The 50,823-nt window shown below is 38.5% G+C and overlaps 1 protein-coding gene across 2 annotated transcripts; it reads right to left on the bottom strand.

The window, feature by feature from the left end:
* Window positions 1-5,513: 5,513 nt before the first annotated feature.
* LOC137958716 (E3 ubiquitin-protein ligase KEG-like) lies at window positions 5,514-50,363 on the bottom strand. Of its 2 annotated transcripts, none has more exons than XM_068805811.1 (16): window positions 49,307-50,363; window positions 36,562-36,930; window positions 35,774-36,004; window positions 35,550-35,675; window positions 35,130-35,466; window positions 33,253-33,410; window positions 32,884-33,041; window positions 32,447-32,568; window positions 32,206-32,340; window positions 30,583-30,707; window positions 29,399-29,503; window positions 29,045-29,278; window positions 9,087-9,420; window positions 8,807-8,995; window positions 8,421-8,726; window positions 5,514-7,122 (listed from the first exon to the last, which is right to left on the bottom strand). In XM_068805811.1, exons 1-16 carry the CDS (start codon window positions 50,059-50,061, stop codon window positions 5,878-5,880), a joined length of 4,929 nt encoding a protein of 1,642 aa, XP_068661912.1. In that variant the 5' UTR covers window positions 50,062-50,363; the 3' UTR covers window positions 5,514-5,877. The 2 variants fall into 2 exon arrangements, with proteins under 2 accessions (XP_068661912.1, XP_068661913.1); XM_068805812.1 differs by having other exon boundaries at window positions 8,553-8,726.
* Between the last annotated feature and the right edge of the window lie 460 nt (window positions 50,364-50,823).

Here is a 50,823-nt window from a genome sequence, read left to right as displayed (position 1 = left end):
TTCTTCTCTTCTTTTCCTTTAGATGAATGTTGCTATATATCTCCAAAAATTAAAGGTTTACTAAGCATGCTTTGAATATAAAAGATAAGAGTTGTTGCATCTTATATATTAGCTTTAACTTGGTTAATATCAATATGTTTATTCCATGCTATCTTCGATAAAAGAGATCAGTTTTTAAGACTGATACGGCTTGTGGATTTCTGGTTCTTTATTTTTTGAATGAAGCTTTGCTATTCCATTTATGGTTCCATGGTGTTTTATAATTGAAATGCTTTATTTACATTCGTTGAAGTTTGAAGGTTGATGTCATAGCTCATTTTATTTTATTCTAACTCGTGAAGGTGCTTGCATTGGTGCAAGAGATTCACAAAATTGATTGAGATCTCTTGAGTTTTGGTATAATTTCACATACCTTAATTTTCTCATTGGGGTGTATCCCTTGAAAGGATAAGATTAGAAAGACTTACCAAAAAAAAAAAAATTTTAAGAAAAAAGGCAGCAAAGGCTAGTTCTTTGGGTTATTTATTGGCACTAAACATTAGAAGGAAAGACTCCTTTAAAGGATCTCCAAGATATTTGAGATCTCTATCTTGGTATGATTACTAATTACCTTTCTTAATTATCTATTTGCCTAAAATATTTAAGGCAAGTCAAAGAATGAGATTGATTTGTTGAAGTGACACCTAAGACAATAAAGGAAGGTTTCCTATCTTATTTTTGGAAAGTGGTTGATTGAAGGAAGATTGTCCTTGATTTGATTTCTTGGTGAATATTCCTTCCTAAGTGACAATGCTTTTCATGCCCTACCTATTTGTTGATTCCAGGTAGTATGTACTCTCCTTATTTAGTGCATGATTAGTTGTTGTAAAGATTACGCATTTGGTTTTTGGGTTAGATCTTCTTCTTTTCCCAAATTAGTTCCAACTCAAGCTGGTTAGCTCCTTTTTTCAAAGTTGGTTCCAACCCGAGTTGGCCTTGGTCTCTCTCCTCTTGAGTTAGTTCATTCCTAATGGTTGAAGATCACATGCGGAGTACGATTTACCTTTTCAATATTACCACTATACCATTGAAGGGGTAATCTAATTATTTGAACTAGTCACAATTGGTTAAAAGGTTTCTCATTACACGGGACCTCTTAGGACATCTCACCAAACCAACTCCACCTATTGATGAGGAGGACAACTCCTCTATTAAGTGGATGAAGAACGATACAATTATAATTAGTTGGTTGATAAATAGCATGGAGGAGCATGTGGCTAATAATGTGGTCCACCTTGAGACAACAAAACAAATATGGGACACTTGTGTGAAGTTGTATTGAAGCACAGAGAACCTCCATAAATTGTATGATATTATTCAGAACATGTTCAATACAAAACAAGGGGACAACCTACATGAGTTCTTGGTACGATTTCAGGGGCTGATTCAGGAGTGGAAAATTGCTCCGCCCTACTCCACTGACATACCAGTTCAAGAAAAATAGCGAGAAGCCTTAAAAACTACTATCTGTTTAGCAAATATCAAACCCTACCTAAAGGTGGCCAAGACTCAACTTCTCACCTCCTTGGCACTTCCATCATTTAATGACATAAGTGCCACCTTACTTTAGATACCAAACCATTCTTCCACCCCTCACACTAGGGTGTCATATGTTGCGTACTGAGGTAACAGGGGTACACCATCAACCCCCAAAGGGTGCAGTAGAAATTATAAAGGAGGCAGAGCAAGAGGTGGTAGGACTTGCTCTGGTCCTTCGAGGTTTGGTAACCAAATCTGCACTCATTGTGGAGGACTAAATCATTTAGTGGAACCTGTTGAAAGTTGCATGGCAAACCAGACAGAGCCACTACCAACCTGGCCTCAGTTCATAATCATAAAAATGAAGACTAACCTGAGTCACACAAGGGCAAGATGACTATAACCGATGAATATTGTGAATTCTTGCAAAGACTGAAGACTATGATGGTATCTTCCACTGCTGCTTCAAGTATGATCTTTGCCACTTCCTCCTCTTCATCTTGGATTATTGACTTAAAAGCCTCCAAATATCTAACAGGTAATAAAAGTCTATTACATTCCATGTCTCCGTGTTTATCAGACAAGTATGTTACCATAGCCGTTGGATCCCAAACCAATGTTTTTGGGAAGATATCCTCCTCTACTACACATTCGCTTATGCTTACCGATGTCTTATTTGTTCCCCAGCTTCCCTTAAACTTATTGTCTATTAGCCAGTTCACCAAATGTTTCAATTGCTCCATCACTTTCTCACCTTCTTCTTGTGTCTTTCAGGATCTAATAAGGAAGCAGGTGATTGGTGGAAGCCATGAATAGGGGGGACCTTTATTACTTGGACTTGTCTCCGATGACTGCAGTTTCCACTTCTCATATTGAGGCAAGATTATGGCACAACCGGTTCAGACATCTGTCAGCAACATCACTTCAAAAATTATTTCCTATTTTGAAAACATTGTCTGGTTTAAACTATGAAGTATGTCATTTGAGCAAACACCAGAGGACAACATATTCTCCTGGAGCTGAAATTAAAGGTGTTGCTCCCTTTTCCTTAATTCACTCTGATATATGGAGTCTCACAAAAGGTGGTATCATTGGAGAGTCTTAGTTTAAATGTGTTTTAGTTATGTTAGTCTTCTATTTATGTTGAGTTATTTAATTATGCCATGACTTATCTTTAAGTATTAGAGTTTGGGTGTAATTGGGACAAGGGTAATTTAATTGTAACTGGACTCTACTACTTTTCTATATTATAAATAGGGGTTCATGTACTCTGATTACATCAAGTCAATGAAGTTTTTCTCCACAAATTCAATATCGTATTAAAGCGCGTTTTGTGAGTTGACTCGGTCAACCCACAGATATAATGTGATCCTTTTCTGATCTATTATCTCTAGCAGTTTAGATTTGTATCTATCTTTTTTTTTCTTTTTTCAGTCCCTATACTCGTTGTTTGCTTTACGTTTTCACCTCTATACTAAGCTTTTAATATTGCATATTATATATTGACAGAATTTTATTTTGAGAATCATCTTCTTCTCTATTTAGTTTACTACTATTGTTGCTTATTGATCACTCTGTTACTATATCTCAGTCATCTTTTGGAAATTTTCTGCCAAGTTATCTGCCTGGCTATTATTCCCATCATTTGGCTTACTGCTATTATGAGCTACTTTTCTGGGATCGCTGGTTCATGATCAGCGACCGTGATGATCCCTCTCTGTCTCTACCGCTCATCCCATTCTATTCGGAAGCAGGGAAAAAGACAACATCGGGTACTCTATTTTAATTCCAGGGCTCACATTCTTCGACTTTAGCTCATTCTACCTCAATTTTTTATGCAATTGGCTCTTCACATAAGTTCTTCATCTTCCATTCTCCCCCTTTATTGAATGTCTTAAAAATTTTGATTTTGGACATCACCACTTGTAGAGCTCTTCATTATAGACTATTCATAATACCTCCTTTCTTTGTACTTTTTCTTCTACTTCCCCCTATCAAGTTGGGAATCCATGATACTAGAGACCTAACTTGCTAATAATATATGAGTTAAGTAACATCACTCCTATCCATACAATAAATCTCAAACTTTAACAAACAAGTGGATCAATATCTACTAAGCACTAAGACAAGAACTCAACACTTCATTTACAATGTATACACCCTTCGACTCTTCAAAGAAGACATTTAACAAATGGCTACTATGAGTAATGGGTGTGGGGGCATTGCTCCAAAGTGATAAACATATAACTAATAAGGAAGTATTACTAGATCTTTCACTGCCTACACTTCAGTGAATTGCAAATACTACTCTTCCTTGAGATAGAACCAAACTCAAATCATTCACCATAATGCAAAGTGTGGGTAATGTGAGAACAAATAAGAGACCCATTTTGATACTATGGCTATTTTGACTCTACCATACTACACTTTGCATGAAAAGGAAAAGTTTTCTTACATGCCACAAACATTCAAATAAGGTGTTGGACTTGAATTTACTAAAAAAAAACTAAATCGAATAACCTTTTGAAAATCAAAGAAATCTTATTTTCATCTCGGTCACGGACTTTATGATGTCAATAACAGTGGATGGATCAGCCATAATAGGCATGTTAGAAAAGCTTACACCCAAGAACAACCAAACAAAAAAATCTAGACTAGACCAAAAACCAAGCAGCAATAAACCTAAGATTCTTGACGACTCGAAAAAGAAACCGATGGCATATGAGAATAAGCAACAAAAATTGATCTACCAAGTTGTAGTCATGTAAAAACATGCAGCACCAACAAGTCCTTCTATGAGTCAAACTTTAGACATCAGAAGGAGACAAGATTCTGAACAAGAGACTTGTACAAGTATGATTCTAAAACCTAAGTAAAAATGGAAACTAAGAACATCAAGCAAACAAAAGACAATGCTAAAGAAAATCAAAGCAATAGAATATACAACAACAAAAAGAAAGAAAAGGAAAAAAATAAGCTTAATAATAATTTTTTCGCTCTCAAAAGGCTTCCAACATGATTTTTCCTTCTTCTTTTGGCATATAATTTTCTTCTTGATGGCATAAATCATCATGTAAATTGAAGCTTTCTACTTCCACTCCAAGCATTTTTGTTACCTGACCTTTACTGTTTTAGATGTTTATTTCTCTTAGTAAAAACTTCGATTGCCAAAATTATTTTTGTGTTAGACTCTATATTAATTCTACCTCTATAAGACTTAATACTATGAGAGTCATATAAGACTCGTTCATATATACTTTTCAACATCAAAGTTTTTCTTTTTCTTTTAGGTTTCCCTCTTTTCGCTTGTTTATAACATAAAACAAAGATAAAAGATAATAATGTCGCTTCACCTCTTACACCCTTGAAAATAAGATTCTATAAAAAAAAATAGTATGGTTGTAAATATAACAAAAAAATATTCAGACATGTAAAAGACATGAATACTTAAGAAGGTTAAAATTTCAAAACCTAAGAATGTTTAGCTTTCTTATCTTTCTTATATATATCTTCCTCTCACGCCAGGAATTGTCTACCTGAAATACATAGTAGGAACCAGTACTTTTGTAAGAGGTTGTAAGACAGGCCATCGAAGGGGATTTTTGTCCCTATCTACGTCAGAAACATGTAATAGAAGTAAAAGAAAACTATTACTTTCCAACTGGATCATGTGGGTCACCCAAAACCAGGCTAATCCAAACACATTTTCATTGACCAGAGTCACACAACCTAAGGAATGGCATCGAGAGTGATCTCTCTTAATGCTTTGCCCAAATAATTTTTTTAAAAAAGGCTAGCAGGTGGGAGGAAGGGGGGCTTCTCCCACCACTCGGCCAGGAGGGGAGGGCCAGCCCTGCCCCTCTCTTCTTTTTAGCCCTTCTTTTATATTTTTAGTAAAAAAATAACACTGGTGCCACGTTTGAATCACTGGTGCAAAATTCAGTGGGAAGAACCTTCTATAAATTACCACTTCTGCAAAGAATCAAAAATCGGAATCGGGCGCCAATAAAATTGCCAAAAAGAAAAGTCAATATTGCTCATAAAGAAACATGTTTTCTCTTCGTCTGTACATGGTTGATAAGAAAAATACATAATCATAGTGATATCAACTAAATACACTAATTCAAAACTTATATGAATACATAGCTCCTGGCAATAAAATTTGACGTCCTCAGTGTCGAACTTCACGGGAATGAATTTTTGTGCAGTATCTATCATGGTCGAACAACCTCCTTTGTACAGGCAAACGAAAGAGAGAGAACTGAACCGAGTAACCATCTCTTTGCCCAAGGAGCCCGTCAAAAAGAATATGATCCAGGAGAACTGTGCAGCAACAAATGATTATAAACCAAAGGACACCTATCCTTTCATGATGGGCTTCTCTGACAAATCCTCATCAAGAACGATATCAGCAGGGTCCCCGATCCACAACCTCCCTTCTCTCCATTTAAATCTAATCCTGAGTTTTCCATTTGCATCAATCCCCACAATCTCGCCTTGGCTGGCGTGAGTCTCCATACCCCACCCCCACCTTGGAGTAGCCAATCCTGGCTTAATCTTCACCTTGTCTCCTACTCTAAATGGCCTGATCCTCTCCATCTCCCATGCCTTACATACCCACAGTCTCTCCACAAAGCAGAATGCTACCCATAGCTCTCCTTCTTCCATCCGATATACCACCCCTATACTTGAAGGACTTACTTCTCCCCACTGATGTGATGGTGTCCCTACCGATGCTTTCACTCTAACCCAGTCACCTATCTGCATCTCCTCCTCCTCTACGCTCTCTACCTCTGCAGGATCCAGCATCCATGCCTTTGACCCAGCTGGTGTATATATTCTCAGCTTTCCATCTGCATCTATCGCCAAAATAGTTCCTAAGCTAATATGGCTGTGGCCAGACCACCCAAACCTAGGCTGCTTCACAGATTCCTTCACTCTCACCCGCTGCCCAATCATCAGAGCATGAGATTTTTCTAGACTGGAAGCAGGCCCCACCCATCTCTCTTGCTCTCCACAAAACCCAACGAGAAAATTTCCATCCCAGACATTCTCTTCAGCATAACCAACTCCTTGCACAATTCCTATGCCACCTGGCTTCACTGATTTCCAAACATTCGAGTCATTTTTCAGTCGGACCCACTCACCCACTTCAAACATTTTCTCCTCCTCAAGATCTGCGGGGTCACCCCTCCAAAGTCCCGACATCCCAAAGAAAGATACTCTCACTTCCCCATCAGCATGAACACCAGTAATTATTCCTTGAGATTCAGGCTGGGCCTCCCTCCAGCCCCACCGTGGCTCAGCCAACCCAGCTCGGAAACGGACATACTGACCAATCTTCATGGGTGGAACTTTCTCAACATCAGTGTAGTGAATCATCCACCTTCCTTTGCGGAAGCATCCAGCCAGTTCTAAGTAACCACTTTCTTGCATACTAAATACAACTGCAATACTGTCTTTGCCAATACCATTCCAATCATAACTGGTTCTGGTCCCAAGAGTTGGTTTTAGGCGTACCCAGTCACCTACTTCAAATCCTGGTAGCCTCTCTGCATCACCAGGAGCAACTTTCCACAAGGTACTTCTCCCAGCCACCTTCACCTACAACAATAAACAAACACGAAATCAGATCAGCATATGTGATGTACATCTTTGAACACACAGATACCTAGGTACGCCATGGATATCAATGCAGTAACATCACTATTGATATTATAATCGAAGAGAAGTCTAAATAAACATGTCAACACAAAGTAAACACACATGGTTTCAAATTACTCATATATAGCTTTTGGATGGCAGTTGAGAGAGTTGAAAAGGCCTTGCCAAATCTATTGAGGGAGTCCAGCCTTAATTAAACCCCATCCTTGCATCAGAATGTTAAATCCTACATTGCTGGTAGCCCATCCCACAAAGCAAATTCCCTTCCAGTTCAACTTTGACCCATCTTGTTCTCAAACTAATTTCTTTTTTTTTAAATTTACTCATTTACACTGTAAATATGGGTTAAAAATAAATATTAGCAAATCAAATTCTGTAATTAATTACAGGGACCCTACTCACTCTTTCATAACCTGAGAATTTGCAGGCTGTCCATCTAGAAATATAGGTCCAAGAGAGTTGTTTTGTTTCGTAACTTTATTTTGTGGATCACATGAAATTCAAATTCACCAGAATCTAGATATGAAATTCAATGACATATACCAGTTTGGCAGTATTTTGGACTACTCATTGCAACAGTAACTCCCATAAGTTGGCTGGCATTTTTGCATTCAAATCACAATTTTCCTATAAGAACTCAAGAAATTTTAGGTGGCATTGTGGGATTCTCTCAAACCCATCCCTGTGTAGAAAAAGTGAAATCTTACCGAGTTGTCATCCCATCCCATGAAAGAAAGACCCTTCGAGTTCACATTGTCTCATCTTGTCACCAGTTTATTTTCACATTTAGTTCTGTAAATAAAAGTTAAAAAACTAATATAGCATAAGATAATCAAGCCCTATAAAAAATTATGGAAAGTTTAAGAATCCCTACATAACCTAAGTATCTGCAGGCTATCTAGACAAAGGGGTCCAAGAGAGTTGTTCTCTTGCAAAAGTTTATTTCATGGGGCACATGAAATTCATGTGTTCCAAACCGTTCACCTGAAACTAGATATCAAATTCAATGATCGATACCAGTTTCGCATTACTTCTTGCTCGTTCTCCTGAATTTTAAAAATTTTCAATTTTTTTTTAATTTAAAAAAAAGAATTTTTAAACTTTAAAAAACTTGAATGTAATTATCTCAAAAATATTACTTTAATTTATGAGATTTTGCATGGAAATTTCTCATTTGTGCGTGCCATCTCAGCTCTTTATATACATAATTAGTAAAGAGATGAGCTACAAAAACTCACATTCAGGGTGCCGTACATGTCTATCCTAGAAATCTTTCCAATGGTAGCTGCAGTTTCATTTGACCACCCAAGTTGAGGCTGAGCAATCGATTGCATTACATGAATCTCTTGACCAACTTCAAAAGGTGTTACCTTCTCCATATCTGTCACTGAGCAACAAAAAGGCTTGCTCTTGAAGCAAAAGGCAACACCCATGTCCCCATCCTCCTCCAAACTATGAATTAGCCCAATACTATTTCGAGTAACATCCTCCCATCCATATTTCGGGGAAGACACAGAAGCTTTCACTCTCACCCAATCACCAACCTGGTCAAAAGCCATACATGAATCAGAGGTTAACACCACAATTAAGGAAAAACTATTTGAGTCTTTATTTAGTTCCATACCTTGAAATTTTCCACCTTTTCCATGTCAGAAGGGTCAGCTTGCCAAGGAATTGGCCTTTTTGGAATTTCAATTATTAGTAAACCATCAGATTCAATCTCACTTATTCTTCCTACACTATGATGGGTTTCACCACCCCAAGCATATCTTGGTTCCGCAACAGATCTCTTCACACATACTTGATCACTTATCTGGTAACACAAAGCACAAATTTACAATCTAAATAAGAGGAAAAACTCACATAAGGAGAAAAATGGTTCAAGAAGCTCGTCCCATGCCTACCCTGAATGGCTCCACATGTTCAACTTCTTCTGGTTCGCATTGCCATGGACTAGGAAGGTAACACAGCTCTAATAATAGGCTATTATCAGGTCTGATACAGTACACTATACCAATACTCCCAGGAGTTACAGCTCCAAAACCATGTATTGCAGTAGTCAGAGATGGACGTATCCTGACCCAATCACCAACCTTGAACTCTTCAACTCTGTCCATCTCTGAAGGATCAGCTTTCCATCCTCGAGATGCTCCAGGAAATCCTACACGTAGAATCCCATCATCATCAACACAGAGAACTGTTCCAATGCTGTCACGCGACTGGCCCCGCCATCCATACCTGACAACAAATTCACATCCGTTCCATGAGCATATTCAAAGTAAATAAATAAGATGTTGTTTCAAAATGGTGACAACCATCTATTTTCATTAGAAAATAGAAGCAAGAAAAGTATTTTTTTATTAAAAAAAATACAGAAGAAAAGTATCCATACCCAACGAAATCAAAAGTAAATAAAGAAGACCTATTGAGAGAAAAATTTATATAACTAAAGAACAACTTTCATTATCCAAAGTGTAAAAAAAATGAAAAATAAGAAGACATAGAGGAGTGTCAGAAAATCTACTGAGGGCTAGTTTCGTCTTTTCACATAGCTGTTGTTTCTAAAGTTTACATTTTTTTTGTTCTATATGTTTAATTATGTCCCTAGACTTAGTTTCATTAATTTGATTATGTATATTGGGAGATATAAGGTTTTAAGTGGTTTTAAGTGTATCGGGGCAATTATATAACTTTTCTATTTTCACTTAATAAAAGAGAGTTAATTGAAAACTCTTTCCTCAAATACTTCTCTCTTCTCGTTCAATTCCAATCTCTCTACTCTCTTATTTTCCTTTTGACATAATATCAGAGCAGTGATTCCTAGTTTGAAAGTCTCTATTCTTCATTGTTTCACTCCATTGAAGACAACGACATCATAGAAGGAGGTTCTTCGAGGTTCGTGCCCTACTAGATCAACAATAAACATTTTTTTCTTCTATTTTTCAGCCAAAACCTTAGGGTTGTTGGCCACTACTGCATTCAGCATAGTTATTGATGAGATAAGAGTCCTAGGGACTTCTTATTTGAGGAAAATCCCCCTTTGCCTAGTGGGCAGGCCAATATTGGGCGGCTTGACAGCATCATCCTCCTAGAAAGTGACGTCAGCCCTATTTATTGTTTTTTTTGAGAAGTAAGTGTGAATGTATTACTAAAGAAAAAAGATCACAACCCTTAAAGCTAAAGAGACATTTCCTCCACAACAAGGTGTTGGAGGGAAACGCCTTTTTTAGCTTGAGCATCGGCTAAGTGATTAGCTAGCCCTATTTATTGTTGATTTGGTCTTTTTTAAGTGTACAACCACTCGCTATTAGTGGAAACTGGATGAAATTAGGTTTATAGCGCAGATTGCAAAAAACCATAATTTTTGTGAAGTAGGGCTACCTACCCTGCGCACCTATCTTGTTGCCTAAAGTTGTAATTGCATAATTGTGACAATTTGTGATACTTATGGCTGATTTTGGTGAGGTATATACTCTATCAAGGGAAGTAGTGATAACTTCAAAAAAAAAAAAAAAGAATTGATAAAACTATCTTAGCTGGTCTAAATCAGTAAAAATGTGTTTAAAGGTCAAGTGAAAGTCAAAATATATCGGAGATGATCCTCCTGTGCCTATGAATGATAATTGGGAGGCAAAAGACTATCAAGTTATGACATAGATGGTAAAAAAACGTAGATTCCAAATTGAGGAATCAAATTATAAATTTAGAGACTGCAAAAGAAATATGGATGTCAATGGAATCCTTGTATGCACAAGAGAGCAATTTATCTCGAGTGTATGATTTATATACCACTCTTTAGTCTCAAAGAGGTAAAAGACCTGTTACAAAGTATTACAATGAATTTCTAGGTGTGTGGAAGGAGATAAATATATGTCATTTGTTTACTACTAATGAACGGGAATCAAGAAAGCAACAAAGCCAATTACTAGTTTCTAAATTTCTGGATGGCCTAGGTCCAGAATTGGATGGAGTGAAGGCACAATTACTTGCTCCAGATGATGTACATACCTTGTCTACTACATTCAACAGAATCATGCATGCTAAAACTACTATTGTACTCAGAGGTAGTAAAGGAGTTAAAGATAGTTGATGCTTCTGCACTTAATACTTCTAGTTTCACAGGTAGATATGAACTTGAACGAGGTTGAGGTCAAGGTGATAGTAAATTTGAAAGAAAATGTAATCATTGTAGCAAAACAAACCACTTCTCAGACAAGTGCTGGATCAAGTTTGTAAGCCAGCATTGACAACTCGACCATTTATGAGAATAGTGAAACTCCTACTAAGGTGGTAAGCAATATTACACCAGGATCATGTGATAAAATGCACCAACTACTACAGAAAAACAACTAGTATGGTGTATAGCTTAGTTGTCAGCTGGTTCTTCCTCGGTGTCTTACGGCTGAAACTTCCATTCCTATAACCACTCTGGCTAGTTCAAGTACATCTACACTTCATGTGTGTCCTTCATCCACCTAGGTTCTTGACTCGGGAACTACTACCCATATGTCCGGTTTGCCATCTTTACTTTCAAATTTAAGTCCTTTGATATTAAGCGTGTTATATTAACTGATGGTTTTGTTTCATTAGTTCAAGGGTCGGTACAGTAGCCCCAACATCATTCATGTCTCCTTAGTTTGTGTTATTCATTCCCAAGTTTCCCCTTAGTCTATTGTCGGCTAGTCAATTGACAAAGTCTATGAATTGTTCGTTAAATTTTTATCCAACCCACTATGTTTTTCGTAATCTTATGATGAAGAGGATGATTTGTTCCGTGCATGAGAAAGGCGGATTGTATTATTTAGAAACCCAATCACCAGATAATACACTACATGTTTTACACTATGTAGTCTCACCTCTCCAGTGGCATTTAAGGTTATGCCATCCCTCTTCGAAAAAATTGGTTCAGCTTTTTTCTGCATTTGCTTCTAGTCTTTCATTTCAGCATGAATCGTGCCAATTGGGCAAGCATCACTAGACAACATTTCTTGTATATCAAAAAAGGAGCAGTCATTTCTTTGACATTGTTCACTCTGATGTTTGGGGTCCTTTTCCTATATCTAGTTCGTTTGGTTACAAGTATTTTATTTTCTACATCGATGATTTCAATAGATGTACTTTGATGTCTCTCCTACGAGAGAAATATGAGGTGTTTGATGTATTTCGAAACTTTTACAATCAGAAATCAAAAATCAGTTTGATATTTCTATTCATGTACTTCGCATTGATGATGAGCTGGAATTCATGAACCAAAAATTTGATTTTTTTGTCAAAATCATGAGATTATTCATTAATCATCCTATGTGTTTAAGTCTACAACAAAATGGTGTAGCTTAGCATAAAAATCATCATTTGTTGGACGTGGTGTATCACGCTATTTTCCAAGTTGTATTGGCGTGATGCAGTTCTTATAGTGTGTTTTCTCATCAACAAAATGTTTTCTTCTGCTCTTGGGGATAAAATACTCATATAGTTTCTAATGCCTTCAGTTCCATTATTTCTATTATCTCCTTGTGTATTTGGATGCGGATGTTTTGCACGTGTTTGGTCCATCTAGAGACAAACTGTCTCCTCATGCAGTAAAGTGTATTTTCCTAGGACATTCTTGTACACATAAGGGATACAAATGTTTTTGTCCATCTACAAAGAAAACATTTGAATCTACATATGTAACATTTTTTAGGATACTCCTTTCCTTGTATCATCCACTATAGATGTGTTTCCTTCTCCTACTATAGGTCCAAAGATAGTTGTTCTTACACCTATAGAGGATGTTCCAAAACTTTCACCTGGTGTTACTATTGAGTAACCACTGCAGGTATATCATAGAAGACAAGTGACTCTGCCTCAGAATACAGTTCCCTCTCTCACACCCAATCAAGAAACCATTTCATCTGCAGATTCTAATATAAATAATCTACATTTTCATATTGTTCTCTGGAAAGGTCTTAGAAAAAGTACTTGTATCCGTTGTCAAATTTTGTTTCCTTTAATTCAATGTTTGACCGACCATTGTCTTCTTGCAGTATTCATTTCTTAGTGCAGGTAGCTCTCTTTTCTCCTCATTGGAAACAGGGCTAAGGATGTTGAGATGGAAGCACTATTGGACAGAAAGACCCTGCAGTTATGGTTTTCCCCGAGGTGCCACAGTTGTTGGATGTAGATGGGTGTATATGATGAAATATAAGGCAGATGGATCTATCAAGAGATAACCACTTTAGGATGGAATGAGATTCAACCCAAAAATCTAACATGGTATCAGAGCCAAATGCTACACACAGGCCTATGGAGTTGATGTTTTTAAGACATTCTCCCCATTTGCCAGATTGTCATCTGACAGAATTTTGGTTTCTATAGTTGTGAAGCAGGGATGGTCACTGTATCAACTTGGCATTAAAAATGTTTTTTCTTGTATGGTGATCTAGAAGAGGAAGTTTATATGAAACAACCTTCCAGGTCGGTGGGTATTTTTGATTCAAATACTGCTGAAGTGAGTGCTTTTCTATTCGGCCTTCAAATCTTTAAAGAGCGGCTTCATGGCAAGCTGATTATCGAAGGTGACTCAAAGACTGTCATCAGCTGGTGTTCAAAAGAGAGCTCTCCTCCTTGGCGCCACTAGCCAATCACTGATCGTATTGCTGACATTGTGTCATCTATTCATTGTAATTGGAACCTCGTTCCTAGATCAACCAATTCTTTCGCTGATAAATTGGCAAAATTCGGAACCTCCCAACAATCTCTCATTGTTTGGGAAGGCTTCCCCTCTTGTAATTTGCTCGTTTGAGCTCTCATAATAAAATTCAGCATCATTTCAAAAAAAAAAAAAACAAAAAAAAAACAAAAAGTGTGTTGCTCAATGGGGTAATATAGTTTGCAGGCTCTAAAACAAACCCCACTGCATGGTTTGAAAAATTCAGCCAATTTGTCTTATCCATTGGACACTCCAGGAGTCCTTGTGATCTTTCACTTTTTGTCATGAAGCGATCATTCAATATTTTGGTGTTGTTAGTATATGTGGATGATATCATATGGTCTGGCAGTGATGTGACAGGTATTGAGTAAGTAAAAGCACATCTGGTAAAAAAAATTCAAACTAAAGACCTTGATTCATTGAAATATTTTCTAGGGATTGAAGTAGCTAGAATCAAGGCAAGTCTTATGCTAACAAAAATGAAGTATGTTACACAAGAGTATGGGTAACTGGGTGCCAAACCAGTTCAAACTCCAATGGTAGTTTGGCATGATCTTCATGATGATCAGAATGCTGAACTCAATGATAAAATGACTTCGGCTAGTTGGCAAACTCATACATGCTAATGTTACTTGTCCTGGCATATCCTTTGTTGTCAATGTAGTTAGTCAATTCACAGAACGCCCATGCAAAATTCATCTGGAAGTTGCTCAAAAAATCTTGAGATATTTGAAGGAATCACCTAGAAAAGGGTCCCTTCTTTAAGCCTCATGATCACCAAAAGATCAAAGCCTTTTCAAATGCAGACTATGCAAGGTTCAAAACTAGACAGAAAGTCTACCACAGGTTATTGTATGTTTCTAGGAAACAATTTGATAAGTTGGAAAAGCAATAAACAAAATGTTGTAGCTCGATCCAATGTTGAGGTTGAGTATAGAGGAATGGTTCATACTATCAGTAAAATAAAGTGGGTAAAAATTGTGGCAAAAGAATTAGATTTACACCAGAATGAACCTATGACTATATATTGTGACAACCAATGACTATATTCATTGTAAGAAATCCAATTTTTTATGAGAGAACTAAATATATTAAGGCGGATTATCACTTTATTCGAGATACAGCAATGTGAAAAGAAGTCATCACTCCATATGTTCGATTTGGTGATCAAATCGGAGATGTGTTTACTAAAGCTTTAGGTAAATTGTGAGTTTGTGATATTCTGTAACAAGCTGGGCCTTATGGACATATGTGCTCCATCTTAAAGGGGAGCGTTAGAAAATCTACTAAAGGGTAGTTTCATCTTTTCACATTAGTTGTACTTTTTGAAGTTGACATTATCTTGTTCTACAAGTTTAATTATATCCCTAGACTTAGTTTCATGTAAGTTGATTATGTATATTGGGAGATATAAGGTTTTAAGAGGTTAAGGTTTTAAGAGGTTTCAAGTGTATAGGCAATTATGTAATCTTGTCTTTTTCACTTAATAAAAAGGATGAGGCAACAAGAGTTAATTGATAACTGTCTCTTTTCAAATTCTTCTTCTCTCTTGTCTCCTTCAATTCCTCTTTCTCTACTCTATTATTTTCCTTTTGACAAGGAGAAAAGGAGAAGAAAAGATAGACTGCATTGAATAGAGCAGCAGTCGTCATGGTTTAAAAAAAACCCTAAAATCACTTATATACTCACTTAAGAAAAGAGGTACAAAGTAACATACATGCCCCTCTATATAACCCTTATATCTCCCTAATTACATCTCAAAATAAAATAAAAATTTAGCATAAAGATAAGCTAACCACTATCCTATAATATATATGCTCCAACTTGTTACAAAAATTTACCAAATTCTCTTTCCCAATGTTTTAGTAAAGACATCACCGAGCTGATCCAAGGACTTGACATAGAGAGTGATTACAACTCCACTTATACAACATCACGAACAAAATGACAATCAACTTCTAAATGTTTAGTCCATTCATGGAACACAAGGTTTACTGACATGAATATTGCAGCCTAAGGGGGGGTTAGTCAACTTGATGCAGGAGATGAACTTCAACCGCATTACTCATCTCCTAACGTCGTTAGTGGAGCACATGTGCCTGATTCATGTTCATGAATCAGAAGAACCCTAAAAGCATCTCCACGATTTAATTTTGGGAATCTGGATTCCGTAGTATATGGTGAATCATCCGGATGAAGCGGACAAGAAGCATCAAACCCTCGTTGAATTTTTTTTTTTCAGTCTCTCTCCCCCACCCTTCCCTCTCTCGGTGTCCTTCTCTCGCCTCTTCTGCCTCCGAAATTTTTTTCCTCCATCTCCCTTCTCCCTTCTCCCTCTCGGCCTCCCTTTCATTTGTGTATGCACTCATTTTATTTTATTTTTCTCTGAAATTCGACAAAAGTATTCTGCTGAAAATGTTTTAATGCGAGTGAAGAGGCAGTTTTATTACTGCCCACCCTCCGTAATTCGGTGCTCTTCTGATCTTATCTCCAGCCTTACACTTACACAGCTGCCTGTTGGATGTTCTTGAGGTTTAGGGGAAGTGGGAATAGAGTGTCGTTACCATTTTTCAAGAGGTTTTAGAATTGCGTAGATTCTTTCTCTTCAACAATTTATTGAAAACATTGATAAAAAGGTTCTGCCGGTAAAATTCTGTGGTGAACCTGAAGTGGGTTTGGTTTGAAAAGGGAAGCTGAAAAAAGGGGGAATTTCTTGTGCATGACATTAATTTTCTTCAATCATCTACAAATTGCCTATTGCTTGTTGTATTCTTATATTTTTTATTAGTTATCACCTATTGCATAATTGTATAGAGTTGGTGAAAGTAACATGGAGACCCATCATTTTCAATCTTATACGCCATTTTTCCAACCTTTATGGTTTTCTTTTCTTTACTTTTGAAATATCTGCCTAAGAATTCCACCATGACAAGGGTATTTGTGACTCTGCTTGGTTACACCTAGATACTACCTTGTCCTTGGCCTGCTCATATAGGCACCTCTCTAAGAATTAGTGTTGATTGTAGCTTGAGTGAAGGGGGGAGATTTGATTTGCACCCAATTTACCTTTAAAGAGTGATTAACATGTAAGTTTTTTTATCCAGTAGTCTCTTTAGAGGATAAAGAATCAACTAACCAAATTGAATCAACTACAACAAAAGCGGTAATGCAGCACTCACACAGATTCCAACAAATAACCATTGAATACCACTTTATGGATATTTGGAGGTTTTTGTTGCATTTTATGCAAAAAAAAGATGCAGTGTTTTGTTTATTAGTTTCTGCTATTATCTATGTTCCAATAAATCTTTAAATTAGCTCTTTGCTGTAATTAAGGACAACTGATTTGAAATGCATTTTAATGACGAAAAGTTAGGGAACATAACAGACAAATTCCAGCTACTTCTCTTTGTTGCTTGTCCTGAAGAACCTTTTTAATTTAGTTCCTAGAAAGTACCATGTCCATTTGCATGGGCTTTTGACCAGAGTGGAGGAGCATTAGTGTTATCTCTTTTTGAGTGTGATTGTTTTAGATATGTGTGTATTCAGGTGCACATCAGCTTCTCAGATTGTGCAAAAAGGATTTATGGGTTATTTTCTTTGTTTTGAATCCTTATGTTTTATGTTTTACTTTAATTTTTGTTTTAATTATTTTATTACAATTATTTTACTTCAATGTGATTCTCAAACTTTCTTTCTGAAGTATACTTGGCTGGTCAGCTGGTGGAAAAGAAACTATAGTTGTTAGTAAAGTGGTAGTGAGTGGGACAATGCATTTATGTAACTTTTACAATCTAATTCAGTTTTATTTGTCATTTTTTTAAAATGATGCTGATTTTTATTAAGACAAAAGCTCAAAAGAGCAAATTACAAAGGAGGGAATCCTTCCCGTACAATGAGAGATTGCTGGGAAGTTCCGAATTGAGCCAATTTATCAGCCAAAGAGTTGGTTGATCTAGGAATGAGATTCCAATTACAGTGCAAAGAAGATACAATGTCAGCAGTACTATCAGTGATGGGCCAATGGCACCAAGGGGGGAGGCTGTCTTTGGAACACCAACTAATAACCGTCTTCGAGTCGCCTTCAGTTTTATTTGTCATTTTGGTGTTGGATAAACTTTTTTTTGCTGTTTTCTGTCTCTTTGCAGTCTTCTTTCTATGTTTCTTTGTCTCATGTAATGAGTCTGGTTCATAACTTTTCAACAATAAAGGAATGATGGAATTGACAGGAAGAGAGGATCATGGTGGTGATTTATCTAAATATTGTGGGAAATGGAACTTGAGATGAGATCTTTTTCCAACCTCTTAATTTTGGTCACCAATTTGTTTTCTTTCTTCTCAAGTGATGGGTCTGGTTCATCACTTACCACTTAATTGGGCTTTTGAAGGAACATGGAGAGGAACCATGGTGTTGTTTGATCTGAAGGACCATTGGCTTATGAATTTGGGGTCAAGTTCCTTTCCTATCCAGGGGTGGATGAACCTAGCATGGGAAATGATTTGACCTTATAATGCAGTGAGAAGTTAATCCGGATGTCAACCTTGGTCATTAATCTGGATTTACTGGGCTAAGTCTTTTATGTCCATTTGTCAGCTGTGTTTTGTCATTACTCTGCAGAGACTGTTTTGAGGTTTGCTGGAACTTTAATTTAGTTTCTGAGTCAAAGAGTTAACTAATCTAAGTGGTTTTTTTTTTTAAGTGATGTTGCAAAGACAACGGTACAACCAAATAGCTTACAAGCTGAAATCATCAATTAATATATGTACGGCTAGGGCAATAAGATCAGCCTATAGGAGAATAAACAGAGGGGATAGGGAGACAATGCCTAATGAGGTGTTGATGATCCACTCCCTTCTTAATCATATTTATTTTTTAATTTTTTAATTATATTTATTTTTCAATTACTGTATTATATTAGTGATTTAATAGTGGTAATTAAAATATTGTTAAATCAAGCATTTGATCAATTATTTTGGTTTAATTAAACATTTTTATAATTAATAAAATCAATGGTTTTAAATTTAACGGAAAAATATCATTAATTAATAATACGTAAAAATATAAAGTGTATTAAATTTAGCATTTGATCAATTTTTCCTGTTTAATCTTTCCTTTTTATGTTAAAGTATATCATATGATATTAATAAATTAATAAATAAACTTATTATATTCGTTTATGTTATTTTTAATGTTATTATTTTTTTTTATAATTAATCATGTGCACAGTTCATTGGCTCACGTAATTACTGTATTAATGTACAATAAACTGCAATCATTAAATAATATAATATCTAATTTAATTAAATAATATATTAATATATTTTAATTATACATTAAATTACTTATTTGTGTAGTAATCATGTTTGTTTTACCTAATTTTGGGTTTAAGTATTATGTTTTAATTAAGTATACTATTACAAGTTACTCATTCCCTTATTTTTTATATTTTTCTCATTTGGGGGCACTAACACTAGAAACTATTTTTCAGTGCACATGAACTCGTCCACACTAACACCAAGTTTGAAAATGAAGTTCATGTACATGAATGAAATAAATTTGAAGCAGGAGATGAAGATGAACTTCAAATTTTAAGTTTGTTGACTAACCAACCCACCCCTAATTATCACTAAACATCTTCATAGCTTCAAGCAATTGAAAAACTCAACTGTTACACTGACCTCACTCACAGAAGTTCAGTAACTGCATGGGTAATTGCTAGGTACTCTGCTTCTGCACTAGAGTATACCACAACATTCTCTTTCTTACTTTTCCAACTAGCTATGTTTTCACCAATAAAAACACAATACCCTAAGATAGATTTCCATCCAATTGAAACCCCTCATAATCTCCATCAAAATATCCCTCAATCTGCAAGTGTTTATGTGGTGCATACAACAATCCTTTCCCTGGTGCACCCTTCAAATATCGTAATTTCATGTGTGCAGTTTTCAAATATATCTTCCTTGGATGCTCCATAAACTGATTAATCGCGCTAGTTGCAAATGATATATCTGGTCAAGTCACTGCAAGATAAATAAATTTGCTACTAACCTCCTGTATATAGTCTTGTCTTTAAGCTCTGCAATCGTCGTCTTATAGAGACTATGATTTACCTCGATGGGTGTCTCAGCAAGCTTAGCGCCCAACTGGCCATATACATGAAGCATATCAATAATACATTTTCTCTGTGTCAAAACAATGCCTACTTTACTCCTTGCTACCTCGATCCCAAATACTTGACTGAACCTAAATCCTTAGTTTGAAAATGTTTCACTAGATGTCCATTGACCTCTCCAATGTCTTTCACATGACTTCCCGACAAGACTATGTCATCTAAGTATACAATCAACACTACAGTAGCAAAAATTCTCTTCAAAACAAACGAGTGTCATGGTGACTACTCACAATCCCCAATGACATAACTACTTAGCTAAATTTTTTGAACCAAGCTCTAGGACTTTGCTTGAGGTCATAGATAGCTTTATGCTCCCTAAGCAACACAAAACAGAGGTTACTCTACATAAGTTCCTTAGCTAGATCACCATACAAGAAAACATTCTTAAGGTCCAACTAAATCAAGGTCAGCCCTTATTGACTATTACAAAAAATAATATTCGAACTGAGGATAATCATACAATTGGGGAAAAAGTCTCAAAGACAATCACTCCATAGGTTTGTGTATACCCTTAGTGACTAGTTTGGCTTTACATCTTTCAATAAAACCATCACTTTTGTACTTCACCGTGTAAACCCAACGATAGCCAACTATAGTAGCATCTGGTGGTGGCTCATATGACGTCCACATGCCCCTATCATGGAAATCCTCCATCTTTGTATCCATGGCCTGTTTTCCAACGAGGAGAAGACATGGTTTCATGTATGATGCAAAAATTTTAGAAGGAACTAGATAACGAATCAAAGCAAACAAACTTGGAAATGGAATCTTTCGTACCATGTAGAGTACATCTTGAACACCATTATGAAGTGAAACAAGTAAATGTAAATCACTTACTTTAGGAATTGCAAACGGAGAAGGCACTGGTGCAAATGGAGGAGAATGTCCCCATGTGATGGCCTTGGAAGGTGTCCTTCCTTTATACACCTGCAGTGGCTTCAGTATCAGCAAATCAACAACTGGCACAATGTTAGGAACATCCTCCATAGCTTGACGTAAACAACCATCTACTACAAGTGGAGTACTAGACTCAATAGACTATGAAAAATATGGGACATCCTAAAAATAGGTCACAACTACAAACACAAACATTTTTTCTAGATGTTGGATAGTAAACCTTGTACCCTTTTTGAATATGAGAATAACAAAGGAAGACACTTGAGTGATCGAGGAGATAATTTATCAGGAGATTGACCAAGAACATGGACATAACACAGAACCAAATGTCAAGAGATTTTCGAAGAGATTTTCCTTTCCCGATTAATTTTCATACAGAGAAGACGGAACTTAGGGAACATATAGTCCCGTAAGTGATAATAAATGTAAATTTACAATAATACCCCTATTCCTATTTTCAATATATGTTAACATCCCCCCTCAAATAGATGTTGGTAAGTCAACCAGCAACAATTTGCCAACCAAAAATTGATGCCGCTGTCGAGTCATTGCTTTGGTGAAGACATCGGCCACTTGGAGGTCCGAAGAAATGTAAGGAAGATATATTACCCGACTCTCCAAGATATCTCGGATAGAATGACAATCAACCTCAATGTGCTTGGTGCGTTCATGGAAAACGGGATTGGTGGCAATCTGAATAACACTAGTGTTATCAGCATGAAGAGGGGTAGAAGTAGTATGAGGAAAGTCAAGCTCCGAAAGAAGACCATGTAGCCATACAATCTCAGAACAAGCAGTAGACATGACACGGTACTCGGCCTCAATAGAGGATTTTGAAACACGATCCTGTTTCTTACATCTCCAAGAAATTAAAGCATCACCTAAAAACATACACCAACCCGTAGTAGATCGACGTGTATCTGGACACCCAACCCAATCAACATCACTATAAGCAACAAGTTGAAGGGATGAGCCGGTAGAAAAGAATAACCCACGAGTAGGAGAACCTCGAAGATAGCGAATGATGCGTCAAACTGCAACAATATGGAGATACCGAGGAGAAGACATAAACTTACTGACCTGATGAACTGCATATGAGATATCGGGGCAGGTAGTGGTCAAGTAGATGAGACTCCCAACCAGTCGATATAGAGTAGGGTCATCTAGAAGGTCCCCTTCATCTTTCTTGTATTTGACATTGACCTCCATAGGAGTATCAACTGAAGAAGTGTCCTCCAAACCAGCCAAGGTAATAATATCTTGAATATACTTATGCTAGTTTACGAAAATACTATTGGCCCGATGATGTACTTCCAGTCCTAAGAAGTAAGTGAGTTGACCAAGATCTTTCATATGAAAAGTGGCATGCATCAGCTACTAAACCTTAGTAATCAAACCACAGTCAGTGCCAGTAATTATTATATCATCCACATAAACCAAGAGACCGATGCAGACTGCGGAAGAAGAGAGAAGAATCATACTGACTTTGTGTAAACCTGAAGGTAAGAAGCGTACTGCGAAACTTCTCAAACCAAGCCCGGGGAGCTTGCTTAACTCCATATAGAAAATGTTTTAGCTTACAGACATCATGAGGAGAAGTAGTAGTCATACCACAGGGAAGCTTCATGTAGATCTCTTATTGAAGGTCACCGTGAAAAAAGACGTTCTTCACATCCATTTGATGCAATTGCCACGACTGGGAAGCAACAATAGCTAAGATAGTTCGAACCGTGGTCATTTTGGCAACAGGAGCAAATGTATCTTCATAATCTATCCCATATTCATGTTTGTTGCCTAGAGTTACTAGGCGAACTTTGTACCGATCCAAAGAGCCATCAGAGCGAAGTTTTACGGAGAAAACCCATTTACTCCCAAGAGGCTTAATTGTAGGGGGGCAAGGAACAATATCCCAAGTGTGATTCTCCTCAAGAGCTCGAAGTTCTGTTTGCATTGCATGCTGCCAACACTCATGTTCCATGGCCTGTTTGTAACAAGTGAGAATGAAAATAGAGGATAAGGTAGCCAAAGGAGAGACAGTGGAGGAAAAACCATACCAATGAGGAGGCCGAGAAGGGAGAGTAGACCGGCAAAGAGCGGTGGAAGTTGGAGCAGGAGTAGGAGCAGGTGCCAGGACAGGATCGTGAGGGGGCACAGAGGAAGTGGTATCAGACTCATGTCTACTACGTCTTCTATACACAAAACCAGGTGTGAACCTTTCCACAATTGGCAAAAAATCATCAAAGCTAGGCAGAAGAGATAAAGATGCAGATGGCAGCTCAACATGAGATGGAAAAGAATATTGATTTTCAAAGAAAACCACATTCCGAGAAACACGTATAAAACGAACATGTGGATAATAACAAACATAACCCTTTTGAGGTATAGCATAACCAAGAAAAACACATTTAACTGATTGAGCTATAAGTTTATGTCGTTCATGAGCAGGGAGATGCACAGTACAAACACAACCAAATGTCCAAAGATCAAAATATGAAGGAGAATGGCCAAACAACTTAAAGAAGGGAGAAGCATGATGTAATGTAGGAGAAGGTAAGCGATTGATCAAATGAACCGAAGTAGAAAGCGCTTCCCACCAAAAACGAGAAGGAACAGATGATTCAAGTTTTGACTACATCAAGAAGATGACGACTTTTTCGCTCAGCAACACCATTTTGTTGCGGTGTCGAAGGACAAGAGCGCTGAGAGACGATCCCTTTGCTTTGAAGAAAGTCCTGAAACTCATTAGACATATATTCACCGCCAGAATCAGAGCGCAAGACCTTGATGCTGGCAAAGAATTGAGTCTCTAGAAGCGCAAGAAAACGCTTAAATACTAAAATCACTTCGGCCTTAGCCCGTAGAAAGTAAACCGACTACAGTCATCAATAAAGGTGACAAAGTACTTTTAATGCACATGAGAAACAACAAGTGTAATCCCCCAAACATCAGTATATATAATATCGAAACATTGTAAGGCACGAGATGCATGATGAGGAAAAGGTAGAACTTTACTTTTGCCAAGTTTGCATGATGAATATTCAAAAGAAAGATCAAGAGAAGAACATGCTTTATGTCCCAAAACACCAGAATTAAATAATTTTTGAAGTACATCAGAGTTTGGGTGGCCTAGACGTTTATGCCACATCTTAGGTCCAGAACCAACAACATTACATGCCAAGGAAAGGAAAGGAAAACTAGGACTAATGGTAAAAGGAAAAACATAAAGAGGAAAGAGTCGTTCCACTTTAGGCCCCTTCGTGATCATCGTCCTGACACTTGATCCTGCACAACACAACCAGATCGAGAGAAATGGACATTACAATTATAATCGACCAATTGACCAACAGAAATAAGATGTGTGGAGAGGTTAGGAGACACAAAAACATCAGTTAAGCAAGAGGAAAGATCACCAACAGCACTGATAGGCAGAGAGCTGCCATCAGCGGTATTAATTTTCTGATTTCCATCATAATTTTTGACATTGGAAAGAGAAACAATAGTATTGGTCATATGGTTAGAAGCTCCAGAGTCAAAATACCATGGCTTAGAAGAAACTTGATCATTACCTGAGAGCCCAAAAGTAGAGAAAGCAGAAATGATCATCTGTTGTACCACCTTAGGAGTGAGTATGTTCGGGTTTGCAGAGGTTGTAAGTGCAACAGGAATAGGAACAACCGGCGAGGCAACAGGCAATGCAGAAGAACTAGAGGCACCAGCTGAGGCATGATAAGCAGTACCCTGCTTCCTTTCAGGTCGAATGGGGCAGGCAGAGATGATGTGACCTTGTTTCTTGCAGTAGTTATAGAACTTCCTAGGGCAATCCCGAGCAATATGACCAAAAGCTTTACAACTAAAGCACTGAACAACACGCATGTCTCTTCCCTTATTCCTCCCCTGTATTGCATAAGCCACAGTAACAGGGGCACTAACATTAGCCCGATGTTCCATGCCAGCCTGAGTTACTATGTGATGCTCCTCACGAAGAAGTTCACTAAAACAAGCATCCAGAGATGGTACAGGATGACGATTCATCAGATTAGACCGTGCAATTTCAAAATCAGAACAGAGCTTCATCAAGAATTGATCTCTCTTGCTAGTTTCATAAACTACTTGAATAGTAGAGAGAGCTGCAACGGGAACATTAAAATAAACAATGTCTGCATAGTCAGCCCAAAGGTTTTGAAAACCAGAAAAATATTCATCAATGGAGAGACTTCCTTGTGTGAAATTAGCCATCTCATACTCCAATTGAAAACGTCGAGCCGTGTTGTCTTGATGGTAAACCTTGGCGAGGTAATTCCACATGTCAGCCGCATTTCGATAAGGCCTCAGATTGAGAACAAAATTAGGCTCAACAGAGCCAAGGATCCAGGTCATGACCCTAGCATCCTTGACTGTCCACTTGGACAAAGCCTCGGCCTCTCGAGGTGGGGGATCACTCCCATCTAGATGACCCCATAACTCTTTTCCTCTAACGAATAAAAGAAATTGAAATTCCCAGCCGGTGTAATTTTTACCCGTGAAACGGATAGGGAATGAGTCTAACCTATCAGATAACATGATAAGCCCACTGCAATGACAATAAGTGTTGATGGAACTCCAAACCAGAGATGGCTCCAGAAGGAGAGATTATAACTAGAGATGCCCCTGCGAGCTTGCTCACAAACAAAGTTTGTTGCAGAACCCAGCAATGAAAGGTTTCCAGTAACTGTGCTCACCCACGCCAATATGAGCCATGCCTTCGTTTCTGCAGCTGTAGAAATGGCCACTGCAGATGCTGCAACACATGTACCGAGCAGAAGAATCGTCATGGAGTGGACCTTTGGCTCCCATCGAACACCAAAAACGAAGATGTTCCTGTTGAACACCAAAAAAAATGAAATACCCGAGAGAGGAACCTTCGAAATCCGAAATAAAACCCACAAGACCCTCCAAAATCCACTGCAAATCGAGAACTGAGAAAGAGGGAAAGATAACTCACATTTGAGAGCACAACGCCGAACCGAGACCGCTAAGGGCGCCGAACAAGCTCGGAAAAAAAATATCAGGGCGTGGAACGAAGCTCTAATACCATGTCAAGAGATTTTTGAAGAGATTTTCCTTTCCCGATTAATTTTCATACAGAGAAGAAGGAACTTAGGGAACATATAGTTCCGTATGTGATAATAAATGTAAATTTACAATAATAACCCTATTCCTATTGTACATATATGTTAACACCAAACACTCGAGGACAATTGAAGAGCAGGGATGGAAGAGTCTTACATGACTTTCACAAAAAGAGATCTCACAGAGCAATAATTAATATGGTAAGATCTTACAGGAGCACTCGCAGGAGGATGTCTCACAAAAGTGTTTCAGTTAAAAGGAGTTTTAGATATTTCAGTCTTCTACTTCTGTTCAGTTGTTTAATTATGTTTGGACTTATCTTTAAGTATTAAACTTTAGGTGTAACTGGGATAAGGGTAGTTTAATTGTAATCGGATTCTACTTGTTTCCTCTATTATAAATAAAGATTCTTTGTACTCAAATCATAACAAGTCAGTGAAGTATTTATCTTTTCAAGAAATCCCATCTTACATGACTCTCAGAGAAAGAAGTCTTACAGAGTAGTAATTAATATGCAGAATCTTACAAGAGTCACCTAAGAGGATGTCTCACAAAATTGTTTCAGTTAAAAAGTGTTTTAGTTATTTCAATTTTCTATTTATGTTCAGTTGCTTACTTATGCTAGGACTTATGTTTAAATAAACTTTGGGTATAACCAGGACAAGGGTAATTTAATTGCAATCGGATTCTACTTGTTTCCTCTATTATAAATAGAGACTCATTGTACTCAAATTACAACAAGTCAGTGAAGTAGTTCTCTTTTCTAGAAATTCAACAAGGACAAAGGGGAAACAACTCACTAGTCGACTTGAGAATATGTAAAGGCATCTTCCCATGAAGTATAGATGAGGGCATCTTAGTAATCAGAAAACAACCAGTGACAATAGCATCACTCCAGTAGGACTTGGAAACCTTCATCTAAAAGAGCATAATACGGGCAACATCTAGCAAGTCGTAGTTCTTTTTTACTTCAAAAAAAAAAAAAAAGGGTCGTAGTTCTTTCATTCTACAACTCCATTTTGTTATGGGTATAGACAGAGGAAGGTTGATTTATGCTGACATTAGTGGTACAAAATGTACTAAATTTACGATTTATGAACTCAAACCCATTATCAATACACAAAACACTAAGTGAAGCACCAAACTGATTCTTTATTTCACTATAAACATTCAAAAATACATCAAAGACTTCGGATTTCTCCTATAGGAGATACACCCATGTGGACCGACTAAAGTCATCAATAAACGAAACAAAAGATACTAGGTACATGACGGAGACCCCATACATCTAAGTGAACTATTTCAAATAAACTATTACAACAACTTGCACTAGGTGGAAAAGAAGCTATATGGTGCTTCCCATGTTGCCAAGATTCACATTAAAATGATAGTACCTTCTAGAAAAAACTAGAGTAGCTTGGCTAGAGAAGGATAACCATAAGTGCCACCAGAAAGGTGAAACAACTATATTCAATATTGAAGAAGATGGTTCTACCAAACGTTCCAGGAGGTAGAGCCCCTCTTTCTCTTGCCCAGAACAAATTCCTTAAAGACACAATGAATAGGATAGAAAATTACTGAAAACAAGAGAACAGAATTTAAAAACAAGAATGGAGTGGGTTGAACCATCACAACTCCACTCACAAGCGAGGTAAAACCATCTACAAGTGTGACATGTTTGAATGAGGAAGACAAAATGAGATATAAATATAATGTGGAAATGCCTAACATGTGCGTACATGCACCAGAGTCAATAACCCCTGAAGAGACCAGAGACGCATGTAACAGACATACCTAATTTGCCATAGTAGCTATGGCGACAGAAACATTATGGACCATGGATGAGGAAGATGCAATGAACTGTGCCATGCGTCGAACCAATTGTTGCATCTGGAGCACCAAGTACCATACCAACTACACCATTCGTAGATGATTCTCCTCTCTTAGGAAAACTCAAGTTAGTCAAGGGAGGCTTCCCGAATTTATTTTGGTATTTGTTTGAAAAATGGTTAGTGCCCTCACTATGCACTTTATCTCACCACTACCATCACTATGGCCTCTTCAACACTCAATTGCATCTTTGCCTAGTCCTCATCCACCCTAGCCACGTCCACGAGGTGTCTTTGGGGGACCTTGAACTAGTTGGATAACCTCTACACACATTACTTGCTTTCTTGCGTCTAGGTATGGTATCATCTACAAGTATTTGGACACGAATTGCATCATATTCAAAACCCAAACTATCAAAAAAATTGGCCATATGTAGCAGCCCCTACTATGCTCAAAGCTCAATTTCCTTCATGGTACAGGGATGGTAAGTCCCAATCTCCTATAAAATACTCCACAACTCGCTGAAATTATCAATAACTCATCATCTCTCCTCTCTAACCCAAAGAACTTTGTATACAATTTATAGATTCAAGACCAGTTGCTCTCTTGATCATATAGAGTTCTAGTGACTTCCAAATTTCTTTTGATGTCTCACAATTCATCACCTACTTCCTGAATTTTGACTGCATGTTGTTTATTAGCCATGTCATATTTGATTATCTTCTACCTCCCAATCATTAATCATCGGGTAAATAGGATCATCTTTCAAATATTTTGTCTTCTACTTAATCTTCAGATAAATTCTAACAGATTTGAACCAGCCTAGATTATCTTCAAAACACTACATAGTCCTATTTTCATAATCAACATTGATATCTAACAGATACATAAAGAATGGGCAACCATAGTTTGCCATATCAGTACTGGCTACAAGAATCCCAATACATATTAACTGGTACACCCAAATCAAATGCCACATCAATCTGTATCAGCCAATACAACTGTATCGGTTCTGCAATAAGATGCATATTGGTGATATTTCAAACCATGATAACCATATCTAAGGGACATTTAAGTTAGATGGTATTGCAGCACACACTGGTAAATAAACTTGCCAAGATCTTAAATAATAGAGAAAGATTAAGGAGGTTCTTCCTACCTTGGCTCTTTAACTTCTGCTTTTAGTTGAACATGTTGTCCTCTGTCCAAAGGAATCACTTTTGTAACTTCACTTGCCAAAACATGAGCCTCACCACTACAAAATGAAACAATAAGATTATCCCTATCTTGGACAGTTTGTACAAAACCTACACTCTTGTGCCTAGCGCCTTGCCATCCATAAGTAGGAGTCTTCACACTTCTTCTGAACTTCACCCAGTCTCCAACATTGTATCTAAACAATAAGCAAGATAAAAACATATTAGGCAAAGCCAATAAAAGACCATATATAATACTTCAAAGGAAGAACACGAAGATAAAGAGGAATAAGCTTTAAAAGCCATTGCATACACACATTGTAGGAGAGAGACGAATTCCATCATTGGCGAGTGCTTCCATCAGATCTTCAGAGATCCATTCTCGAGGCAGTGCTTCTAAAAAATCACGCAAGGTCTTACCACTATTCCATTCAATTAAGCCATAAAATCAGTCAAAATCAATAATGCCAGTGGCTTCCATGAAAATGTATATTTGATATAGCTTTTACTGCTTTTTTTACCATCTGTTTTTTGTTTCATCCTTCCATCTAATAGCAGTTCTAACATCATCGAAAAAACTTTAAAATTATCAAGTATTTACGTACATGGGACATATAAATTATCCTAATAATGAAAAGTAACACAAACAGATGCCTACCTAAATATACCATAGGATAGGAGGCATGATTTAGGATTTTCTTCATCATTCAAAAAAAATAAAAAAAATTGAGGTTTTCTTCACGTTATCTTTCAAAAGCGAGATACCATACAAACAACAACTATGACAAATTTTGAAAATCAAACTTAACATATATAAACTTCATGATCATGATGATTGTAAAAATACAAGTCCAGGAGTATTTTGGTCATTTCCCATTTTTTTCACAGTACTTTTTTCTCTTATAGTATGGCTATTAGATAGAGAATGTCTTATTTTATCTCTAGTTAAATTTCCATTCAATTTAGACATGTATTTTAGGAGATATGTAATTTCGAGTAATGAGGAGCATTTTTGTCCTTTTGTAAATTTTCACTTAAACCCTGATTGTAAAGAAGCTGGACGGGCTTTTTGGCTCGGATTCCAAGGCATCCAAGTTGCTCCTCTTCCAGAACTCTTTTTTCTCTTCTATTTCCTCCCCAAATTACATATTTTTCAATGATAATAACCATCATCATCATCATCAATGCCTTGTCCTTACAATGCCGGGTTCAAAAGTTTACATATACTTTTCAAATCAATTAAATATCCAATCTAAGTCACAGGCATTTTTATCTTGAGATTGCATTCCAGGGCACACAAAAAAATCATAATATAGTATGATCCAAGAGCATAACTATCCAATGGATGTTTGTAGTTTACAGAATGTCATCAATTACTATTATAAAAAAAAGAGACACATCTTGACCACAGACACACCAACCATATATTTATTACGCTATGCAGCTTAGGTGTCAGTGGGGAAGGTGGTGTACATCTTCCTAGCATGTAGGTGTTACTTGCCTGTGATTTCTAACTTCAATTGCAGCACCAGGATACTGGAGCATGTCAACAATCCATTGAAGATTTTCACGAATCATCTTTGCAGCATCAGCTGCTATATGGAAAGCATTGTTACCTTCATCATCCTGATGAGCATATTGAATAAATAGTATCAGAAGAAGAAATAAGTGAACTTAAATATAATGAATATACATTTGCTTATTCAAACTGCAAATTAGCACAGAGATTGTGAGACTTTCCAATGCTCTGAATTCAAGCTTTTATTACCTAAAAACATAAATTACCAAAAAACTTTTATTACCTAAAAACATAAATTACCAAGTCAGAGTTTATAATATTCTGTTTTAAATGAAGAATTTCTAATAGTTGGTAAAGCATGACATTAGAAGCATGAAGAAGCGGCAGAGCATGCAGAATTAGATTTCCAAGGAAAAGAGCACATGAGCTCTCCTGCTCTCATAGAAGCACTTTATGCAACAGAATATAAGCACTAAGGCATTCAAGAAAGTAAAGAAGATCCCAAAGGCCAGGTTCCAGATAGAAGAAAGATGAAGCATTTTCTAATAAAAGTGATTAGAGGTAAAAAGTACAAGTAAGCCAAGTGAGCAAATATGGGCTCCATTGAAGAGCTTGATACAAAGCATCAAGCCTCCACCATGAAGAGAGCATTTAGTACCCACCAAAAAATCTGCAATTTACCGATACCTACATCTTCAAAGAACAGTTCTTTTAAGAAGAAAACTTGTAGATGAAAACAACAAATACCAATTGTTCCCAAAGACCTTTCACAAAGTACACATTTGATCAAAGGGCAATGAGGAGCATAATTCTTTTACCCAGCAAATTAGATGACAAGTACAAAACTTCTACAGATCATAATAGAGAGCTTACAAGAAAACTATTCCTAATGAAAATATCAAGAGTTTCCTCAAGGAAAGAGGAATCCCCTGCCAAATAGTAAGAAGGTTTTTAGATGGCCCAGCAATTCCATGGACGGGACACCATCAAAACCTGGTACAGTATGATTTTTTTACTGGGCAATTGACAATGGAATTCCAATAGGCATGACTCAGGATTCCAGTTAGCATCTACGACATTGTCTTCCTTTTTGAGAAATTCAATGCCTTCTCCTTGGTTTCTTAAACACCAGAGGGAGGTCAACATTCAGCAATATTAATATGATTTGCTTCATCCAGTAAAGCCATTAGAGCAGCAGTTCACCAGCCAATTACAGGTATCACCAATGAGATCTCTAACCACTGTGGCTGGTGCACCAGTCCACAGCATTGTCTCACAGCCTAAAGGATGCAAATCAATTGATTCAACGTACTTAGACCAATATATATTTCTGACCTTAGCTTTCTCAGAACTGGCTGGTTCCAAGCTGATGACAATTTTGTAAACCTTCAGAAAAGGAAAAATCTAGACAGCGGGTAGTCCAACTCACTTCAATACAGGCCAATTGTACAGGTAGGCAACCCAGATCAGCACACTGGTGTCAATTTAAAATAGGTATGCATGCATCTAAATCAACAATTTTTTGCATCATTTGGAGTGACCACACCAAGATTACCAAAACTGCACCAGGACTTACAGCAGTAACATTCTGGAAATTATGATTACCTGAAAATTGCAGTCTGCACCAGCAGATAAAAGCAATCCAACACATAGTTTTGACCCTCTAGCCAAAGCAACATGAAGAGGTATCGTATTGTGCACATTTGTAATGTTCACATTAACACCAGCATCCAGAATAATCTAGACAAAAAATAATCAACAGGGAGACAACATGAGCAATGGGAGGCTGAAGTAGCAGATAGTGACTTGCACTCTTTATTTGAATGTCAAAAAAGTAATAGTTTACCTTGACCAGCTCAACATCATTTGCCATAGCAGCAGTATGCAAAGCGGTTCGTCCATGCTGAGTTTCTTGGGCTGTTGGATCAGCTCCAGCAGCAAGCAAGATTCTGACCAGTTCCCTACCCTCTGCAACAAAACCATCAAATATCAGATAGTTTTGGAGTCCTCAAACCCCAAGGGGAATAGAATCCCCAACAGTAATACAAGATCTGAAAACACCATCTTTAACTAATGTATCAGCAAGACAATTCGCGGATCACAAAAAATAGATCCAAGTAACAGCTAATCCAGACAGCAAATGAGTAATTTCGTAATAAATATGCCAAAGACGTCACACAGGAATAGATGATCCGGAAAGCCACGAGATTAACGAAGAACTATTCCCTCATAAAGTGTCACTGCTTTGTATTAAATAGCTATTATTTAGAAGAACCTACATACCAGTCTCATAGTCATTCTTCAGTGCAGCAGCCATACACAGTGCAGTCCCGGCTGGACTAGGTATATCAATTGCAGCTTCAATTTCATCTCGAGTTGCAACCTCTACCCACCTTCTCACAACTTGCACATTCCAAGTTGAGACACAGAAATGCAAAGGACTGGAGCAATACAAACAAGTAAGGACATATAAGAATTTTTAAAAGTAAAACAATTTATGAGTGAACGAGATAGAGCAGAATTCCAGACCAAACATATATATTGGCATGGAAGGGGAGGCACTAAAATTCCAATACATTACACAACACTTTTCTTTTTCTTTAGAAAGATATTACATATCTAAGTCTACTGACAACAGGGGAACATTCTTACGTCAATCTTTTCGAATTCAGTAAACCCATTGATCTGCAGCCTCCATTTTCCAATATCACAATTGCACATTCTGTATATTTCTTGGCAATGGCTCTATGCAGCACAGATTCACCTTCATCATCTACAGCATTAGGGTCTGCCCCAGCCAACAGTAACTCCTGTTATGATCAAATAGGTTCCAGTGAGACAAGAAGAATTGTGTTTTCAAAAAAGAGATGAGAGATTTTGGAAATTAGATTTGCAGCTCGAGAGAGTAAAATTGCACATGATTCCTCTGTTATTTTTTGTAACCAAAATCCATGGAGGTTATTATTTCTGTAGATTATTCTACAAATAAAATATTCTCCTGTATATCAAATATCTTGCTACAAGAAAAGATATGAGCAGACAACAGAAACGCTCCCAAAAATAAACAACAGCTTATTCAAAAAAAAAAAAAAAATCCTTGGCAATAATGTGAAGAAAGGAGACTCCCTCTTTAGCAAATAATTCACCACTGGAATTGACAAATATTGAGCCATGTAATAGATCTTTCAAGAGCACGTTCATCAAATATATGCTACGGCCTCCAAAAATGAGGATTGGAGGGTAGAAGAAGCCTTATCCAGACAATCACAAACCTCTTGAGAGAAGACAATGATAAGCTTGTCATCCAACACCTCTATTTCCTGAACTCCTAAAATACCAAGACACATATAGGTACAACAATGGCCACAAAAGATCCACAACAAGCCAACTAATTTGAGACAGGTTCAAATGGCTTTTATTTAGGACCAACTTCTATTTGAGAGTTCATTACTTTAAGCAAGCCAATTTTTTTTAAAAAAAGTGTTAATTTATTAAACAAAGAGAACGAACAGAACAAACTAGGGAGGCACACCCCTTACAACATGGGAACTTTAAGCATGCCAATTACTCAATGGACATCATGTAGGGGCAAAAGTGTCCAGAAAAGGCACATAATCAGCCAACTACTTTGAAACTGGTTCAAATAGCTTTTATTTAGAACCAACTTCGATTTGTAAATTTATTATTTTCAGCAAGTTGTGGTACAAGTCACAGTACCTATTACATTATTATTTCCGGATGTATGTTTTTAGGAATAGATGTTGATGCATATTATAATTTGGATATGAAGTGGCACACCATAGTCTTATAATGAGCCTTATTTGGGATATATCCACTGCCAAGCACAGAACTCCAGCCTGAGGTAAAAGGATTGGGCTTCAGTTAATAAAACATTTTCTCTATGCACATAGCTGACAGGTTTTATCGCCTGCTGACAACAATTTATTGCTCTTCAGGCTATTGGCCCCAAAGTTTGATTTTTGCCATACTTTTCCATTTATATTGAACTTTGTCAATAACTGGGCCAAGATGCCTTTGAAATGCTACTTCTTTTATCTTTCAAGAAATCAGCAGGAGTGCATACAAAGTGAAATAAAAAATCGTTAGTGTAACATATGGAAGCTTTATGAACCTCTACGTGTAATTCAATCAATGTACATTAAATTTCCCCTCCCACTTTTGAGGACCAACTTACATGTGAAACAAATTCACATGTAAGCCTAAAGATTCTCTCTCCCATCAGTCTCATCAAATAGACAGTAGTCTTCTTCTTTTCTCTTTCAGTGCAAGAAGGGGACCACAGGGGAGTGCACTTCGATGACTATGCTGACTTCTCAAAGAAAAAGAACTGGGTTTTTTATCTTGCACAAAGATAGCATTTCTGATAAAAAAACAAAAGGCTGTCATTGGTCATATTATCCACCTTCTTACAACTTAGGACAAGATGAGAACTTACGCATGCAAAAAAAAAAGTTGGCATTGGTCATATTATCCACATTCTTACAACTTAGGACAAGATGAGAACTTACACGCATGCAATCTGGCTGGCTATGGAAAGCACAAACATGAGCAACTGATGGACCAAAACCTTCTCTTAGCCTTGAACTAACATTAGCTGATCTTGTAATAAGAACATGAACGCACTCAGGAGATCCTGCAGCTAGAGCATATACAATTGGAGAGTCTCCATCTTTGTCAAGGACATCCGGGTCTGCCTCTCTGTACTGCAAAATAGCTTCAACTAGCTCAGCAGAACCACGTCTGCAGGCCAAATGCAAAGCAGTCTGACCATCAGAATTCTGAGCTTCCAAAAGAGATACAACTGAGCCGCTGTTATTCTCTGAAGCAGCTTTAGCAAGCAAATTTCTACAAAAAAAATCACAGAGTCATCAGTATAATTTGTTCAAAGCCTCCCAATAAACCAGATATTATGAACATCTGGTACCCACCTGACACCTTCAAGATCCCCTTCAGATACTAGTCTATGTAAAATATTTGGATTTTCTTGGAAAACCTCCAAGACAGATGTTGGAGATGGCTCCATAGCATTTGTAACAGGCATCCTGGAGAAATCACTGTGTTTAACAAGCAAAGCAATAAGACATCTATAATTGAGTTATGTAAAGCATATATCCAAATTAAACAAATAGTTGCAGTAAAATGCATTTCTCACTTCTCAGGACTAGCAGGTGGACTACGTGGAACCTTTTGCAAGTGGCGAAGAAATGTTGCCAACATAGCATGGAAAGTTGGCCTTCTGGAAGGCTTAAACTGTAGACATTCACCAATCATCGTCCACAATTCCCTTGGTATCCCAACACCCACTACATTAGCATATTGAGGTGGCAAGCGTCGAGCCTTGACAACAGCCTTATAAATTTCATCAGAACTTAATCCAGCCCACCTGCATGGACAAGAGACCCTATTACCACTAAATCAATTTCAATGTACTATTGCTATGAGAGAAACAGAAGGTCACAAATTTCATCTCTTAGGAACTATCAAACAAGATTTGTTCTAAGAAAATTCCAACCGGTTAGATTTCCTTTGGTCATTCATCCATAAGAATGGAAGGGGTTACAATCATCATTCAAAAAAAAAATTAAAGATATAAAAATCACAGTTTCATAGAAAACTTTTGACTTAATTTACTAAAATATTCCTTTTAAAATTTACTAATTCATCAAAAAAACAACATTTATTTTATTTTTTTGAAGTGAAAAAAAACAACAACATTTATGACATAGCCAAATGATTAAAATTTTTTGAGAAAAATTAGAAATTATCTTATCTTCATCATCATCGTCGTCAAAGGTATGTTTCAATTATGTTACTGCTGGCAAATTCTAGAAATCATCAACTTCATTCTCACCTGATAAGCTTTGTCAGATTGAGCAATTTAAAATATCAAAGAGACCTGTTACTGTGATAGAATAAAAAAAAAAATGTTAATCTACATACGGAATGGAACCAGTGCACATTTCAACAAGTGTACAGCCAAAACTCCAGGCATCAGACTCCGCAGATATACCACTTCCGTCATCCCAAAGAAAGTTCAGTGATTTCTTTAATGGTTCCCATGCTTCGGGAGCTGTGTAGTGGGGACTCAACATGGTGCAGTCCATACAAGAATGCATCTTTAAAGAATCATTCTCTGGGCCAGGTCGAGCATTTCGGCATGAAGGTTTCTTGAGGATCTTAAGAAGCCCATAATCTGACATGACTGCACGACCTCTCCCATCCAAGAGAAGATTGGATGGCTTTAGATTCATACAAATTACACCTGCAGCATGAAGTTCTGCAACTCCTCGAGTAACATCTGCTCCATATCTGTGATAAATAGCATAGACAAACACACATTAAGCAGATGGAACCAACTATCCACATTTATTACTCACAACAGACCACAATAAAATTCACTCAGATTGAAATGATCAAAAGAAATAAACAATTGAAAGAAATATTTCATATGCAATCAACAACAGTAAGTCAAAGAAATGAAGCAGGTGAGTACCAGTTGCTCTTCTAAATATTCCTTATTTTTACAGAATGAATATCAAGAGCCAAGTACAAATTAACAATGTTATTTAAAAAAAAAAGTTACAAAATACTTAAACAGTATACACAATACTAAATAGCAGGACTCTGCTCAAACTGGTACTGGTCCATAAATATTGCCATTATGCAGATCATGAGAAAAGTAAACCGATTCTTATCTGATGCAATCACTCCCAATGCAATCACTGATTCTTATTGATATGCAGGTGATCAAAGTTAACTGATCCATTGCATCACTCCCACAAGGGATTTTAGATCTTCAGATGGAAAAGATATGGTTTTCATCACCACAGAACAATTGAATGGACAACACTACCTTAGTTGGTCTAACTCAATTTGTATTTATCTTAAGGCCAAGAGGAAATTGAAGTTTATCAGAGATGATCCTCCAGTACCCATGACAGATGATTGGGAGGTCGAAGATAGTTAAGTATTGACATGATTGCTTAACAGTATGGAACCGAGATTAAGAAACCAGGTCAGAGACTGCCAAGGAAATGTAGGAGTCCTTGGAATCGTTATATGCACAAGAGAGCAACCTATCTCGTGTCTATGAGTTATATGCTAGACTTTTTAGCCTCAAGCGAGGGGAAAGGTTAGTCACTGATTACTACAATGAACTACAGGGCATTTTGCAAGAAATGGTATGTACAATTCATTTACTATTGGTGAAAAGGAACTCAGAAAGCAACAGGCGAAAAGGAACTCAGAAAGCAATAGGGTCAGCTACAAGTTGCAAAATTTCTGGACGGATTGGGACCTGATTTTGATGCAATTAGGGCTTAGACGCTAGCTTCATATGATATTCCTTCACTCTCTACAGCCTTTAATAGGGTTATGCGGGCAGAAATATCAAATTTGTCCAAAAGCAATAAGGAGATTAAAACTGGTAATGCATATGCATTTAATATCTTTGGGTAGTTCGATTTTGCTCATGGTCTTGGTGGCAATGTTAGAGGAAGAGGTAGAGAGGGGACGGGTAGAGGACAAGGCCGGAATGCTGGTAGAAATGATAGAAAGTGTGTTCATAGTGGGCACGCTAATCATTTTTTTCTGAAAAATGTTGGATTAAGTTTGGAAAGCCCACCAGGGCAAATTGTTACGGTCCCGGATCTGACACAAGGATTCTTTGGAAGGATCAGGGATCTGCCACGGGTTACGGGTCTTCCATGCATTACTGTAGGGATAGTAGGAAGACATGGGGAAGACGAAGATCAATGGAGGATGAGAGAATACGTGGATTTTTTAGGAAAACCCTAACCTCGAGATCAAGAAGGTGATCTCAAGCTTGTTTACGCTGGATTTAACCTAATTCTCAATATTTCTCTTTCTCATTACTCTTACCCCTTAAATAGGGTTTACCCTGTTAGGGTTTAATATAAATATTACAAAAATATCCCTATAAATAAAATATTATAAAAATACCCCTATAAATAAATTAATCCAAAAATACCCTTGTGGCCTAAAACTGAAATAAAATAAAGTAAAATAATAATGTTATTGTGTTCATAACACAAACTCGTGACCAAGCACATGGTGGGTATCTTACTAGGAGCTCTAGATGAGATGCAGCAACTTACTCAGCACATGGCTCAATCGGCCTCTATTTCATTTTCTTCCTCCTCAGCATTTGTTGCACAACCTCCACCTCCTACAGCTACTCTTGCCAACTCAAGTATGTTTGCTCTTCATGTGCATTTTGTGACCTCTTGGGTGAGTGACTGAGGAGTCTCTACTCATATGTTAGGTATGTCTTCTTTGTTTACTAATTTGAGGGAGTCCTCTTTAGTAAAACATGCACTTGCCAATGGATCATTGCCCCCTGTTTAGGGGGTGGGTCATATCACACCTACCCCATCTTTGTTACTCAACTCAATGTTATTTGTTCCAAAATTTCCTCTTAATATATTGTCAATTAATTAATTCTCCAAATCCATGAATTGTTTTGTAACATTTTATCCCTCTCACTGTGTTTTTCAAGATCTCACAACAAGGAAGATGATTGGTTCCACGCATGAGAGAGGTGCACTGTACCATTTGGAAGGCTCACCACAGATAACATCACTTGCTCTTCATGTTGCAATTTCACCTTCCAGCGGTACCTACCACTTGGCCATGGTTCCCTAGTGAAGTTAGTTCAGCTATTTTTCTACATTTCCTACAAACTTATCTTTTTAGTGTATCCTATCAATTGGACAAGCAACAACATCCGAATAGTTTCCCATTGAGTCAGACAAATAGTAGAAAATTGTTTGAAAATGTTCATTCTGATGTATGGGGCCCTGTCCTGTTACTAGTATTTTTTACAATAAATACTTTGTTTTGTTTATTGATGACCTCATTTCGAGATCCAGATAAGGCTCGTTTGAGTTAACAAACCAAGCCTTGACCAAACCATGGTTCGGTTCGAAAGCTCGCGAGCCGGCTCGTTAACAGGCTCGAGAGTCGGGACCGGGGGGGGATTCTTCCTCCCCTCGTCACCGCCGAGCCCCTCCTGTCCGTTGTTGTGGCCACCTCTGTCGTCGGTCGCCTTCGCCGCTACTCGGTTCGATTTCTTCCTCCCCTCGGCTTCGCCTCTGTCGCAGTCGTCATCCCCGACGACAGGTCCTCGCCGACGCCCCTAGACCCCCTTCCCTCCACGTCGTCTCGGCGAAACCCCTGCGTGGGCACGCAAAGACAATTTTGCACGTGCGACTTTCACTTGTGGGAGATCATAAGCAAGTGAAAAATAAAACTCTTTCTTGAACTCCGGCTATCCCTTCCAGAAATTGAAAATACGTTTTAGTAGAAATACGTTTCTAGGGACTATTAGTGGTTTTTTCAAGAAATATTGAAAAGACATTTTTAGTAGAAATATGTTTCTAGGGACTATTAGTGCCTTTCTAATTGGAAATTTTTATTAAAAAATCATATAATTTTCTAAGTAAGATTTTCCTGCCAAGATGGGCTAGAAAACCGTATAGAAATTTTTTTATTAAGTATTTGATAGTTGATGCTGTAATACTTTAAGCATGAGGCAATTTTCATAGCAATTTTGTGTTTGACATTTTATTTGGTTAAAAATTTATCGATAAGTATAGTAACATATTAGATTGATTATTAATTTTTATTTATTTCCCTAGAAGAGGCAATAAGAGGTCCATTTAACTTTCCTAAAACAATTTTAAAATATTTCTTGTAATTTTCTAGTAAGCCACTAATAGTAATAGGATTTTATTTAAAGGTTTTTTTGGAATATGTATCCTAGGAAAAACATTTAGTTTTTCGTAGAATATAAATTTTCAATCAGGGCACTAAGGAGGCCATAGTAAATTTATGGCCAGATTCAAAAATTACAAAATAAGCTAGACAACATTTGGGATAAAAAAGATTAAAATTGTGCGTTCTAATCCTTTATCGAGATTCAATCCCGAACTTCCCCTATCATTCATTTTTTAAAATATATGCATAATTTTATATATAATTTACTTGACATATATTTTATGTAGAGGAGCTCGAGCTCGAACTCGGTTAAAATTATTAGGCTCGAGTTCGATTACAATTTTTGGCTTGAGGCTAGGGTTGGCTCGAGCTTGAGTTCGAAATATTTAAATCAAGCTCAGCTCGAGCTCGAGTTCGAAATATTTAAATCAAGCTCAGCTCGATTTGATGTCACCCTTAAGTAGCGGTCATGCCCAATTTTATGTAAAATGTATGCATAAATTTATATACAATTTATTTGACATGTACTTTTTGAAAAATTTTAAATGTATGTTAGAGCTCGAACTAGAGACATGTATTTTTTGAAAAGTTTTAAATGAATGTTGAAGCTCGAGCTCAGCTCGAACTCTATTAAAATTATTGGGCTCGAGCTCGATAACAATTTTAGGCTCGAGGCTAGGCTCGGCTCGATATAGGCAGGTTCGAGCTCGGCTTGGCTCGATGCCACCCCTATTCATCACCCGAATATGATTTAGGTACATGCCTATGAGTAAACGTTGCATGTGCCACTTGTAACAAATGTTGACTCTTACATTTAACCACTCCATTTTGTTGTGGAGTAAAAACACAGGATGACTGATGAATTATACCATGGTCTAGACACAATGCAGTAAACTTATGATTCATGAACTCCAAACCATTGTTAGTATGCAAGATTTGAGGAGATATGCCAAATTGAGTCTTTATTTCATTATAAAAGTTTTGAAACACATCAAAAACTTCAGGCTTCTCCCATAGGAGATACACCCAATTGGTCGACTAAAGTCATTAATAAACGAAACAAAGTATTTATTGTAAAAAATACTAGTAACAGGACAGGGGCCCCATACAGAATTGAATCCCCAACATGCTAAGGATGGATGTCCACACCTTCCATGAGAAGATGCATTGAAGCAGAATGCGACTTGTGGACTCATCTTCTATATTGCAAAGAGGACATAGGGGGTCTACTGAGGAGTGACCTCTTCTTCTAAGCACGTCTGTCTAGAGAACCTTGTCGTGACAAGCTCTCCACATAAAGAATTTAATCTTAGGAGGAGCACATAGACGTCATACAAAAAACAACTCTCATGATCTTGATGAGGCGCATTCCAGCCATTGATGAAACTGAATGCCGATGATACTGAGAAAATGCTTTTTTTCCCGGCCACCAAACGAGCTTGTCTGCCACCAAAGGACAAATTTTTACCGCGATTACAAAGTCCATCAGTCGACTAGCCTCTAGCGGCTCAGTGTCCGAAAGACCTCTTCTAGGATGAAGGTTCATACCACCCCCTCGAAAACATCTTGCTACTGATATATTTCTACAGGTGGATAGGAGAAACAGGCTTCCGAAGGCATTCTGTAGCGGCTCCTACCCCATCCATAGATCATGCAAGGTATTGAAGAGGTAAAACATCATCTCGACAAACATTTCTAAACTAAAGATTTGGGTTCCTTGAAGTACTTCCTTTGGATAGAAGTCACAAGAAGAGTAAGGTTGGCACTATGTTAACTCAAAGAAATACGTTGCTGACATGCTACAGGAGTATGGCCTATTGGAAGCAAAGCCCGTAGAGACACCCATGGAAGTTGGAAATGATCTTAATGATGAGGGCAGTGATGAACTCAAGGTTTAGTTTTTAGGGATGGCCCCCACTACAGTGTCTATCACTCGAGTGGCCCTCCATGCTACTCCCTGCGTTCGAGTGATGGTGAAGAGTGGAATGCGACGTGCCTTCATCACCATCCCAACGGCAGCATGTGAATCCTTCATCAAGCAGTTCAAGAAGGCTACCAGGCATGATTGTGACTCCTCACTGAGGTCCAAGGAGCTCTGGACTGGACCTTGGTGCTTCTACTTCCTTGTTATGCACCAGAACAATGTTGTTGTTTGCCACATTACCTGGTATCGGGACCACACCACCATGGCCTGTGTCACCATCCAGAAGGCCACGAACACCCATTTTGGCGAGTCCCAGTTCCTCCATTGCATGCAGAGCTTTCTTCCAACACCACCGCCAACTAGCCCCCCACGCCAACAGCTATGTTCCCCCCACTTCCACGCAACCCTGAGCCTCTTCCCACTGCCCCCATTTCATCTCCTCCCCCATCTCAGATGACCCACCCCTTTCCATTCAAAGCTCAACCCAAACCATCCTCTAACTGGGACCAGCCAGCCATTTCGATTCCCCCACATTTGCTCTGCTCCGCTCCGGCCTCGACTGATTGGCCTGTGCGGCCTCCGTTTCTTTGGACATCTTGCCCACTAATAGTGTGACCATCTCACATTGATTCCTCTGACATTTGCGCCTCAACTTCTAGACTCAGTGCTAGTACTTGTGCACTGGTGAGTGGATCGTCTCACTTCAATTGCTTGGGGATTGATGGATGGTTGCTCGAATCCTCCCCCCCCCCCCCCCCCCCTCAGCCATCATCTCCTCTGTCCAAGATCCTCGCACAGTCGTTGCTTCGACCAGTGGCATCAAATTATCGGTCTTCTGCCAAAACTATGGGACAAGAACGTTTTTGGGCTTATTGTCGATCATTTTGGTTCCCTTATTTGGCTTGATGACAGCACTGGTAATCGTCACGTGCTTGATTTCGCCCAGTGGACACTCCGGGAAATCCTTCATATGGCTCGATGTTGACCAAACTTTCTTCTGGATCCACTTCACTTTCGGTGATCTCACTGGACACTACTGCTCTCGCCAGCAACCGATGTTGTGATGACGCCCAACCCAGTCACGCGAATCACCACAACTCAGCTAACCCGGTCAGTCACTTGGGCTACCCACACCCCCCCCCCCAATTTTCCCCATTACTCCTCTCAATTGCCTCTACCCACCCTTCCGCTTCTATTTAACCAACACAATTTCCCCTTATCCTAGCCAAAGCCCAGACCCTCCACCTTCTATAGCTGGCCTATCCGCAACATTCATCCCTCCTATCAGTAGTCATTGTGCACAAATGGACCCCCCTCCCCCCCAGTCCCAATTCCCTCGCGCATGGCTCTGACTGTGAATCCACCTCTCGGTTACCAGCCACCCCAAGCATCTCCTGGTTGGCAAAAAAATCATTTTCTATCAGAGTGGTAAGCCAGTTCATGGAACACCCACACTGAGTTCACTTAGAAGCTACCCAAAAAAACCTGAGATACTTAAAGGGATCACCTGGGAAAGGTTTGTTTTTCAAAGCCCATAATCACTTAAAAATAGAAGCCTTTTCAGATGTTGATTATGTTGGGTCCAAGATTGACAGAAAATCCACAACTAGGTATTGCTTTTTTTTGGAGGAAGCCTAGTTAGTTGAAAAGTAAAAAGCAAAACGTAATGGCCCACTCTAGTGCATATGCGAGTATAAAACTATGGCCCATACAGTCAATAAGTTGAAATGGGTGAGATCAATCCTCCATGAGTTTGTCTAGAAGTTGGTTCTCCTAAGATGATGTACTGTGACAATCAAGTTGCAATCTTTATTGCAAGTAACCTAGTATTTTATGAGAGGACCAAACACATAGAAGTGGATTGTCACTTTGTTCATGATGCAGTGATGAAAAGGAAATTACCACTCACTATGTTAGGTCATGTGATCAGATTGGTGATGTCTTTACTAAGGCATTGGGTAGACGAGAATTTGGGACTTTTTGTAATAAGCTAGGACTTCTAGATATTTATGCTCCAACTTGAGGGAGAGTGTTAAACATAATGTAAAAGGTATTTTAATCATTTCCCATAGTAGGTTTGTATGAGTAAGGGCACTAGTAGATTCAGCATGTTTGTGTCAGTCTATGGTCCAATTCTCATTGAATTTGAACATGTAGTTGCAAGGATATAAGAGGTTCTTGGATGAGGGGTAGAGAAGTCATTTTATCCTCTACTCACTTATGTTAATAAAATCAGATAGGGCACGATACTCAACCCATCAAGAGCAGTTTACTCTCTTCTCTCAAAACCTCTCTTTCTTCTCTCTTCGCTTCTCCTCCCTCTAACTCTCTTCTACTCAGAGCCAAGACAAATTAACGATGTAAAAAAAAGAACAAATTAGCAAAATACTTAAAAAGTATATGCAATACAAAATAGCAGGACTTTGCTCAAACTGGTACTGGACCATAAATATTGCCATTATGCAGGTCATGAGAAAAGTTAAATGATTCTTATTCTGAAGTACTTAAACAGTATACACAATACTAAATGGCAGGACTCTCCTCAAACTGGTACTGGACCACAAATATTGCCATTATGCAGGTCATGAGAAAAGTTGAATGATTCTCTTCTGAAGTACTTTGCCAATTCATAATTCATATTCATCAACTGATAATTTGGAAGAAAATTGTCATATGGTCAGAACTATACGTTATCTTTATAGACTCAAGAAAGGATATTTACAGAGCTGCTTGATGGGTATTTGAAAGAAACCCAAAAGAAAATACTCACAAAATTGTGATGTTAATGAGGACCACAATGACAAATGGTGGGAACAAGTGTGATTCCAGTCTCTGTGGGCTTAAACCAAGGATCAGCTTCAAATGCTCATTGTCGCTGGACTTATCATGGATGTATAAACAAAAAGCATACAAGAGATCTCTCACATCCTTTTTGTACTTGAGTAGCCTTTGCCTGGGGTGACCTCTCTATAGTTCTCTGATATTAACAAAATATGATCTTTCTAATATATTTTAAACCAAGGATCATCCAAATGTTAATTGATGGACATCAGATGGCATAAAGAAATTAAGAACATGTGTGCAAACTCTAAAATCCAGGATGTCAAAAAAAGTGAATCCAGTGCAGATTGATGGTCGAGGTTTACCCCAAAAGAGACTGTCATGTAGGCCTTAAGTTCATAATAAAGACAAGTGTGAACAGGAGGTAGCCTCTAAAATGTTAGCTGACAGGGCATAAACTAAGAAGGTTCTTTTTTTCTTTTGAAATAGTATTGATAAACTAAGAAGGTTAAAAGACAGAACATGACAAAGATAAGAATATTGAAAACCAATCAGTGACAAAACTAGGAAAAGCAAGACAAATAATAAGCATATGATAGAGCACTAAGCAAAGGTACCTAAACTTGTTGAATCTGATACATATTGTGAATCAGACAATATGTGTCACTCTCATAGGCACCAAGTGCAACTTTGAGTCAGTCATGGTATCTATCCTCATTTTACTGCCATGATATATTAAAAACTGAGGCCATGGCTATCATTGGCATTAATGAGGAGTCTAGAGGCCTGACCTCTGCTGAATCGGCTCAGCGTTATGCTCTCGAGGGGCAACTGCAAGCCTTCGATCATTGCGATCTTGTACAATGGAAGTAGAGAGCCCAGTTCAAGTGGCTTTCAGAGAGAGATACCAATACTAAATTTTTATATGTCGTGGCCACTGCCAAGAGAAGAGCCAATCATATCACATCGTTCTGTGTCAATGGTGAGATTACCTTTAACAGAGCCATTATTTCTAACAATCTGGTGAGCTTTTTTGCAGATCTTTAAACTGAGGTCGGTCAGTTCAACCCTTCTTTCGGCAGGTTAATCTTATGGTTATCCCTACTGCAGCCACCAACCTTACTGAGCTCCCCTTCTCTAGTCAAGAAATTGAGAAAGCAACTATGGGGCTCCCTCTGGATCATGCTCCGGGCCCAAACAGATTCAATGGTGAATTCTAACAACACTGCTAGGCCCTCATTGGTACAGACATAACCCACATGGTTCACTCGCTCTACCACTGTGGCATTGCTTTCAAGAGTATAGGGGCTTCATTCATTGCCCTTATTCCCAAAAAAGACGGGGTAGAGCTTCCTTCAGAATTTCGGCCTATCAACCTCACCACCAGCACCTATAAAATAATTGCGCATCTCCTTGCCAATTGTCTTCGAATGGTTCTTCCGATTGCTATCCACCAGGGGTAGAGTGCCTTCATCAAAGGGAGGAACAACCTAGACTCAGCAATGGCTTGTCATGAGCTTCTTCATCATTTCAAGACCTTGAAGCTTCCCAGATTTGTTCTCTTGAGCCGTGGGTATGGTTTCCAGCTAGCTCCACACCATAAAGAAATTTGCTCCCCAGGTCGGTGTCTCCCTTTGATGGAATTGGTGTCTTCTGGCCCATATGGTGGGTCCCCAGAAGTTTTCAATCATAGCAAAATGGGAGCCTCCCCTAGTGATTGCATTAAGCTGAACTTTGACGGTAGTGCTCTGGGATGCCCTGGACCGGCCTGTGCGGGGGGGGGGAGCGGTGGGGGCTTATTCTAGAATCATAGAGATTGTTCTTTCCTAGGTCAGTAGGTATTGCGGATTCCAACACTATGGAGATGATTGCTCTTCATTTTGGCTTGAAGATTTTCAAATAGCGTCTTCAAGGGAAGTCGTTGATTGAGAGGGACTCTATGGTGTTCATCAGCTGGTGCTCAAGTTCAGCTTCCCCCCCCCCCCCCCCCCACTTGGTAGCATTGGCCAATTATTTCATCTATTATAGATATTGTTCTTCCGATTGCTATCCACCAGGGGTAGAGTGCCTTCATCAAAGGGAGGAACAACCTAGACTCAGCAATGGCTTGTCATGAGCTTCTTCATCATTTCAAGACCTTGAAGCTTCCCAGATTTGTTCTCTTGAGCCGTGGGTATGGTTTCCAGCTAGCTCCACACCATAAAGAAATTTGCTCCCCAGGTCGGTGTCTCCCTTTGATGGAATTGGTGTCTTCTGGCCCATATGGTGGGTCCCCAGAAGTTTTCAATCATAGCAAAATGGGAGCCTCCCCCTAGTGATTGCATTAAGCTGAACTTTGACGGTAGTGCTCTGGGATGCCCTGGACCGGCCTGTGCGGGGGGGGGAGCGGTGGGGGCTTATTCTAGAATCATAGAGATTGTTCTTTCCTAGGTCAGTAGGTATTGCGGATTCCAACACTATGGAGATGATTGCTCTTCATTTTGGCTTGAAGATTTTCAAATAGCGTCTTCAAGGGAAGTCGTTGATTGAGAGGGACTCTATGGTGTTCATCAGCTGGTGCTCAAGTTCAGCTTCCCCCCCCCCCCCCCCCCACTTGGTAGCATTGGCCAATTATTTCATCTATTATAGATATTGTATCTTCAATTACTTGTACTTGGAATCACATTCCTAGATCAGCCAATTTTTTGGCTGATAGGCTAGCTAAATTTGGAACTTCCCAGCAATCTCTCATTGTTTGGGACGGTTTCCCCTCCTTGTAATCTTGCTCATTTGAGCATTTTAATATAACTTAGCATTATTTCAAAAAAAAAAAAAAAAACAGTCTCGCTCAAATTCTCGAAACGCCACTTCTTAAAAAAGCCCATCTTTTACTATCATAGATTATTCAAGTTGGACCTCCACAACATGCCAGTAAGCTACTCTCCTATGCTCCTGATTTTCAGAAATTAAACTTCTGAGTATCTTGGAATGCTAGGTAGTATTCAGCTATCAGCTACAGGAAAGAAGAAGCCCAAAAAAATTTGAGAGAAGAAAAGAAGAATCCATTCGAAGGATGGGAAATGTGAACAAGTTAGGTCCATCATAATTCTAACAGAGAGGGCTCAGCCCTTAATTACAGAGATTCTTTTTTTTTCAAAAAATGGCAACAGAGAATAAAATTAGCCTTTAGAAAATTTGAAGGTCTAGATTTGAAGTGAAGTTCAAATGCATCACCAGGTCATGTAATCATTTCCCTCCTGCAGAGAGTTGGGCCGCATGTAAGCACTCTATTCATTTCCTCTCTAAAGTTGTAAAAGGACTGCAATCTTCCCTGGAACTTTAGAAGACAATTCTTTCAGAAGAATTAACAAAATTGCTGAAGTTAGTATGTCTCACACTCTTTGAGTAGCTATCCTCTCATCCTTATCATTATGCACAACAGAACTCCAAATTTTTTATGTTAATCAATTGACATCAATGTCGCATGTACTCTTTGCCTTTTCTCCAAGTCTTGCTAGAGAGGACTCCTTCACAGGATTGCCAAAGTTTAACTAAGCATTTACGGTGAACAAATACAGTTGTTTATAAATTTCTGAGCTTTGGAGGATCATATAACATTCAGGCAACATAATAACGTTAAGAGAGCAAATCATATCCAGTGGTTATGCTCAAAGATATTTACTGATCAATTAGCCTGACTATCAGACAGAGGACATGCACTCAAACCACATTGCATCAATGGACACATTGGCTGTCACCAAAAGTAACTGAAAATCCTGAAGATTGTTATCATACTTCTTCACTGTATTGTACTTCATTCAGAGTAAAACAAAAACAGATTTCAGTACTAAAAAAATAGTCGATATCACATCTTACTAACAATTTGTTATGAGGATTTCTATTGGACAAAAAGCGAAAAAGATAACAAAAGTACAAATTGTTCGTTTTATTAAAACATTATGAAAATCACATCAGTTAGGGCAATGCAAACAACATAAGATGAGGGCAGCAAAAGCCCTTGAATCCCTCAGTGCTTATAACTAAATAGCTGAGATCATCAGGAAAGGTCTTTTTTTATATTACACATCCTTAAGGAGGTTAAATCGACAAGAAAGTTCCATCTGCTCTAACTAAAGCTTCATTTCTCTTAGGGAGGGGAAAGAATAAGAGAGTAGATCAAAATGGTATACAACAAACGCCACACTTGCTGTGGCACAAACTAGAGAGTAGTTCAAAGGAGGAAAGTCGATTAGAAAGGATAACCTCAGTATCTGCTCCAAAGTGAGACGACCTTCATTCCGCTGCATCTCCGACTGAACAGACCCACGGTAGCGATCCATAACAAGACATAGGCGACCGTCCATTCGAGTAGCGCCATGGAACGTACAGACGTTCCTACACCACATGGTAGCGCGACGCAAGCTCTCTAGTCGGGTTTGGACCCAAACCAAATCCGTGTCCTCCGATACAGTGATCCTCTTAACAGCAACCCGGTGACGGCAGCGGGTGGAGCCAGTGGACGAACTCCGGGGATCGCCGGAGAGGAGGGCGGCCCACACATCCTGGCCGGCTCGCGGGCCGTCACCTAGGAGCCGCACGAGGCGGAGGTCATGGTGAGAGGCAAGGTCGATGGTAGAACGGGAGCTAGAGGCATGAGAACCACGGCAGTATGATCGGCCTCTGGGCTGGAATTCATCCAGCTCCTCGTCGTCGTCGTCGTCGTCGTCGGTGGCAGCGTCTTCTTTGTCTTCATCGGTGAAGTCACAGTCGAAGGAAGAGGGAGAGGAGGAGGAGTTGAGAAGTGCGAGGACGGAGAAGTTCTTGCGGAGAGCCTGGACGCTGTTCCCGACGGTGGAGACATGGCGGCACCTGGGACAAGATAAGGACGTGTCGGTGGAAGTGGAGAACATTCTGGACAAGCAGTCCCTGCAGAAGCCGTGGCCGCATTGAAGGAGAAGCGGGACCTTCTCCTCCTCATCGTATCTCATCTGGCAGACGGAGCAACAAGGAACCTTCATCTCAGCCTCTCAGCTTCTCTCCCTCCCCTCCCAAACTAATCTACACAGGTTTCACACCAGAGGGTCGAGAAAGGGAGGAGAAAATAGCAGAAGATTAGGGTCGGAAGGGAAGCGGGAGATCCATCATTTGAGATGGATTTTACGTAATCCTTCAATGACCAAATAAGGAGCAAATAGGTTAAGAGAGCCGCAAAAATTAAGAACAGGGGAAGAGAGACGACAAGTGTAGAGAGAAAAAGAGGGAGACGAGAGAGAGCAGAGAGCAGCACCAGTAGCTCTTCTTTTTCGCCCTTTGCCCCTTTTTTTCCTCCTCCGCCCACCCCATGTCTTTCTTTCGGCGCTTATAATTTAAAATTTATTTCATAAATAACTCTACTTTCCTACTCTACTTTCCGTCTACATACGCTATTTTATCAGATTTCAGATGAAGCGATCTCTATCTTAATTCCGTTAAAAGTAAATATCAACAGCAGCAACCATATTTTCGCTTTTCTTTTTCTCCTGCACTCCGGAGGGATGCGTGGAGACACACAGATGGCTTCCTTTTTCTCGCGGCGCCGCTCCTCAACGTAAACTTTTTCCCCTCTCGGTCAGTCCTCCCCATGAGAAGCGCATTCCGTTATCTCTAAGGAATTCTATTAAGCATTTCCGAAATCTTTCATTTGCGTTTGGTCATCGCGTTTACTGAAGGCTGCGACAAGACTTTGATCTAGCAAGTCTTTCAAGTCATTCTCAAACTTCACCCTAAATTCAAATGGTTCG

The sequence above is a fragment of the Aristolochia californica genome, unplaced genomic scaffold, assembly GCF_029961685.1.
Source record: "Aristolochia californica isolate CCGP_79_NKW_82.1479 unplaced genomic scaffold, dmAriCali1.0.hap1 SCAF_3, whole genome shotgun sequence".
In the NCBI taxonomy this organism is placed as follows: domain Eukaryota; kingdom Viridiplantae; phylum Streptophyta; class Magnoliopsida; order Piperales; family Aristolochiaceae; genus Aristolochia; species Aristolochia californica.
The sequence above is the reverse complement of the archived record's forward strand: the minus strand, read 5'-3'. Positions and strand labels throughout refer to the sequence as shown.

What these genes read in the sequence shown, in the direction of transcription:
- LOC137958716 (XM_068805811.1), bottom strand. Translation starts at nt 50,061, where the DNA reads ATGAAGGTTCCTTGTTGCTCCGTCTGCCAGATGAGATACGATGAGGAG. An exon ending in GCCAGCCAGATTGCATGCGT is followed by an intron (nt 33,411 to 35,129) that starts GTAAGTTCTCAT and finishes TGATCATAACAG; the next exon opens with GAGTTACTGTTGGCTGGGGC. An exon ending in AAAAGGTGGAAAATTTCAAG is followed by an intron (nt 8,727 to 8,806) that starts GTATGGAACTAA and finishes GCTTTTGACCAG; the next exon opens with GTTGGTGATTGGGTGAGAGT.